At 40.2% G+C, this 72089-nt stretch overlaps 2 protein-coding genes across 2 annotated transcripts; both read right to left on the bottom strand.

Moving 5' to 3' along the window:
- Positions 1 to 42767: 42767 nt before the first annotated feature.
- On the bottom strand, positions 42768 to 43742 carry LOC110934122. The gene has a single exon (XM_022177312.1). The coding sequence runs from the start codon at positions 43740 to 43742 to the stop codon at positions 42768 to 42770; it is 975 nt and encodes a 324-aa protein (XP_022033004.1).
- A 3487-nt stretch (positions 43743 to 47229) lies between these two features.
- LOC110935235 (probable F-box protein At2g36090) lies at positions 47230 to 50450 on the bottom strand. The gene is made up of 3 exons (XM_022177722.2): positions 50052 to 50450; positions 48125 to 48552; positions 47230 to 47583 (listed from the first exon to the last, which is right to left on the bottom strand). Exons 1-3 carry the CDS (start codon positions 50404 to 50406, stop codon positions 47317 to 47319), a joined length of 1050 nt encoding a protein of 349 aa, XP_022033414.1. The 5' UTR covers positions 50407 to 50450; the 3' UTR covers positions 47230 to 47316.
- Positions 50451 to 72089: the final 21639 nt, after the last annotated feature.

The following is a 72089-nucleotide window of genomic DNA, read 5'->3' as shown; positions in this document are numbered from 1 at the left end:
GCCTCGGCGATTAAGTCGATACAAAAGGGAAGGACTTCGCTGATAGAGTTCTAGTCCAGTAAGTCTAAGTACGTCCCAAGGACGAGGAATTCACATTCCTGAACGCGTCCCAAAGGACGAGGAATCCCTATTCCTGAACCCATTCCCATTCCCACCGGGAATTGACCATCCTTTGTAGAAAAGTGTGAACTCACCTTGGTTTGCTCGGTTAGATTAGTTACTCTAATAATCAGGAAATCAAGCACGTCCTAATAAGGTACAGATAACAATCAATTTCTCATGCACAACACGTATGGTTTATCTACCCATTACTTTTATCACATATCACACAATTTAAACGTCAATGCACTTTGTTAAGTTATATATTATTTTACCCTAAAATAATATATATTATTTTACCCTAAAATAATATAACGGTAAAATAAACAAATATTCACACAAGAGTTTTAGTATACAATATATATTTTAAATATATATTTATCAAATTTTATTTACGAAGGTCAACCTCCGATACTTGGTGTTTTGCTACAAAAATTATGGTGAAGTTTATATTCGAAAAGCAAGTTATAAAATACACTCGTAACGCTTGTTTTAGAAAAATATTTTCTAAGTGTTGGGTTTTTTGAAAATTTCGCCAGAGTTTCCTTTGTAAATGGAGGTGTCCATGCTTACTAGCATATCGTTTTCTTTTAAAAAATTCATTCAAACAATTCTCAGTCATCAACATACAATCTCTATTTACTAAACTTGTCAAAAACAAGCATAAACTATAAACTTATGAACTTGACAATTTATAAAAATATGTAGTAACTTACTAGCGTACTTAGTAAGTCTTGTTACCTTTTAAAATGTGATTAGTTCTTTAAAAACTTTATTTTTAAAGACTTTAAGTGTTTACAACTTCCACCATATTTTCTAAAAATATTTCTTTGTGAACCTTTCTTATTACACAAGTGTTTTTACACTTGTTCATTTACTAAGAATGTGATTAGTTTATGTAAGATCCAAGTTTTAGTGAAACACATATTTTTAACTTGGTTCTTTTGAAAAACCACTCATGGATCTTTAGATCTACATGATTACAACCTACTTTGTTCTTTATTTTTCAAGAAATCACCCATTCATTCAAGTTCATAGTTTATGTGTGGATCATTCCATCATCCTACATCATTCTTACTTTCTCATCTTGCTAGATCATGTTGTTAATAATGATCCAGCAAGTCCATATGATGATCCATATCATTTTTACTAACAAATAACATTCAACAAGCATCATAACACAAGAATAACATGATTTCATCAACATTTTAACCATACTTCATCACAAGTTAGTTTATGTTCCAAGACCTTGTTTATGGTTCTTTAGAGTTCTTATCATTTCATCATTCTTTTACTATTAACCATCAAAAACATGAAGAGGATGAAGATATAAGACACTTACCACTAGCACAAGGCTAGGGGAGTTCTAGTGAAGAAAAGTGGTGGATAAAAGAAGATGAGTGTCACGGCCCCCGCGCCCGGTTTGACCTGGTCCAGGAGCCGCGGGACAGGAAACCTGCGGTAATCATGTTTACAGCGGAAGTCTTAACAGGATCGTTTTAATTTTTGAAAATGCCCGAGTATTATTTATTTATATTTCAGGAAAAACCCCGTAAATTTCATAATTCATAACTTCATTATTTTACACACATGTTTGTTTATTTATTTGAGCCACTACTTCAAGCTTGATGGTGCTCCGTAGCACGTATACTGAATTCACAGTATGTCACCTGAAACATGTTGTAAAAAGGTTTTGTCAGCGGGGAAATACTAAGTGAATCATTCATTTTGATAAAACGACACATAGTTATAAATTACAGCATAAGAGCGATTACAATGGCAGTATCTTATTTTATATCTGGCCTTGCCACCCGTGTGACGATGGTCATACCACTATTGGGTCCAGTCACCCAATTAGTGACGTTTTGTCACTGTTAGGTCTTACTAGCCTAACCCCTGTTAGGGCTTATTGCCTAACCGTGAGAAATTAGTAATGTGCACAATACCCCACTAGCCAGCGGTCAAGATAACCACGACTTAATCCCTGTAATTATAACGTTTTGAAAATAACTTGGAGTATTGTAAAAGAGAATGACTCACATTGCAGATTTAACGGGCAAGGTATAAGCCTACTGATTAGCCTTGATTAAACCTAATTTGATAATAATGCACACACACAACGGGTTAGTAACTTAATACAGCAGTTACGTCAATTCACGAGATCAAACCCTCACAATGATTAACAAGTGCAATACTTAATAATTCAATCGGATTCACAACGAATAACAGAGCATAGTCCGAATTCGAACAGCACTCAGATATTCAAGTCGAAATCACGACGAATAATCAAAGTAGAAGCTCAATTTGAGCAGCACTCGGACAATCGTTGGATAGTTATAATCGACCGGACATTGAATCGTAATAGCGATCGAGTTATTACCCTGATTGCGGTAGCACTTCATGGAGTATGTGTGTTGTGGGCTGATTTCAGTATAACTCGACGTACCAGAGGAATTTGGCCGTCGTTTTAACAACAGAAAGCATGAGCCAAGGTTGGCTATTTATACACAAAATTGGACACGCTTACGGATCGTAAGCCTAACCCTTTACGGTCCGTAAAGGGTTGGAACCGACTATAGGGTTGCCACGCATGGGACTAGCCATGCTGAATCAACAGATTCGACCAATCAGATTTAGGCAACGCGTTTTTAGGATAATCGTGTCACACCCCCAAAATTTACTTGCGGAGTACTACCGCTTGGAGGAGTGACTGACCAGGATCCAGCCACCAATCATACTGAACAAGCATATAAATAGTTATAAAAAATCTAACCAATACAATTGGTGTTCAAGCAAAACATAGTTTAAGTTGCAAGCGGAAGCATAAGTCTTAAAATTAAAACATAAGTTCAATTGTTTTCAATTTTAACCTGGCACGCAGCAATCCATGTCCCACAACGACTCTCCTCCATGCAAGCTCCAGCTAAGTACCTATGGTCCTGCAAAGCATGTAGTAACGAGTCAACAACTAGTTGAGTGAGTTCACGGTTGGGTGTTCGTTTTAAGTTGTTTCGAAAACAGTTTCCTTTATCTGGCATCATGCCGTGGGGGTTACCCCATAGTTAAAAAAAAAACGTGACTTGTTTATTCCCGGTTATTCTTGCACTCCGGCCGTGGGGGCTACCCCATGTTAGTTGTCTGGCATTTCGGCCGTGGGGGCTACCCCATGTATACACTAGACTCGTTACCATATCGACTGCTGACTGTAGTCATGTTTATGTGCCCTGAAACTGTCAATGTCTATCATCATTGACGGTGTGAGGTTTGTCAAACCTAAATAGCGCTATCTAACTAATGACCCGCTCGCCATTGGCCCGTCGATTAAGTCGATATAAAAGGAGGGACTTCGTGATAGAGTTTTGGTCTAGTACGAGTAATCTGTCAGTGAGAACGAGGAATTACATTCCTGAACCAGTGCTGTCCTACCCAAGAGAGGACGAGGAACCTATGTTCCTTAACCCCATTCCCAACCCAGGGAATCCCATGCTTTGTAGAGGGTGTGAACTCACCTTGGTTTGCTCGGCAGATACACAGAAAAGTCAATCAAGTTGTAAGTGGTCAACTACGTCCTAACATAGATACCATTTGTAACACCTCGAATTTTTGTGTCCAATGATGTGTTAACACGTGTCGTTTGTTTACACGTGGCATCTATAATAAATAAAGGACTAATTTTGACAAACCTTGAAAGTATATAAATTCGAGGGTTGTAAACGTCAACAAGGGTAAATATACTGTATAGTAACCCTAAATAAATGCTTGTACCTTCAAACGAATAAATCATAAATCGTACGGAAGCGAAACGCGGAAGAAAGTGAGAGATTACGAACTACAGGGGTTAACTGTGTCAACATGTTTAATATTACCTCTGAGTGACCCTTTAACGTTCCCAAGACTTCGTAACAGTATTATACGCTCACTAGAATATACTGTATAAATTCCGCGAAGTTCCGTCTTAAAACGAAAGAGTTATACTCAAATTCGTATAAGAAGGGTTAAAAGCGTCAACAGTGAAAGTTAAGGCTTTCCAAATAATTTATAAATAAACCGGGGACTTAATAGCGCGGGTAAATAACACGAGGCCCCTATCGGTAAATAACCGAGGGCCAAACCGCAAAGTTACCCCTTCAAACCCGAAAGGTCAGGTAAATCATTACGAAAGATTTCGTTATTAATTACCAGATTCTGTAATCATGACAAAAGATTTAAAATTTCTGAAATCTTAACCTCACGCGACCCGCATTGCATTATGGTTAAGTTGAGGCGGGCCGCGAGCCTCCCCTTTTACGCGTCTGATCTTTAAATCCCAGGCGGCCCGCATTGTAAACGCATGGAACTTCCATGCGGGCCGCATTAGACGCCCAGATGCAGAATTGTTGTAGTTACTTGCCTTTTGGAGCCTTTGAACGATCAAACCTCAATCAATGAGGCATGGGCACCCTACACTTGACCCATAGCTCTCAGGGACACCTACCCATCACCTCTGGACTATTGTGAGTGTTTGCAATGATCATAGTTGCTTGACATTGGCTATAAATAGTCACCTTAGGCACATAACATTCACAACATCAAAAACACACATCTCTGATCATTTCAAGAGCTCTCAAGTCCTTTTCTCTGCTCCATAAGCAAGAACACAACTTCTGTAAGTGATCTAACCCTTTGTGGTTTCACATTTCCTTAGTAAATGGCTAAGAACCAAACCGTCGTAACTACGGTTTGACTTTACAATAAATCAGTAATGGTTCAGTCTTATGACGAATCAAAAGTGGTTATGAGTTGGTATTTATGTGGGTAATAAACCTCTAAAATGGTTCCCCCTGATCACCACTCTAACTATGTCAAATGTCGAGTCAAACGTGCGGTTAAAAAGTCAACAGAAAGCTATTTTAGCGATTTATGCATAATCTGTAATATATATGTTATGGAACCTGTTTTGACAATCATAAAACATGATAATAAGTATATAAACCTGTTTGCGCTCGTTTGAATCGACCATTTGCTATATTGAACCGGTTCGGAGCCGAATGTCGCAAAAGTTTGACTTTTGCTTTGACTTCAGTTCTGACCCGTTTTAGTGAGGTATAGATATACCTTAGGACTCTCTTAGGACCAGGTCACATTTTGGTATAAACCTCTGTGGTCGGTTCATGAGTTATCCGAGTCTTTTGCGCAATTCCGTCATTCGCCTAAAAGTTGACCGTAACGGCCTTTTAAAATTAAAACGAGTATTTCGGACACGTGAACGGACCAAAACCTTGCTTATTAAATTATAAGCATGTCCTTAAAGTTTCGCGTCAATCCGAGGTCTAGAATGAGAGTTATGCTAAAAAGCGCAACTAAAGTAAACTTTAGTAATTAACGCCGCAGTTAGCATAACACCTATCTAAACCAAGATTTCGTCACCAAAACTTTTACTCACTGTATTAAATTAATATTTTGGGAATTTTAAAGATTTTTAATAATTTTTACCTTGCTCATAACCTGCGGTTATGGCTACGGTTTGGTAAATACCGAATATGCCCTTTTCGGCCAAAACATGAGTTCTACAAGGTCTTTTGACCCGATTCCAGTTGCTACTAGTTTTAAATAATAAATAAAGTATTTTAAGCTTTATAAGCTGTTCGGGAAACTTAGATTTCCTGTAGAACTCGAAAAGCTCTTTAAAAGTCTTTAAAATGACCGAAAAGCCCCTACGGGGCATAATATTAACTTAAACTCGTTACGGGCGTCACGGAAGGTATCCTACTGATACCACAACCTATTTAAGGCATATTCACTTAGGAAATAAGCGTACGACTCTCATGGTTAACCGTTTCGCCTATTGAGCGCACGGTTCGGCTTATGAAACTAGTTTTCATAATTTAGCCGATACGGGTCAAATTATATTATTTGAACCCCAAAATCCAGAGTGTGAACCATTAACCCATATAAAACAAGTCTCTGAACTTGTTGGGTCAGAATCACACTCCATTCTCGGTTTTTGCCTTTTCGCGCGATTAAACCATATCTATATATATCGGAACCAACCGGTCTAGGCTACGGCCATTATAACGACCCGTTAGGATTCTAAGAGGTTAATTAAAACCTTCGTTCCAGATTAGGAGCCCCAGTAAAAGCTACCGATGATTTAATCCAATTAAGGAAATACACTTGCAAAGGTAAATACTTTAACTTATTTCCCCTATATGGGCTTGGGTTACGGTATATTAATACCGCTTGATTGAGCATTATATAATTCCATCGCTTAGGTGGTTAATTGATTAAATATGATCGGCTCATTTAAACAGTTTTGTTGCTTATAAGCCTTTGGGGGGTTTAATGACCGTTGTCCCGGATATCCTTGGCATCATTTTACGAAATGGCCACGACCATCGACATCCCGGTGTAGGCGTACACCCGGTATAAAGTGTCGACATTAAAATTAAAAGACGTAGCCGTTGGTTTTTATACTACGGTTTTACGCAAACGTGGTGTGTCTATAAATCTTTAACCCGGCACGACCCGGGCTACTGAACGCATAAAAGAACATGTAAAACGTTCACAAGATCATTATGAATTTTCCCAAGTTATAAAAGAGTTTGTGCATTGTGCATTCAAATCAATTTTAATAAACATTTTCAAATGTGTCAGTTGAATGTATTTACCAGTGTAAACTGACGTATTTTCCCCAAAAAGATTAAGTGCAGGTACCTAAACGTAAATTGGCTGGTATTAGCTCCCTAGCGTCGGGATAAGTCTCGCAAGCTTGATTGCAGTATCTGATGGAACAATACTTTATGTTTATTTACGATCCACTGTGGATATATTCAACCCCTGTAATACATTTTGATATTACAATCAGAGGTTGAAGTTTATATATTTATCTTATGCTTCCGCTGTGCATTATATAATTGTGTGGTTTGACTATATTGTTGCCAACATCGTCACGGTAATCCCCCACCGGGCCCACCGGTGAGACACGTGGAAATCGGGGTGTGACAGGTTGGTATCAGAGCTCAACATTGAGTGAATTAAACACCATCCTATTGTGTTTAATCTCAATAACACAATTGCACATACTTGAGTCTAGACAAGAACTTAGGACAAATTCGGATTGATACTCCTTTTTGTCTTTAATTTTCGATTCGATTTTTAATAAGTTTTAAGCAGGAAAATGCCACCTGTTATATTCCGAGGAAGAGGAAGGGGACGAAGAGGCAGAGGAGAAATCGTGACACGTCACGATAACGAGGCTGGACCATCTGGTACAAGACATCCTTCGATGACAAGGAGCGAAGAACCACACCGACGAAGAGATCTTTACGAACCAGCGAGGCATTCCACTTCGCACAGCTCGACGCCATCCTACCGGCACTCCTTTGGGCCAGACTCAGAAAATGATCCCAACAACCCACAACCTTCCTTCATACCTCTACAACGTTCGGTATCGCACCGAAATTACGACGACCCTACTCCTTACTACATAGGTCAGTTTAATCCGGCTGACTACATACAGGAACCTTCAGGATTTGTTCCGCTTGGTCCACAGGACCACTTTTCTGAAGATCCCATGGAGGAAGATGAGGATCCTACTGAACCAGCTCGTGGTACGCCCACGCATCCGATAGAAGTTTCTGATGGGTCATCCTTCCATGGAACGCCCTATCAAGGACCTGACAGTTTCCAAGCGATGTTTGACCGACATGAGTGGTACTACACACCACCTCAACAGACATCTCAACAACCGAGACATCCACAGGATCCCTCTCAGGATTCACGCTTTGAGGCAGTTACGCCACCACCTCCGCCACCGGCACAACCAGTAATACCTGATCCGCCAAGGCGTAGGAGGACAAATGCTCGTATGTCTACACGAGGAGGAGGGGGTATCCACTTCAGCACTCCTCGACATTCTAGTAGTAGCCACTATCCGCCGCTACAAGAAGAAGGACCTTCAAGTCCTATACAGGAGGCGAACTCCGCACCAGCTGCACGAAATTCGCCACCATTTGGGTATGACCAACCCATACCTGCTTATACGGGTCCAACGGCTTACAATCCGTTCGAACCGTCACAAGCACAATACAACTACGGCTATGAGCGCGACCCCTATGTGGTGTCGGCAAGATATAATGCGCGCTACCCTGACGGAGCACATGGAAACATGGGACCACCGGACTACTCAGCTCATGGGTATCCAATACCTCCCAGACCTCCAGTCCCGCATCAAGCGCCACAACCACGTTTCTCTCCTCCTGAACAGGAAGAAATACTCCATCGACTAGATCGTGTGGAGAGAGAGTTCGAGGAAGAAAAGAAAAGCCACCGAGGATTTCTCAAGGGCTTGGCAAACCTACTAAAGGGCAAAAAGAAGAAACGTGACCATTAGCCCTTAATAGTTGTACTAATGAAATTTCTACTTTGAAATAAGTCCCTGCGTGGACAACTTATCATATTTCAGTCCCTACGTGGACTTATCTTTTAGTCCCTACATGGACATCTATCTTGTATTAGTCCCTGCGTGGACTTGTCACTTATTTTAAAACCTCTATGGAGGTATGTACTATTTGAAAAGACCCGTTTAGGGCAATATGTGATTGTATTGAGATTTTGGAATGTATGTTATGAGTTTTGTTTTAATATGTATAAAATAAATCAAAACCATTCCTTTTATATTGATCTGCCTAAATAAAGAATCTTAAAAGGTGAAACCTAGCTTGGTGTCTTTTAAGATCCAGTAAAGATGGTACGACCTAATTGAAAAGATTCTGATTCCCTGTTAACCTCTGTACGCATGTTAACAATCATGGCAGATGTGATTCGTTAAAATCACGCACGTCATTCTTATACAATAATCCTTTAAGGATTTCGAAACCCAACTAAATGATTTATAAATCGCGGGTTAAATCACCAATGAAGGTGATCAATATTATTAAAACATCCATTAGTGATGCAGTGCCTACGGGCCAGTATTATAAAAACATCCATTAGTGATGTAGTGCCTACGGGCCAATATTATTAAAACATCCATTAGTGATGTAGTGCCTACGGGCCAATTTTATTAAAACATCCGTTAGTGATGCAGAGCCTACGGGCCAGTATTATAAAGACATCCGTTAGTGATGCATTGCCTACGGGCCAACATATTAAAACATCCATTAGTGATGTAGTGCCTACGGGCCAGTATTATTAAAACATCCATTAGTGATGTAGTGCCTACGAGCCAACCTTATTAAAAACATCCATTTGAGATGTAGTGCCTACGGGCCAACTATATTAAAAACATCCATTTGAGATGTAGTGCCTACGGGCCAACCTTATTAAAAACATCCATTTGAGATGTAGTGCCTATGGGCCAACTATATTAAAAACATCCATTTGAGATGTAGTGCCTACGGGCCAACCATATTAAAACATCCATTAGAGGTGTAGTGCCTTTGGGCCATAATAATTGTCTTATAAAGACAAAAGGCAGTGGTAGTCTATGACTCTCTGTCGGAAAGAGATAAGAGAACTACGGTTCAAATCTCTATGCCTTTGATTCTCTGAAATCTCGGCTAATATTATAAAACATCATCATGATTAGGCTTTATGCCGCCAATACTATTTATATAGTTGAAATAGGATATATTCAATTCCTAATATTTAAAGAAATAATAAGTTAACCAAATATGGTCTCTGTACCATGGTTGACAAATTGTCATAAAAGACAATTATATAATAATCTCCTGAATAAAATTTTGTTATCTTCTGTAACAGATTCAAGTTACAATGGCGGATCCCAATGGAGAGAACAGCCACACAAATGAAGATGACTATGACAATGCGTCAGTACATTTGACAGGCGCACAACTGAAGGCTCTGATTGACAATGCTGTTCAGGCAGCTATTGATCGTCAAAATACTGAGTCCCAAGGAAGAACTGTGTCAAAACCACCCTCTAAACCAAAGACACACTCCAAACCACCCTCTGAACCCAAGAAAGAAGACGACAAACACTCGTCCACTGAGCACAGCGTTCATCGCGATAGAGAATATACTGATGCGTCCAGTGCTAAGGGTTGCACCTACAAATACTTTGTATCATGTAAGCCCCGGGAATTTACCGGGGAGAAAGGTGCGGTTGACTGTATCACCTGGCTAGACGAGATGGACACGATTGTGGACATCAGCGGGTGTGTAGCGAGGGATGTGGTGAAGTATGTGTCCCAGTCTTTTAAGGGCGAGGCCCTGGCATGGTGGAGGGCGTTGGTGCAGGCATCTGGTAAGTCTGCTTTGTACAAGATGACATGGGAGGAATTTATTGCTCTCATTAAAGAAAACTACTGCCCTCAGCACGAGGTTGAGAAGATAGAGGCTGATTTTGTCTCTCTGGTGATGCCGAACCTGGATTGTCAAGCATATCTGACAAGCTTTAACACCATGTCACGCCTGGTGCCATATCTTGTGACACCAGAACCTAGAAGGATTGCCCGTTTCATTGGGGGCTTAGAGCCGGCGATCAAGGCCAGTGTGAAGGCCTCTAGGCCGACGACCTTCAGGTCAGTTACTGACCTCTCCTTGTCTCTTACACTTGATGCTGTCCGTCTGAGGGCACAAAGGAGCAAGGAGGCTGAAAAGCGAAAACGTGAGGATGATACCTCATGAAAGTCTGGGAAAAAGCACCGTGGAAACGGTGAGAGCAAGAAAGGGTCGGAAGCAAAGAAGGAGGGGCAAGCTGATGGAAGACCTCACTGCAAGGTCTGCAAGAAACCTCACTCCGGGAAGTGTAGGTTTGCGTCTGGTTCACAGTCGCAACAAAAGACTCCATCCTGTGGGCTATGCAAGTCCAAGGATCACAAGACCGTGGAGTGCAAAAAGATAAAGGATGCAACCTGCTATGGTTGTAACGAAAAGGGGCACATAAAGAGTAATTGCCCGAAGTATGCCAAGAAGGCGGAAGAGACTAAGAAGTCAAATGCGAGAGTTTTTCGCATGGATGCAAAGGAAGCGGTTAAGGACGACAATGTGCTTACAGGTACTTTTCTCGTAAATAATATATTTGCAAGAGTACTATTCGATTCTGGCGCTGATAAGTCCTTTGTAGACCAGAAATTTTGCCAACTACTAAATATGCCTATCAAAACCCTTGACGTGAAATACGAAGTAGAGTTAGCAGACGGCACGATAGAAACCGTCTCTACTGTTCTAGAAGGATGTGAAATGTCCATTAGGAACCATTCTTTTCCTTTATCTCTACTTCCTTTCAAACTGGCGGGTTTTGACATCGTGCTAGGCATGGACTGGTTATCCCGTAATCAGGCCCAAATCATTTGCGGCAAAAGACAGATAGTTTTAAAGACTCCGAGTGGTGAATCTCTTACCATTCGAGGGGATACGCATTACGGATTGCCCGAAGACGTATCTATGCTGAAGGCTTCAAGGTGTTTGAACAGAGGCTGTGTAATTTACATGGCTCAGGTGATAATTGAAGAACCAAAGCCGAAGATCGAGGATCTTCCTGTCATTTCTGAATACCCCGAGGTTTTTCCTGAAGAACTACCTGGTTTGCCACCAGATAGACAAGTGGAGTTCAGAATTGACATCATTCCTGGAGCAGCTCCGATAGCAAGAGCACCTTACAGGCTAGCTCCAACGGAAATGAAAGAACTGAGGACCCAGTTGGATGAACTGCTGGCGAAAGGTTTTATCAGACCTAGCTCATCTCCCTGGGGAGCTCCTGTACTGTTTGTAAAGAAGAAGGACGGATCGATGCGGTTGTGCATCGACTATAGAGAACTAAATAAAGTTACCATAAAGAATAGATATCCTTTACCAAGGATCGATGATCTGTTCGATCAGCTGCAAGGAGCGAGCTACTTCTCAAAGATCGACTTAAGGTCGGGTTATCATCAACTAAGGGTCAGAGATGAAGATGTACACAAGACTGCATTTAGGACTCGCTATGGTCATTACGAGTTCCTAGTGATGCCTTTTGGGCTCACAAATGCACCGGCTGCGTTCATGGATCTCATGAACCGCGTTTGCAAGCCGTACTTGGACAAATTCGTCATAGTCTTCATCGACGATATCCTTATCTATTCCAAGAATCAAGCTGACCACGAGAAGCACCTCCGTTGCATTCTCGAATTACTACAGCGTGAGAAACTCTACGCCAAATTCTCGAAATGTGAATTCTGGCTACGAGAAGTTCAGTTTTTAGGACACGTTGTGAGTGAGCGTGGTATCCAAGTGGATCCCGCTAAGGTAGAGGCAGTCATGAACTGGCAAGAGCCAAAGACGCCTACCGAAATTCGTAGTTTCCTGGGATTGGCAGGATACTACCGAAGGTTTATTGAAAACTTTTCAAGGATTGCTGCGCCCTTGACTTCCTTGACCAAGAAGAAAGAAAAGTACATTTGGGGTCCAAAGCAGCAAGAGTCTTTTGAAATACTGAAGCAGAAGCTAAGCAACGCACCTGTGTTGACCTTACCTGAGGGTACAGATGAATTCGTAGTTTACTGCGATGCATCACACACGGGCATGGGGTGTGTGCTTATGCAGAAGGGCAAGGTGATTGCCTATGCTTCAAGGCAATTAAAGGTGCATGAAAAGAATTACACCACCCATGATTTGGAGTTGGGTGCCGTTGTATTTGCACTTAAGTTGTGGAGGCACTACCTTTATGGCATTAAATTTGTGATTTATTCTGATCACAAAAGCCTCCAGCACCTGTTCAACCAGAAAGAGTTGAACATGAGACAGCGCCGTTGGATGGAAACCCTGAATGACTATGACTGCGAAATCAGGTACCATCCCGGCAAGGCGAATGTAGTCGCCGATGCCTTGAGCAGAAAAGAAAGGGTAAAACCTATTCGAATCAATGCCAAGAGCATTGAAGTCAAGAACAATCTAATTGAAAGGATATTAGCTGCACAGCGAGAGGCTGTGTTGGAAGCTAACTATCCAAATGAAAAGCTAGGAGTAACTGAGGAGCAGTTGACTCTTAGCAAGGATGGAATCTTGAGGCTAAACGGACGTATATGGGTTCCGATTTATGGAGGACTACGAGACGTTGTTCTCCAGGAAGCCCATAGTTCCAAATACTCAGTCCATCCTGGTGCTGACAAGATGTACCAAGACTTAAAGGCAAATTATTGGTGGATAGGCTTGAAAAAGTCTGTAGCCGCCCATGTAGCAAAGTGCTTGACTTGTGCTCAAGTCAAAGCCGAGCACCAAAAGCCGTCTGGCTTGCTACAACAGCCTGAACTTCCCGAGTGGAAGTGGGAATGCGTAACTATGGACTTCATAACCAAGTTACCCAAAACCAGGAAAGGAAACGATACAATATGGGTCATAGTCGATAGGCTGACTAAGTCAGCTCATTTTCTACCCATCAAGGAGACGTATAGCTCCGATATGTTAGCCCAACTTTATGTTGATAAGATTGTAGCCTTACACGGCATACCTGTGTCTATTATCTCCGACAGGGATACTAGGTACACATCTCATTTCTGGAAAAGTTTCCAGCAATCTTTGGGCACGCGTCTAAACTTTAGTACGGCTTACCATCCACAGACGGACGGTCAAAGTGAGCGTACTATTCAAACGCTAGAAGACATGCTTCGTGCATGTGCGATCGATTTAGGTGGTAACTGGGATAAAAACCTACCCCTGATCGAATTCTCCTACAATAATAGCTACCACACCAGCATAAAGGCTGCGCCTTTTGAGGCATTATATGGTAGGAAATGTAGATCGCCTGTTTGTTGGGCGGAAGTATGAGAGGTCCAATTATCGGGACCAGAGATTGTTTTCCAGACGACGGACAAGATTGTCCAGATCCGGGAACGTCTCAAGGCTGCCCGCGATAGGCAGAAGAGCTACGCTGATCCAAAGCGTAAGGATTTTCACTTCGAAGTGGGTGAAAAGGTATTACTTAAGGTATCACCCTGGAAGGGGGTGATGCGTTTCGGCAAGAAGGGCAAGCTGAGTCCGAGATACATAGGGCCTTTTGAGGTCATTGAACGAGTCGGATCAGTTGCCTATAAACTGAACTTGCCTGAAGAGCTCAATGGAATTCACAATGTGTTCCACATCTGCAATCTCAAAAAGTGCTTCGCTGATGAATCATTGGTGATTCCACACACAGATGTGCATATAGATGAGAGCTTAAAATTTATAGAAAAACCTTTGTCGATTGAAGATCGACAGGTGAAGAAGCTTCGCAGAAAACACGTACCGATCGTAAAAGTCAAATGGGATGCTCGTAGAGGTCCTGAATATACGTGGGAAGTCGAAGCTACAATGAAAGAAAAGTACCCCTATTTATTTGAGTAAATCTCGGGTCGAGATTTATTTTAAGGGGGTGAGGATGTAACACCTCGAATTTTTGTGTCCAATGATGTGTTAACACGTGTCGTTTGTTTACACGTGGCATCTATAATAAATAAAGGACTAATTTTAACAAACCTTGAAAGTATATAAATTCGAGGGTTGTAAATGTCAACAAGGGTAAATATACTGTATAGTAACCCTAAATAAATGCTTGTACCTTCAAACGAATAAATCATAAATCGTACGGAAGCGAAACGCGGAAGAAAGTGAGAGATTACGAACTACAGGGGTTAACTGTGTCAACATGTTTAATATTACCTCTGAGTGACCCTTTAACGTTCCCAAGACTTCGTAACAGTATTATACGCTCACTAGAATATACTGTATAAATTCCGCGAAGTTCCGTCTTAAAACGAAAGAGTTATACTCAAATTCGTATAAGAAGGGTTAAAAGCGTCAACAGTAAAAGTTAAGGCTTTCCAAATAATTTATAAATAAACCGGGGACTTAATAGCGCGGGTAAATAACACGAGGCCCCTATCGGTAAATAACCGAGGGCCAAACCGCAAAGTTACCCCTTCAAACCCGAAAGGTCAGGTAAATCATTACGAAAGATTTCGTTATTAATTACCAGATTCTGTAATCATGACAAAAGATTTAAAATTTCTGAAATCTTAACCTCACGCGACCCGCATTGCATTATGGTTAAGTTGAGGCGGGCCGCGAGCCTCCCCTTTTACGCGTCTGATCTTTAAATCCCAGGCGGCCCGCATTGTAAACGCATGGAACTTCCATGCGGGCCGCATTAGACGCCCAGATGCAGAATTGTTGTAGTTACTTGCCTTTTGGAGCCTTTGAACGATCAAACCTCAATCAATGAGGCATGGGCACCCTACACTTGACCCATAGCTCTCAGGGACACCTACCCATCACCTCTGGACTATTGTGAGTGTTTGCAATGATCATAGTTGCTTGACATTGGCTATAAATAGTCACCTTAGGCACATAACATTCACAACATCAAAAACACACATCTCTGATCATTTCAAGAGCTCTCAAGTCCTTTTCTCTGCTCCATAAGCAAGAACACAACTTCTGTAAGTGATCTAACCCTTTGTGGTTTCACATTTCCTTAGTAAATGGCTAAGAACCAAACCGTCGTAACTACGGTTTGACTTTACAATAAATCAGTAATGGTTCAGTCTTATGACGAATCAAAAGTGGTTATGAGTTGGTATTTATGTGGGTAATAAACCTCTAAAATGGTTCCCCCTGATCACCACTCTAACTATGTCAAATGTCGAGTCAAACGTGCGGTTAAAAAGTCAACAGAAAGCTATTTTAGCGATTTATGCATAATCTGTAATATATATGTTATGGAACCTGTTTTGACAATCATAAAACATGATAATAAGTATATAAACCTGTTTGCGCTCGTTTGAATCGACCATTTGCTATATTGAACCGGTTCGGAGCCGAATGTCGCAAAAGTTTGACTTTTGCTTTGACTTCAGTTCTGACCCGTTTTAGTGAGGTATAGATATACCTTAGGACTCTCTTAGGACCAGGTCACATTTTGGTATAAACCTCTGTGGTCGGTTCATGAGTTATCCGAGTCTTTTGCGCAATTCCGTCATTCGCCTAAAAGTTGACCGTAACGGCCTTTTAAAATTAAAACGAGTATTTCGGACACGTGAACGGACCAAAACCTTGCTTATTAAATTATAAGCATGTCCTTAAAGTTTCGCGTCAATCCGAGGTCTAGAATGAGAGTTATGCTAAAAAGCGCAACTAAAGTAAACTTTAGTAATTAACGCCGCAGTTAGCATAACACCTATCTAAACCAAGATTTCGTCACCAAAACTTTTACTCACTGTATTAAATTAATATTTTGGGAATTTTAAAGATTTTTAATAATTTTTACCTTGCTCATAACCTGCGGTTATGGCTACGGTTCGGTAAATACCGAATATGCCCTTTTCGGCCAAAACATGAGTTCTACAAGGTCTTTTGACCCGATTCCAGTTGCTACTGGTTTTGAATAATAAATAAAGTATTTTAAGCTTTATAAGCTGTTCGTGAAACTTAGATTTCCTGTAGAACTCGAAAAGCTCTTTAAAAGTCTTTAAAATGACCGAAAAGCCCCTACGGGGCATAATATTAACTTAAACTCGTTACGGGCGTCACGGAAGGTATCCTACTGATACCACAACCTATTTAAGGCATATTGACTTAGGAAATAAGCGTACGACTCTCATGGTTAACCGTTTCGCCTATTGAGCGCACGGTTCGGCTTATGAAACTAGTTTTCATAATTTAGCCGATACGGGTCAAATTATATTATTTGAACCCCAAAATCCAGAGTGTGAACCATTAACCCATATAAAACAAGTCTCTGAACTTGTTGGGTCAGAATCACACTCCATTCTCGGTTTTCGCCTTTTCGCGCGATTAAACCATATCTATATATATCGGAACCAACCGGTCTAGGCTACGGCCATTATAACGACCCGTTAGGATTCTAAGAGGTTAATTAAAACCTTCGTTCCAGATTAGGAGCCCCAGTAAAAGCTACCGGTGATTTAATCCAATTAAGGAAATACACTTGCAAAGGTAAATACTTTAACTTATTTCCCCTATATGGGCTTGGGTTACGGTATATTAATACCGCTTGATTGAGCATTATATAATTCCATCGCTTAGGTGGTTAATTGATTAAATATGATCGGCTCATTTAAACAGTTTTTTTGCTTATAAGCCTTTGGGGGGTTTAATGACCGTTGTCCCGGATATCCTTGGCATCATTTTACGAAATGGCCACGACCATCGACATCCCGGTGTAGGCGTACACCCGGTATAAAGTGTCGACATTAAAATTAAAAGACGTAGCCGTTGGTTTTTATACTACGGTTTTACGCAAACGTGGTGTGTCTATAAATCTTTAACCCGGCACGACCCGGGCTACTGAACGCATAAAAGAACATGTAAAACGTTCACAAGATCATTATGAATTTTCCCAAGTTATAAAAGAGTTTGTGCATTGTGCATTCAAATCAATTTTAATAAACATTTTCAAATGTGTCAGTTGAATGTATTTACCAGTGTAAACTGACGTATTTTCCCCAAAAAGATTAAGTGCAGGTACCTAAACGTAAATTGGCTGGTATTAGCTCCCTAGCGTCGGGATAAGTCTCGCAAGCTTGATTGCAGTATCTGATGGAACAATACTTTATGTTTATTTACGATCCACTGTGGATATATTCAACCCCTGTAATACATTTTGATATTACAATCAGAGGTTGAAGTTTATATATTTATCTTATGCTTCCGCTGTGCATTATATAATTGTGTGGTTTGACTATATTGTTGCCAACATCGTCACGGTAATCCCCCACCGGGCCCACCGGTGAGACACGTGGAAATCGGGGTGTGACACCATTCAAGTCAGGTTTGTATCCAAGTAGTGCACGTATGTTCTACACGTATTGTACACAAGTAGCAATCATGGCATACATATCTAGTATGGCAGTTCAACAACAATTCGCAACAAGTTCCACAGTAACATTCATGTAATAACCAAAGTCTAAGTGTGATCCAAACAGTTGATCTCGTAATAGCACGTAAGCCCAAAACACGCATTCAACAGTAATACAAGAAGCCCATAAGTCCGGCCCAAATACCCAAGCCCGTAGCAGTGTGGAAGTCCAATTAGTGTGTACATGTATATGGTCTCGAGTCGAGACTGTGCGGTCTCTAGTCGAGACTGTGCGGTCTCGAGTGTAGCTTACAAGATCTCAAGTCGCAACCGAGGTGGTTTCGGGTCATGCATGTATTGGTCTCGAGTCGCAACCGGACTCGCAAGCAGGGTCTCGGGTCATGATGTTTGTGTGATGATCATGTGTGGTCTCGAGTCGAGACTAGGGGTTCTCGACCCGCAACCTGTGTCGCAATCTATGTTCTCGAGTTATCATGCTTATGGTCTCGAGTCGGAATCAGGGGTTTCGACCCCCCAGCCACTGCTGGTTCTGCACAGTTGTACTATCCAATGGAAATTTGATTTCATGCAACATTATGTACTATCCATTTAAACATGTTTTCTTGTCTAACAATTTACTAAAATTGATCAAACAAACAGATTTCAAATATTCATAACACATTCATAGCACATTCATGTTGTTCTTCATATATTCAAATCATGTTCTTGTTGATCATCAAACTTGTTCATCATATCTTAGGGTTTTTAGCCCTAATCACGGCCATAACATGAACAGCAACGAAAACACTTAAACATACACATCTAATGGTCTCAATCATCACATAACACCGATTTCGTGACCTTATCTAGTATATATGCAAGCCGGTTTCATGAACATTAACAATAAGTGGTTTAAACCTCGTTGTATACATCATCATACAAAGTAAATACCTAGCATGCATCACTAGCCTATATCATTTCCCATCAACACCTTTAATCATGTATAAACTTAGCAAGCAAACATATTATCATATGACTTCATCAACCGATTATAAACATAATCATCAACCCAAACACAAAATACAACAAGAATCACTAACCGGTTAGGGGATAGGAAGGGTGAACTCCAAATGCCGATTCCAAGCTTGAACCGAAGACTCTAGTGCTAACCGATTGGATCCGAGAATGAGGGAGTGAAGGTTTGTGCTTCTAGGGTTTTAGTGAGAGAGGGAGTAGGAGAGTGTGTGTGGTTTGCCCAAGAAATGGCAAGGATGGCTAGGAGTGTAATATGTATACTATAACTACATGGTGCACCCTAATGGGTTTCGGGTGTGATCAAATGGCCCAACCGGCCCAACTGTTACTGCTCACTCGAGACCGCATGGTCTCGAGTCGTGTCCTTGTGTCTCGGCTCACATACTCACACTCATACATACAAGCATAACACATAATCACATAGGATGTTCACTTATATCATTAAATTAACAAGTTAACTAGTCACATAACGTTCAAGCATGTTACACTAAGTCACAACGAAAGGTTCTAAGTTTCGAGTTGTCACATCATCCCCAAGTTGAAAGAAATTTCGTCCCGAAATTTGGTAAGCACTCACTGGGGAAGCTAGTTAAGTTGTATGGTTTTCCCGGTTTTCCGGGGGTGTCACATCCTCCCCCCGTTGATCTGGAATTTCGTCCCGAAATTCCGTAGCTTCAGCCTCAGTAGTGGTCGTACTGTTTGCGAACAGTTGGGGATACTTTTGTTTCATCTGATCTTTGCGCTCCCAGGTGAACTCTAGGCCGCGACGTGAGTTCCAGCGAACTCGAACGAGAGGTATTCTAGTGCTCTTGAGGACCTTAACATCCCGGTCCGTGATTTCGACTGGTTCCTCGACGAATCGCAACTGCTCGTCGATAGTGAGTTCCTTCAGAGGAACTATGTGGGTCTCATCTGACAGATACTTCTTCAGATTCGACACATGGAAAACGTTGTGAACTGCACTGAGTTCTGCTGGTAAGTTCAGTCTGTAGGCCACCTTGCCTATTTTCTCGATGATTTCAAAAGGTCCGACGTATCGTGGGTTGAGTTTGCCTCGTTTGCCAAAACGAACCACACCCTTCCAGGGTGAAACTTTGAGTAGTACTCGCTCCCCAACCTGGAGCTCAAGTGGTTTCCTGCCCTTATCGTCGTAGGCTTTCTGACGGTCTCGAGGTGCCGTCATGCGTTCTCGTATTTGAGCAATTCGTTCAGTAGTGTCCACCACATGTTCCGGACCAGTGATTTGACTATCCCCCACCTCTGCCCAACAAAGAGGTGACCGACATTTACGCCCGTACAATGCCTCAAACGGAGCAGCTTTAATGCTGGTGTGGTAGCTATTATTGTACGAAAATTCCACTAGTGGCAGATGTTTTTCCCAGCTGTTGCCAAAGTCGATTACACATGCACGAAGCATGTCTTCTAAGGTTTGAATAGTGCGCTCGGACTGCCTGTCCGTTTGAGGGTGATACGCTGTGCTCATATCTAAACGTGAGCCAAAGGATTTGTGCATTGCTTGCCACAGCTCTGAAGTAAAACGTGCATCTCGATCCGAGATGATAGAGGTGGGCACCCCGTGCCTCGAGACAACTTCCTTGAGATATACTTCTGCTAGAGTGGAGAATTTATCCGTCTCCTTGATAGCCAGGAAATGTGCAGACTTTGTGAGTCGATCCACGATCACCCAAATAGTATCATTTCCGCGCTGAGATCTAGGTAGGCCAGTAACAAAATCCATGAAAATTTGCTCCCATTTCCATAGGGGTATCTCTGGTTGTTGAAGTAAACCTGAGGGCTTCTGGTATTCTGTCTTGACTCTCGCACAAGTCAAACACTTGCTGACGTAAGTTGCTATGTGGGCCTTCATGCTAGGCAACCAATACGTAGTTTTGATATCATGGTACATCTTATCCGAACCAGGGTGTACCGAGTAGCGGGACTTGTGTGCCTCATCCATCACGAGCTCTCGTAAGCTGCCATAGAGTGGGACCCAAATGCGTCCTGTTACGTAGTAGGCACCATCTTCCTTTTGTTCTAAACGTTGCCTTGAGCCACGTAGGGCTTCAGCCCTGACGTTTACTGGTTTCAGTGCTTCTATCTGAGCAGCTCGTATTTGGGAAGGTAGACTAGAATGTATAGTGAGTTGTAAAGCTCTCACACGCTTAGGTGTGGTGTCCTTTTGACTGAGGGCGTCAGCCACAACATTGGCCTTGCCCGGATGATACCTGATGGAGCACTCATAGTCATTCAGTAGTTCGACCCATCGTCGTTGCCGCATATTCAGTTCCTCCTGCTTGAATATGTGTTCCAGGCTCCTGTGGTCGGTGTAGATGGCGTACTTGGTACCGTACAGGTAATGTCACCATAACTTGAGTGCGAAAACAACAGCTCCCAGCTCTAAATTGTGTGTAGTGTAGTTCTTCTCGTGAACCTTGAGTTGGCGTGAGGCGTAGGCTATGACTTTATCTTGTTGCATCAGTACACAACCAAGACCTTGGATTGATGCATCACAGTAAACCACAAAATCGTCTGTGCCCTCTGGCAGTGAAAGGATGGGTGCACTACAAAGTCTATCCTTTAGGTGCTGGAAGGCTGACTCCTGTGCACTTCCCCATCGATAAGCAACGCCTTTCTGTGTTAACGAGGTGAGAGGCTATGCGATCTTAGAAAAATCTTTAATGAATCTTCTGTAGTAACCTGCCAATCCCAAAAATTGGCGAATTTCCTTTGGTGTACGAGGTGCAGGCCAGTTCTTAATAGAGTCTACCTTGGATGGATCAACGTGAATCCCATCCTTGTTTACCACGTGGCCTAGGAAATGGACTTCTCGAAGCCAGAAGTCGCATTTCGAGAACTTTGCGTAAAGCTGTTCGGTTCGAAGGAGTTCCAGAATAAGTCGTAGATGCTGCTCATGTTCCTCCTGACTCTTAGAATAGATCAGGATGTCGTCGATGAAGACTATGACGAATTTGTCCAGGTAAGGCTTGCACACTCTGTTCATCAGATCCATGAAAACCGCAGGTGTGTTTGTCAGCCCAAACGGCATGACCAAAAACTCATAGTGCCCATAACGAGTTCTAAAGGCTGTCTTAGAGACATCCTCTTCTCGAACTCTCAGCTGGTGATATCCCGATCTCAGATCGATCTTTGAATAGTAGCTCGACCCCTGCAACTGGTCGAACAAGTCGTCAATACGTGGTAGAGGATAACGATTCTTCACAGTCACCTTGTTGAGTTCACGATAGTCGATACACATTCTGAAGGTACCGTCCTTCTTCTTCACAAATAGTACTGGAGCTCCCCAGGGCGATGTGCTTGGACGAATAAAACCCTTATCCAAGAGTTCTTGTAGTTGCGTAGAGAGTTCTTCCAACTCTGATGGAGCTAAACGATAAGGTGCACGAGCTATAGGCGCAGCTCCAGGAGCTAGTTCAATCTGAAACTCGACTTGGCGATGGGGTGGAAGACCAGGTAATTCCTCAGGGAATACCTCAGGATAGTCACGTACAACTGGAAAATCTTCTAGCTTCTTCTCTTTCTCCGAGGTGTCCGTAACGAGAGCCAAAATGGCAGTGTGCCCCTTTCGCAAACACTTCTGGGCCTTAAGGAAAGAGATGACGTTTTCAACAGCACTCCTCTTGTCGCCGCGAATCATGAGAGATTCACTACCGGGACCAGGAATACGAACAATCTTCTCGTTGCAAAGAATCTCGGCTCGGTGTTGGGATAACCAATCCATCCCAATGACAACGTCGAAACTACCCAAGACGATAGGAATAAGGTCAATAGAGAAGGTCTGGTTAGCGAGAATAAGTTTGCAACCTTTGACTACGTGTGAGGCCTCCAAACTCTTACCATTAGCTAGCTCTACAGTGTGCTTGTTGTTCAAGGGTGTTGGAATACGCTTAAGCATTTGACTAATTTCTAGTGACACGTAGCTAGTATCGGCACCCGAATCAAATAAAGCTGTAACATAAAAGTCGTCGAGGAGGAACTTACCCGTCACCACGTTGGGGTCGTTCCTTGCTTCACCTTGGCCAATCACGAACACCCGCCCCCTGGCACCATTGTTGTTGTTGTTCCCATTGTTACCATTGCCCTGATTGTTGTTATGGTTGTTGTTGTTCTGGTTCTGGTTCAGTTGGGGACAATCTTTCTTGAAGTGGCCTTCAGCTCCACACTGAAAGCACCCTTTGTTGCTACCCTGTTGTTGCCGCTGGTTCTGTTGAGCTTGCTGACGATTCTGATTGGCGGGGTATAAGCTTCTGCAATCCTTTGCAGTGTGACCAGGCTTGTTGCACCGATGACAGTTGCCCCTGGTGCATGGCCCACTGTGGTGTAGGTTGCAGCGATTGCACTTGGGGTGATTCCCCTTGTACCCACCATGACTTTGACCACCAGACGATTGCTGACTGGGGCTCTTGTAGTCATCAGTCTTTCTCTGCTGAGACTGAGATTGCACAGAAGTTGAACCCTTGCTTGAAACTCCATCCCATTTTCTCTTGTTGTCACTGGGAGTGCCCGAAGTAGCTGTAGCACTTATACGCTTTGGTAGCTTGTTCTGCTCCACTGCCTGATCAGTAAGACAGTGAGCCAACTGGACAACCTGCTGGATAGTGGCCAGGTTTGGTGAAGTCACATGGCTTTGGATTTCTGGCACCAAGCCCTTGAGATAGAGTTCAATTCGCTTATATGGAGGGTCCACCATAGTAGGACATAATAGGGCAAGCTCATGCGATCTCTTAGTGTACGCCTCAATTTCCGACCCCGTCATCTTGAGGTTGTAGAATTCGTCTTCCAGTTTATGAATGTCATCATGACTGCAGTATTCCTCCCTGATCATTTCCTTGAAAGTTTCCCATGGGGTGGCGTTGGCAGCAACCAACCCCAGCATTTGAACCTGAGCGTTCCACCCTGTGAGGGCTAAACTCTCGAGAGTACCGGTAGCATACTTCACCCTGCGCGCCTCAGGGCATTCACACATTTCAAAGACTGACTCGAGCTTCTCAAACCAGTGGAGGAGACCTACTGCTCCTTCAGTGCCGCTAAAAGTGGTTGGTCGGCAGTCCATGAAAGTTTTGAAAGTGCATACAGGTGGTTGAGCGTGCTGACCTATTGTGGGTGAAAGAAAGACAGAGTTTAACACAAAAGTTGGTTCACGAGAGTAGGATTCTAAAGATCCTAGGATGAGTTCGGACTGCAGGATATACCTCCTGCGTGTGCAGCTGCAAGCGCTGCGGCAACTCGTTCGTTGATCAGTGCCGTCAACTGGGCTTGTGTCATGTTAACGCGTCCAGACATGATCTTCATATCAAAAGTAACACGAGTGAGAGAGGTTCGCGAAAGTACGATGGTAGGATAGAGTAAGCACGCACGTGTTCAAGCAACAGTAGTTATACTAACCAAGCATACCATGAGCAATGTACTGTGTAACTATCAAGTAGGCGATACACATAGATCATATTACCTAGAATGTCGAGCCTTGCATGTGGAGTGTAGTGTCGTTGTGGACCGTTGAGCACTGTACAGGTTATAGTCTGGTTTCAATAAAAACGTTTCTCCTTTATTAAAACCAAGTTCATTATAACCAATGGCTCTGATACCAATCTGTCACACCCCCAAAATTCACCTGCGGAGTACTACCGCTTGGAGGAGTGACTGACCAGGATCCAGCCACCAATCATACTGAACAAGCATATAAATAGTTATAAAAAATCTAACCAATACAATTGGTGTTCAAGCAAAACATAGTTTAAGTTTCAAGCGGAAGCATAAGTCTTAAAATTAAAACATAAGTTCAATTGTTTTCAATTTTAACATGGCATGCAGCAATCCATGTCCCACAACGACTCTCCTCCATGCAAGCTCCAGCTAAGTACCTATGGTCCTGCAAAGCATGTAGTAACGAGTCAACAACTAGTTGAGTGAGTTCACGGTTGGGTGTTCGTTTTAAGTTGTTTCGAAAACAGTTTCCTTTATCTGGCATCATGCCGTGGGGTTACCCCATAGTTAAAAAAAAACGTGACTTGTTTATTCCCGGTTATTCTTGCACTCCGGCCGTGGGGGCTACCCCATGTTAGTTGTCTGGCATTTCGGCCGTGGGGGCTACCCCATGTATACACTAGACTCGTTACCATATCGACTGCTGACTGTAGTCATGTTTATGTGCCCTGAAACTGTCAATGTCTATCATCATTGACGTGCCCCAGATCCATTAGTTCACGCCCGTCCTCTGCGGCACGGTGTGAGGTTTGTCAAACCTAAATAGCGCTATCTAACTAATGACCCGCTCGCCATTGGCCCGGCGATTAAGTCGATATAAAAGGAGGGACTTCGTGATAGAGTTTTGGTCTAGTACGAGTAATCTGTCCGTGAGAACGAGGAATTACATTCCTGAACCAGTGCTGTCCTACCCAAGAGAGGACGAGGAACCTATGTTCCTTAACCCCATTCCCAACCCAGGAAATCCCATGCTTTGTAGAGGGTGTGAACTCACCTTGGTTTGCTCGGCAGATACACAGAAAAGTCAATCAAGTTGTAAGTGGTCAACTACGTCCTAACATAGATACCATTCAAGTCAGGTTTGTATCCAAGTAATGCACGTATGTTCTACACGTATTGTACACAAGTAGCAATCATGGCATACATATCTAGTATGGCAGTTCAACAACAATTCGCAACAAGTTCCACAGTAACATTCATGTAATAACCAAAGTCTAAGTGTGATCCAAACAGTTGATCTCGTAATAGCACGCAAGCCCAAAACACGCATTCAACAGTAATACAAGAAGCCCATAAGTCCGGCCCAAATACCCAAGCCCGTAGCAGTGTGGAAGTCCAATTAGTGTGTACATGTATATGGTCTCGAGTCGAGACTGTGCGGTCTCAAGTCGAGACTGTGCGGTCTCGAGTGTAGCTTACAAGATCTCAAGTCGCAACCGAGGTGGTTTCGGGTCATGCATGTATTGGTCTCGAGTCGCAACCGGACTCGCAAGCAGGGTCTCGGGTCATGATGTTTGTGTGATGATCATGTGTGGTCTCGAGTCGAGACTAGGGGTTCTCGACCCGCAACCTGTGTCGCAATCTATGTTCTCGAGTTATCATGCTTATGGTCTCGAGTCGGAATCAGGGGTTTCGACCCCCCAGCCACTGCTGGTTCTGCACAGTTGTACTATCCAATGGAAATTTGATTTCATGCAACATTATGTACTATCCATTTAAACATGTTTTCTTGTCTAACAATTTACTAAAATGGATCAAACAAACAGATTTCAAATATTCATAACACATTCATAGCACATTCATGTTGTTCTTCATATATTCAAATCATGTTCATGTTGATCATCAAACTTGTTCATCATATCTTAGGGTTTTTAGCCCTAATCACGGCCATAACATGAAGAGCAACCAAAACACTTAAACATACACATCTAATGGTCTCAATCATCACATAACACCGATTTCGTGACCTTATCTAGTATATATGCAAGCCGGTTTCATGAACATTAACAATAAGTGGTTTAAACCTCGTTGTATACATCATCATACAAAGTAAATACCTAGCATGCATCACTAGCCTATATCATTTCCCATCAACACCTTTAATCATGTATAAACTTAGCGAGCAAACATATTATCATATGACTTCATCAACCGATTATAAACACATAATCATCAACCCAAACACAAAATACAACAAGAATCACTAACCGGTTAGGGGATAGGAAGGGTGAACTCCAAATGCCGATTCCAAGCTTGAACCGAAGACTCTAGTGCTAACCGATTGGATCCGAGAATGAGGGAGTGAAGGTTTGTGCTTCTAGGGTTTTAGTGAGAGAGGGAGTAGGAGAGTGTGTGTGGTTTGCCCAAGAAATGGCAAGGATGGCTAGGAGTGTAATATGTATACTATAACTACATGGTGCACCCTAATGGGTTTCGGGTGTGATCAAATGGCCCAACCGGCCCAACTGTTACTGTTCACTCGAGACCGCATGGTCTCGAGTCGTGTCCTTGTGTCTCGGCTCACATACTCACACTCATACATACAAGCATAACACATAATCACATAGGATGTTCACTTATATCATTAAATTAACAAGTTAACTAGTCACATAACGTTCAAGCATGTTACACTAAGTCACAACGAAAGGTTCTAGGTTTCGAGTTGTCACATCGTCCACTAGGGTTAACTCCCCGTGAGTTTTAGGGGCCCTGATCCTGATTCTGATCATTCCGAAATTTTAGGGTTTGTGCAGAATCACTTGGGTGTCTTAATTAGGGCTTTCTTATTGGTTAATTGCCATCCTAATTGTTGATTTTTTGTGAGAGTTGTTACAATGAGAGTGGTCCTTCAACTTCCGAACACACCGAGCCTCGTTGTATGCACTTTAACACCTTTGTATGCTTGTGGAATGTATGAAAAATGAGTTGAAGGTGGTGGTATGGTGATGGTGGTTGGCGGCCGAGATGAAGAAGAGAGGAGGATAAGCAACTGGTCCTATTGATTGGATTATCGGAAATGACCTAACGTACCTTGGACTCAGTTTTCCTTATGCTTTTTCAATTTCCTTGAGGCATACGCAATTACCTTTTTGCGTCGCATTGGCATATATCCTAATCTTAGCTTAGAGGTATCACAATATACTTCAGGGTCTTCCGTTCCTTCTGGAAGTACTAAACTTGGAGCATTGATTAATCTTTGTTTTAGAATTCTAAAGGCTTCTTCTTGTCTAGGTTCCTACTTAACTGAACTGGTTTGTATGTTAGCTTAGTTAAGGGTACGGCTATCTTAGAGTAAAATGCCTATAATATCCAGCTGATCTAGAGAATTTCTAACTTCTGCCGCTGATTGCGGGCCTTCCAGTTGGTGATTGCTTCAATCTTGGAAGGATTTATGCGAATACCTTTATGATTCAACATGTGTCCTAAGATTTGCACTTCTTGAAGCCAAAATTCACATTTTGAAAATTTGGCATGCAGCTATTCTTTTCTTAACAGGGTTAAGAGTGTATGCAAATGCTTACCATAGTCCTCCTGACTTTTGGAGTAAATAAGTATATTGTTGATGAAAAACAATTACAAATTTATCCAAATACGGTTTACATATTCTATTTATCATGTCCATAAATGCTGCTGGGGCATTTGTTAATCCGGTAAGTATGACGGTAAACTCGTATTGCTCATACCTAATCCTGAGAGCAGTTTTAGGTATGTTTGCTTCTTGTACCTTCCATTGATGATATCTAGAATGCAAATCTATCGTAGGCAAATACCTAGCTTCCTAAAGTTGATCAAATGGGTATCGATTCTTAATTGTAACTTTGTTTAATTCCCTATAATCGATACACCTTTTCATTGATCCGTCCTTCCTATTTACAAACAATACTAGAGCTTTTATCATAGAGAATTTGAGCATTGTTGGTTATTTAACCAATCTATTCTTAATACAACATCAAATCCGGCTAAATTTATTAGTAACAGGTTTACAGAAAATTTTACGTCATAATAGTTCTATCTTCGCTTCTTGCAAAATATTATTAATCCTAACGGAATTTTCATCTGCCGTTTCAACTGTAAAAGTCGGCCTAAGGTTGGTTAAAGGTAAATTAAGGGCTTGGCAGAATGAAGTATTTATAAAACTTTGGTATGCACCAGAGTCAAATAATACTTTTGCATAAACGTCGGGAACTAAGACGTACCAACTATGATATCAGGAATTAGTTCAGCTTCCTGAGTAGTTAATTGAAAAGCTCTTGCGTTTTTCTTGGTAGTCCCTTCTGCAGATTTCGCCTTCTCATTTGCTGGGTTGCCTAATTTCGGGCAGTTTGTTCTGTAATGTCCGGTTTCTCCACAATTGTAGCAGGTTATTGCCTTCTTTTTCCTGCAATCCTCTTCCCGATGTCCTGGAATTTTGCAGAAATTGCAGCATCCTTTGCATTTTTCAAAATGCTTTCCCTTGCAGGTATTGCAAAATGGAATAGTAGGAAATCGCCCGGTTTCTCTTTTCCGGAAATTGCTATTATTACTCATATGAAATTCTTGGGAAATTTTCTGGGCTAAATCCTTCCTCCTATTTTCTTCCCGAGTGCGTACCAGTCCGTCAGTTAGAGTGTTGGCTAATTCTACCGCATCGTCAATCGTGCGAGGTCTCGCAGCTTTGACAATGTCACGAATCTCACTAATCAAACCCCAGATATAGCGATTGATAAGTACCGGTTCTGGCGAAGTCAGAGTAGGTACAATTCTGGCATACTCAAAGAATTTTGAAGTATACCCTCGACAATCTACATCCACCATTCGGTGACTTAGAAACTTATTTGCCATCTGCTTTTTTTCATATTCGGGTCATAATTTTCTTTCTATTAATTGCTTAAATTCTTCCCAACTCATGGCATAGGCCACGTCACTTCCTTTAGCTTGTAATACTGTATTCCACCATTCTAACGCTTCTTCCTTGAAAAGGTGCGAAGCATACATAACCTTATCTTCCTCAACACATTTACTTATTCTGATTACTGCCTCGGTTTTCTCTAACCAACGCAGTGCCGCAGTTGCCCCTTCATTGCCTGCGAACTCTACAGGTTTACAGGCAAGGAACTCCTTGTAAGTGCAACCAGGCGTTGCAACATTTTCCTTTTCTTAAGGAGCGGAGCTTGTCGCGGTTCATCTTCATGATTATCATGATCATTGCCTCCGTTTACGCTATTACTGAAGTTATCTTCAGAAATACGTTTGCTAGGAACGATTTGCTGTGGTTCTACTGGATTTTTAACAGCAGCGACGATTGCTGGAATAGCATTGGCTATCCCTTGAGCAATTATTGTTGGAATAGTGTTAGCTATCCCTTGAGCAACGATATTTTCTATATCCTGCCTAGTCATATATTGACCCCCTGATTGTTGCTCAGATTGATTACCCTCGTTAACTGGTTCATTATTAGCGTTTTCCATTGGATAACTAATTTATAAATAAATAATTAGTATACTGGAAATAATCCAATGTCTCACTTAATTGCACATAGTCACGTAAACAAACCAAAATTAAATCATGCTTCTATATACACCTGTTTTATTCTTTATTTTACACATACCAATTTTACTATTACTATTACATAATCGCAATTTCATAAATCCCCTATCCTTTTGTTAAATAATAGTCTAGTAACGGTGTTTCCTCGGATCGTATTTCCAGGAGATCTGTTTCCCAATCTCTTGGATCCTATTCCCAACATTCACTAGTTTTTGGTCAAAGTGGTGGAGTCTAGCTATATTCTTGTTACTCATTGGTAGATTTGGTAAAGGTTCTAGATTGAACTGAGGAAAAAGCTTATAGGGATTGTTTTGTAACTGTATTTCATTAGTCAACCATTCGTCTATTTCGAAAGATCGCGAGTGGATTGGAGGGTTTAGAATAGCTGGTTCTAAGTTCATTGGTAGTTGTGTTTCATTAACAGACTTGATAGTACTATAGTTTGTCAATATAAAATCTAACTCTTCTTGAGATGGTAACCCCTCAATTTGCCTAGAACTTTCCTCCATTTCCATTTTCTTAGGCTTGGGTTTATCGAGAGGTAAAGCGTTAAATTCTATAGGTTCCTCTATGTCTGGTATATATCTATTGAAATCTCTGGAAACCTCTATTCTTACTGGATAGAGATTTAAATTCTGAAGGGCATCAGACAAGTCACTCATGCTGTTTAGAAAAATACACACAATTACTAAGTCAGAATTTATAACAAATTTGATAGAAAACTTTGAAATACCATTTCATATTGTTTAACTACCAAAACAACTGAAATTTAAAACACCCTAGGTTTTATTTATAAATTTATTTATTTACTAAATAAGGCTTCTAGACTGTAGATAATAAAGGCACTAAAATTTTAGTCTAATTTATTTATTAATTGCTAAGCATAAATAAATCTGTTCCATACTGTGTACAATTAGTCAGATAATAAAACACATAATCACAAAATAGCAATTAATAAAATTAAGTATTTTCTAAATACTTAATAGGCTTAAATCAGTGGCTTGATCAGTGGCTCTGATACCACCTTTTTCCTGTCACGGCCCCCGCGCCCGGTTAGACCCGGTCCAGGAGCCGCGGGACAGGAAACCTGCGGTAATCATGTTTACAGTGGAAGTCTTAACAGGATCGTTTTAATTTTTGAAAATGCCCGAGTATTATTTATTTATATTTCAGGAAAAACCCCGTAAATTTCATAATTCATAACTTCATTATTTTACACACATGTTTATTTATTTATTTGAGCCACTACTTCAAGCTTGATGGTGCTCCGTAGCACGTATACTGAATTCATAGTATGTCACCTGAAACATGTTGTAAAAAGGTTTTGTCAGCGGGGAAATACTGAGTGAATCATTCATTTTGATAAAACGACACATAGTTATAAATTACAGCATAAGAGCGATTACAATGGCAGTATCTTATTTTATATCTGGCCTTGCCACCTGTGTGACGATGGTCATACCACTATTGGGTCCAGTCACCCAATTAGTGACGTTTTGTCACTGTTAGGTCTTACTAGCCTAACCCCTGTTAGGGCTTATTGCCTAACCGTGAGAAATTAGTAATGTGCACAATACCCCACTAGCCAGCGGTCAAGATAACCACGACTTAATCCCTGTAATTATAACGTTTTGAAAATAACTTGGAGTATTGTAAAAGAGAATGACTCACATTGCAGATTTAACGGGCAAGGTATAAGCCTACTGATTAGCCTTGATTAAACCTAATTTGATAATAATGCACACACACAACGGGTTAGTAACTTAATACAGCAGTTATGTCAATTCACGAGATCAAACCCTCACAATGATTAACAAGTGCAATACTTAATAATTCAATCGGATTCACAACGAATAACAGAGCATAGTCCGAATTCAAACAGCACTCAGATATTCAAGTCGAAATCACGACGAATAATCAAAGTAGAAGCTCAATTTGAGTAACACTCGGACAATCGTTGGATAGTTATAATCGATCGGACGTTGAATCGTAATAGCGATCGAGTTATTACCCTGATTGCGGCAGCACTTCGTGGTGTATGTGTGTTGTGGACTGATTTCAGTATAACTCGACGTACCAGAGGAATTTGGCCGTCGTTTTAACAACAGAAAGCATGAGCCAAGGTTGGCTATTTATACACAAAATTGGACACGCTTACGGACCGTAAGCCTAACCCTTTACGGTCCGTAAAGGGTTGGAACCGACTATAGGGTTGCCACGCATGGGACTAGCTATGCTGAATCAACAGATCCGACCAATCAGATTTAGGCAACACGTTTTTAGGATAATCGTCCACTAGGGTTAACTCCCCGTGAGTTTTAGGGGCCCTGATCCTGATTCCGATCATTCCGGAAATTTTAGGGTTTGTGCAGAATCACTTGAGTGTCTTAATTAGGGCTTTCTTATTGGTTAATTGCCATCCTAATTGTTGATTTTTTTTATGAGAGTTGTTACAATGAGAGTGGTCCTTCAACTTCCGAACACACCGAGCCTCGTTGTATGCACTTTAACACCTTTGTATGCTTGTGGAATGTATGAAAAATGAGTTGAAGGTGGTGGTATGGTGATGGTGGTTGGCGGCCGAGATGAAGAAGAGAGGAGGAGAGAAGTGTTGTTGAGTTAGAAGATGATGAATGTGGTGATGGACTAGAGGTTTAAATAGAAATCCTCCAACATCTAATTATCCATTAGACCACATGTTCCCTAAGTACCTTGCATACATAATAAATTAAATCAAGATAATCAAGTGGGTGTGTCCCACTTCTAGAACTGGTTATGGAGGGGGGGGGGTTGATTTAGTTGGGTGGTGATGGATGGTTAGGGATCTAGTTAGGAGATTAAGTATTTAGTTAGTGTATTATGAGTGTTAAGTAATATACAGTGTGTTAGGGTGTTCGGGGACCCTAACTAGCTCAGAAAAATGAAAACAATGCTTCTAGCATTATTTTGGTGTTCTGGGTAATGTCCGATTGTTCGGTTTAATACTGTTCCGTTAAAGTGCTTAATTAATCCGTAATGTGTCCTATATATATATATTTTTGTAACACTTTTTAATTTTCAACACTCAGGAAAGTATACCGGACTATTTAGTAACTTTTCCGTACACGACTAGTATGTTAACAAGCACATGTAAGTATAACACAGAAATCAGAGTGCAGTTAAGCACTTCAATTATCATTAATAAATTGTACGGATACATGGAATTATGAGGGTTGTCACAGCACCAAACTCACCGATAGACTTTCTAAACGGAATTCATTCCCAACCCACCCTACTGGAGTGGAGAGCAACAATAACTCTTTTCCATAAACCATTCATATCCGTTTTAAACCTCCAACCCCACTTCGAAAGAAGCGAAATGTTAACGTTAAGAAGTTTGTTAAGCCCAAGACCTCCCTTTTTCTTATGACGAGCCACTCTATCCCAAGCTACCTGCAAGGACCTGCAAAAATGTCCCAAAGCGACCTGTAAGTAGAAACCTAGACCCCTAAAACCCTAATCCATATAAAAAAAACTAAGAAATTCAGATTTTCTAGTCGCTCGCGGGCCGCGTAAGACTTAAGCTAAGCTTACCCGGGTCGCGACAGCTTGAAGATCTCCGGATAAGCGTTCAGGCCACGTGTCAGACACGTGGCGAGCCTACGCGTGACACGCTAGCCCTAGCCGTAGCAAGGCTGGCCCTCGCGGGCCGCGTAAGATTGTATTACAGTTTACGCGGGCCGCGACAAACTCAAAATTTTGCTATAAATTGCTCGTGCATGGGGCTTTCATATGTGTTCGAAAAATTTACTCTAAAACGAAGTATACGGTTCAAATTCGAAATTTTAAGTAGGGAAACGCTGCTACGAGTACTTGGTATTAACTCGATCACTTCTACGATACAATGTCCAATCGATTGAAACCGATCTGATGGATGTTTATGTGCTGCCCGAATTCGGGCTATACTTTGTCATTCGTCGTGAGGGTTTTGATTTCGTGAGTTTATCATAAATGTTGTATTAAGTTACTGACCTATTTTCGTGTGCATTGTTATTTAAATAGGTTACGAGGCTAAATCAGAAGGCAAAGTTCTGTCCAACTAAACTTGCAAAGTGATTCATTCTCTTTTTATCAAAAGTGTTTTACAATACCTCAAATTATTTTCCAATTATATTTTACAGGGGGTAAGTCTTTGTTATCTTAAATTACTGGCAGTAAGTGGGGTATTGTGCACATTACTATTGTTCTCTCTCGTTTAGGTGGACGAACCTAAACAGAGATAATCATCATTATTGGGTGAAAGGACCCAATAGTGGTATGACCATCGTCACCAGGGGGTGTCACTGGACCAGATAATTATAAGATAGTGGCAATTGTAATCACTCTTAGTCCTGTAATTTATAACAATGTGTCGTTTTGTGCAAAATGAATGACTCACCAGTATTTCCCCGCTGATAAAATCTTTTTAAACATGTTTCAGGTAATTTACTGTGAACCAGGAAAAGTGTCGGATCGCGCACCATCTTGATGAATGTGGCTCAGTAAAGAAAATAAATAAACATGTTTTGTAAAACAGGGAATTTCCTCGTGAACTTCCTTTATTGTAAATTATGGGGTTTGTCCCAAAATGTGAAATAAAACAATTGGGCATTTTCAGTTTAAAAAATCCTGTTAAAATTTCCGCTGCCAAATAATACACCAATACCACGGGTTTCTGTCCCGCGGCTTCTGGACCGCGTAATACCGGGCCGGGGGCCGTGACAGAAAAAGGTGGTATCAGAGCCACTGATTTAAGCCAATTAAGTATTTAGAAATACTTAATTTTTCAGATTGCCATTTTGTCATTTTGGGAAAACTTAATTTGATAAATAAAATTTTAACTTAAAATTTGTGTGTGTTTCTTCATATGTGCTAACAACATGCATGAACTATCGGAGGCACTCCGAAACTTTACTATCCATACGACCGATATGGATACCACAGGAAACCCATCTGGCTACCAGGCGGATACGGAGGAACCACTAATATTGCAGGCCAAGGAGAAACCAAATCCGAAAAAGAGGAGGAGAGTCTTGGACTGGAAACGTGGACGCAGGAAGAAGCCAGCTGCCCATAAGGTTAAAAAGACTGAGGATCCTAAAGATAAAGGGAAAGGAAAGGAGATCGGGGAAAGTTCCGATCAAGCCCAGGAAATGCCACCATGGGAGGAGCTCATCGGACCTGCCGATGAAAACCTCTTCAATTACCCCGCTGAATCATAACTTCCAGATAATTTGGAACCTGCTATCCCAGATCCTATTGTCAACCACCAACTTCTACCCGGAGAATTGGAGGAATGGTGGACGCGTGACTGGCCGTTTCAGAATTTCATGAATAACCCCAACTTCTATTTTCCCCAATTTGACCCTGAGCCTACACCAAACCCACTTATGAGCACAGAAAACTTGGCTGAACTCCGCCACTATGGTGAGGAACTGGTGGATGCGGGAAATAGAATTCGGGAAGCAGGGGAGAAAATCACATCGAAGTACGACGAGAGAGAGCGTCGTTTTTGAAAGGCCGGTTAACTGTGGTTGTGTGTTTAATAATAATAAAATAATAATAATAAATAATAAAAATATAATCATGTAAAATAACTCAAAATAAAACTTTTGTAATATAACTGGTGTGTATCGATGCGTACTAATATATAAAAATATAAAAGTCGCAAAGTTGACAAATTTGGCTAATACGTATTGACGTGATTATGTGTGATTGCTTTACTGTGTTTGGTTGTTATATATTTTGTGCCAATAGTTTATATATATTGTTAATTATCAGATGGAACACGCCGTCAATGAACCAGTTAACGAAGTTAACCAATCTGAGCAAAACAATGAGGATCATTTTCTTAATAGGCAAGACATAGAAAATATCATTGCCCAAGGGAATAGCCAATGCTATCCCGGCAATCGCCGTTGCTGTTAAAAGCCCTATTGAACCTTCGCAAGCTAACCACATCAAACGCACCCGTGATGATAATTTCAGTAACAGTGTTAACGGAGGCGGCAACGATGACAATAATGTGGTTCAAGCCCCAGTACTCAAGAAAAATGAAAGTTGCAACACCTGGTTGCACTTATAAAGAATTTCTTGCCTGTAAACTCGTTGAATTTACAGGAAATGAAGGGGCGACTGTTGCGCTGCGTTGGTTGGAAAAGACCGAGGCAGTAATAAAAATAAGTAAATGCACCGAGGAAGATAAGGTCATGTATGCTTCTCACCTTTTCAAGGAAGAGGCATTAGAATGGTGGAATATGGTGTTGCAAGCCAAAGGAAGTGACATGGCTTATGCCATGAAGTGGGAAGAATTAAGCAATTGGTGGAAAGGAAATTCTGTCCCGCATATGAAAAGGAACAAATGGCGAATAAATTCCTGGGCCACCGGATGGTAGATGTTGACTACCGAGGGTATATTTTGAAATTCTTCGAATATGCCAGAATTGTACCAACTCTGGCTTCGGCAGAATCGATACTTATTTCTCGCTATATTTGGGGTTAAATTAGCGAGAATCGTGATATCGTTAAAGCTGCGAGACCCCGCACAATTGATGATGCGGTGGAATTAGCCAACACCTTGACCGACGGACTGATACGTATGCGAGAAGAAAACAGGAAGAAGGAATTGGCTCAGAAAATTACCCAAGGATTCCGTGAAGGTAATACTAGTAGTAACTTCAAGAAAAAGGGAACTGGACAATCCTCCACCCGCCATTTTGCAGTACCTGTAAAAGAAAGCATTTTGGGAAATGTAAAGGTGTTGCAATTTCTGCAATAGACCGGGGCACCCAGAAGAAGAATGCAGGAGGAAGAAATCAACGATTTGCTACAACTACGGCGAAATAGGGCACTTCAGGCCCAACTGCCCAAAATTAGTCAAGCCAGCTGATAACAAGGCCAAACCTACTAAAGGAACTAATAAGAAAAATGCAAGAGCCTTCTAGCTAACAACACAAGAGGCAGATATGATTCCCGATGTGATAGCTGGTACGTTTCTTGTACAAGTCGTTTACGCGAAAGTATTATTTGACTCTGGTGCAAACCAAAGTTTTATAAATACTTCATTCTGCCAAGCTCTTAAGCTACCCTTAACCAAACTTAGGCAGATTTATACGGTAGAAACAACAGATGGTAATTTTGTTAATATAGATAAGGTTCTTCAAGAAGGGAAGATAGAACTTTCAGGCCAAAAATTTTCTGCAAACCTGCTACCTATGAATTTAGCCGGATTCGATGTCGTGCTAGGAATGGATTGGTTGGTAGCCAACCATGCTCGAATCAGCTGTGATAAGAATTCCATAGAAATTCATACACCCGCAGGAGAAATAATTGTGATTAGAGGAGATAAGCCACACAAACCATTAAAGTTCATTTCAGTAATGAAAGTTGCTAGTTATAAACGAAAGCAATGAATAGTGTACATGATTTTGATAATCATTAACACCAAAAGTAAGGAACACAAAGAAATTCCTGTAGTATCAGAATACCCGGATGTAGTCCCAGAAGAGCTATCAGGATTGCCACTAGATTGAGTAGTAGAGTTTAGAATTCATCTAATTTCCAGAACTACACCAATAGCTAAGGCATCTTATCGATTAGCACCCACCGAAATGTTAGAACTGAAAAAGCAGTTAGATGAATTGTTAGGTAAAGGATTCATACAACCTAGTTCATCCCCTTGGGGAGCACCAGTCTTGTTTGTAAACAAGAAGGATGGTTCAATGCGAATGTGTATCGATTATAGGGAATTGAATAAGGTTACGATTAAGAATCGATACCCATTACCTAGGATTAATGATCTTTTCGACTAACTTCAGGGGGCTAGATATTTTTCTAAGATAGACTTACGCTCCAGATACCATCAGCTGAAGGTACAAGAAGAAGACATACCTAAAACCGCTTTCAGAACTAGGTATGGTCACTACGAGTTTACAGCCATGCCATTTGGACTAACAAATGCTCCTGCAGCATTTATGGACACGATGAATAGAATCTGTAAGCCATATTTGGATAAATTTGTAATTGTCTTTATTGACGATATACTTATTTATTCCAAAACCAGGACGAGCATTGTGAGCACCTACATGCACTTTTCACTTTGTTAAGAAAAGAAAAGCTTTACGCCAAATTCTCGAAGTGTAAATTTTGGCTACAGGAAGTGCAATTTTTAGGTCACATGGTGAATCACGAAGGTATTCATGTAGATCCCTCCAAAATAGAAGCGATCACCAAATGGAAGGTCCCTCAATCAGCTGTCGAAGTTAGAAGTTTTCTAGGATTAGTTGGGTACTATAGACGTTTTATTAAAGATTTCTCTAAGATAGCTGTGCCATTAACTAAGCTAACCTGTAAAATAGTTAAGTTTGAATGGGGACCCAAGCAAGAAGAGGCCATTAAGATTTTAAAGCAAAGTTAACAAATGCTCCAATTCTAGCCTTACCAGAAGGAACATAAGCTTTTGAAGTTTACTGTGACGCTTCTAAGCTAGGATTAGGAAGTGTTGATGCAACGCAAAAAAGGTAATTGTGTATGCCTCAAGGCAATTGAAAAAGCACGAAGAAAATTATACGACTCATGACTTAGAATTAGGAGCCATAATTTTTGCCCTTAAGATTTGGAGACATTATCTGTACGGAAGTAAGTTACAGTCTATACAGATCACAAGAGTTTAAGGTACATATTTGGGCAAAAAAAAATTAAACATGAGGCAAAGAAGATGGATGGAGATTCTAAGTGACTACGACTGTGATATTTAATATCACGAAGGAAAAGCAAACGTAGTCTCAGATGCCTTAAGTCGTAAGTATCATGAAAAACAAAGACGAGTTCGTGCTCTTAGATTAAATCTTAGATTAGATTTAATGTAACAACTGAAGAACGTTCAGGAAACAACAATCAAGGATGATGCTGAAGGAATGAAAGGAAGGATAAAAGAATTAGAGCAAGGGACTAATGGAATCTGGAGATTCCACAAGAAAAGAATTTGGGTACCTAAGCAAGGAAATTTAAGAGATAAAATTTTAGAGGAAGCCCATAAATTTAGATATACCATGCACCCTTGTAATAATAAAATGTACCAAGATTTAAGAAATAACTTCTGGTGGATAGGAATGAAAAAGGACATAGCTAGATATGTATCTAAGTGTCTAACTTGTTCGCAAGTTAAGGCAGAACACCAGAAACCTTCAGGGTTACTCCAACAATTAGAAATGCTTGTATGGAATTGGGAACTCATAACCATGGACTTTGTTACTAAGTTACCCAAAACCAGAAAAGGGAACGACGCGGTTCGGGTAATTGGGGATCGATTAACCATATCAGCTCATTTCCTACCCATGAAGGAAACCTTTAGCATGGAAATATTAGAAAAGTTATACGTAGACGAGGTAGTATCCTTACATGGAGTCCCACTCTCCATAGTATCAGATAGGGATAGTCATTTCACTTCACATTTTTGGACAAGTTTCCAAGAAACAATGGGGACCCGGCTGAATTTAAGTACTGCATATCATCCCAAACAGACGGACATAGTGAAAGGACAATCCAAACCCTGGAAGACATGCTCAAGGCATGTGTGATAGATTTTGGTGGAAACTGGGATAAACACCTACCCTTAATCGAATTCTCCTATAACAATAGTTATTATACAAGCATCGAAGCTGCCCCTTTTGAAGCATTGTATGGACGAAAGTGTAGAACTCCAGTTTGCTGGGCAGAAATAGGAGAAAGCCAATTATCAGGTCCTGAGATTGTACAAGAAACCACCGACAAGATAACTCCAATCAAGGAAAGATTGAAAACGGCTCGAGATCACTAGAAGAGTTATGCAGACAATCGACGCAAACCGCTAGAATTTCAAGTTGGAGATAAAGTACTCTTAAAAGTTTCTCCTTGGAAAGGGGTAGTTCGGTTCGGTAAGAAAGGAAAGCTAAGTCCAAGGTACATAGGACCCTTCCCAGTGATCCAGCGAATAGGACCAGCACCAAAAGAACTAGCCGGGGTACATGACGTATTTCATGTATCCAACCTTAAGAAATGTTTATCTGACGAGTCCCTGGTTGTACCTCTTCAAGATATAAAGGTAAATGAAAAATTGAAATTTGTTGAGAAACCGCTCCAAAAAGAAGACAAAAAGGTCAAGTTTCTCAAGCACAATAGACTAGTACTGGTCAAAGTCAAATGGGATTCAAAAAGAGGACCAAAGTACTAGAATCAGAAATGAAGCGGAAATATCCTTACCTGTTTTTGTAAATCTCAAGGACGAGATTTTAAATAAGGTAGGGAGGATGTAAGGACCTGCAAAAATGTCCCCAAACGACCCGTAAGTAGAAACCCGGACCCCTAAAACCCCAATCCATATAAAAAACCAAGAAATTCAGATTTTCTGGTCGCTCGCGGGCCGCGTAAGACTTAAGCTAAGCTTATGCGGGCCGCGATAGGTTGAAGATCTTCGGATAAGCGTTCAGGCCATGTGTCAGACACGTGGCGAGCCTACGCGTGACAAGCTAGCCCTAGCCGTAGCTAGGATGGCCCTCACGGGCCGCGTAAGATTGTATTAGAGTTTACGCGGGCCGCGACAAACTCAAAATTTTGCTATAAATTGCTCGTGCATGGGGCTTTCATCTGTGTTTAAAAAATTTACTCTAAAACGAAGTATACTGCTCAAATTTGAAATTTTAAGTAGGGAAACGCTGCTACGAGTACAGGGTATTAACTCGATCACTGCTACGATACAATGTCCGATCGATTGAACCGATTCGATGGATGTTTAAGTGCTGCCCAAATTCGGGCTATACTTTGTCATTCGTCATGAGGGTTTTGATTTCGTGAGTTTATCATAAATGTTGTATTAAGTTACTGACCTAGTTTCGTGTGCATTGTTATTTAACTAGGTTACGAGGCTAAATCAATAGGCAAAGTTCTATCCAACTAAACTTGCAAAGTGAGTCATTCTCTTTTTATCAAAAGTGTTTTACAATACCTCAAATTATTTTCCAGTTATATTTTACAGGGGGTAAGTCTTTGTTATCTTAAATTACTGGCAGTAAGTGGGGTATTGTGCACATTACTATTGTTCTCTCTCGTTTAGGTGGACGAACTTAAACAGAGATAATCATCATTATTGGGTGAAAGGACCCAATAGTGGTATGACCATCGTCACCAGGGGGTGTCACTGGACTAAATAATTATAAGATAGTGGCAATTGTAATCGCTCTTAGTCCTATAATTTATAACAATGTGTCGTTTTGTGCAAAATGAATGACTCGCCAGTAGTATTTCCCCGCTGATAAATTTTTTCACGTAATTTACTGTGAACCAGGAAAAGTGTCGCATCGCGCACCAACTTGATGAATGTGGCTCAGTAAATAAACTAAATAAACATGTTTTGTAAAACAGGGAATTTCCTCGTGAACTTCCTTTATTGTAAATTATGGGGTTTGTTCCAAAATGTGAAATAAAATAATTGGGGATTTTCAGTTTAAAAGATACTGTTAAAATTTCCGCTGCCAAATAATACACCAATACCACGGGTTTCTGTCCCGCTGCTTTTGGATCGGGTAATACCGGGCCGATGGCCGTGACACTACCCAATGCATCTTTTTTTCTTCTAAGGAACCGCCCCAAAGGAAATTTTTGATCATTGATTTTAGTTCGCCAATAACCGTCTTAGCAGCTTTATAAAGCGAGAAGTAGTACGTAGGTAAGCATTCCATAACAGATTTTATGATGACCACCCGACCCCCAATAGACAAGAGATGAGATTTTCAATTTGCCAATCGATCCCGAAATGTCTCTATGACCGGTTTCCAACTGTTAACCTGTTCATGTTGGCACCCACGGTAAGACCAAGGTATTTGAAAGGCCGACTCTCCGGTTTACAACCTATAACATTAGCCATATCCCCTTTCTCAGCCATGCCCACTCCAATACCATAAAGATTCGATTTGTCTAAGTTTATTTTAAGCCCCGAACAAATATGAAAACACCGCAGGATTCTGACGATATTAATTACCTCGTTCCTCGACCATTCACCCATGACGATAGCATCATCCGCGTACAAGAGGTGAGAGATAGCCGGCCTACCATTAGGGGTAACAATACCATTAATAGCTCCCGCTTCTTTGGCATTCTCGATCTTTCATGATAAGACCTCCATGACTACCAAGAAAAGGAATGGCGAAAGCGGATCACTTTGTCTTAAACCTTTTTCGCATTTAAAAGTGAAGGTAGGGGAGCCGTTAACTAACACAACCGAGTTAGCCGACTTAAGAATTCCCCGCACCCATTCACACCACTTGATATGAAAACCCATTTGACCAAGAGCGTTCCCCACAAAATTCCAATTCACATTATCATATGCCTTCTCGAAGTCAATTTTAAGAAAAAGGCTTTAGTCTTCCTCTTTTTAATCCAAGAAATCAACTCGTTAACGATGAGGGGGCCATCCAGAATGAATCTTCCTTTAAGAAAAGCTGATTGAGATTCCGAAATAACGCCATCCAAAACCGTCCTAATGCGATTGGCTAACACTTTAGACAGAGCCTTGCTTATGACACCCAGTAAATTAATAGGCCTGTAATTATTTAGTGTAACTGGATCGGGCACTTTAGGAACTAGGCAATAAACGAGGAACCACTACCTAAGTTGATATCACCGGAGCTATGGAACTGAGCAAAGATTCTGATAAAATCCTCTTCAAAAAGCTCCCAAAAAGACTTGATAAATCTGAAATTCATACCATCTGGGCCCAAGGCCCTATCGTCCCCACACTCGAAGATAGCCTCTTTAATTTCCTAGGCTTAAAATGCTTTGATTAACCGGTCTCTATCCATCTCCAAAATTTTCTTAATGTTATTGCACATAACCGAAGGCCTGTCGAAGTGAGGTTCTTTGAATTATCTTGGAAGAACGAAAGAACCTGTTTCTTGATCAACGACGGTTTTGAGCACCAATCCCCATTAATAGAAAGACCATGAATCAAATTAGAAGCTTTCCTGCAATTAATCAAAGCATGAAAAAACTTGGAATTTTCATCCCCCTCGATCGCCCATTTCAAACCGGCATGTTGCTTAATATCCAATTTTTTTCTAAATTCCACCCCTTTAACTATTTTCCTGTTCTCCGAGATAACCCATTCTTCTTCCTCCGTGAGATCTCTCGATTCCATATCATTTTCCAGCTTTTCCAACTCCTCTAACGCCGTTCTTTCAGTTTCGTTTTCTTTCAAAAGGAAGTTATCTCTCCACGTTTTCAACCGAGATCTAATAGATGCAAACTTGGCCGTAAGACTAGCATCGGCCGGGTCAAAAGGCACGAATCTATCCACTGCCTCCCTAACGGCTTCCTCGAAACCCAGCTTCCCAATCCAAGAACTAAAGACCCGAAATGGCCGTGGACCAAATTTGAGATCCACTAACTCTAACAAGATAGGACAATGATCCGAGAATCTACTTTGGAGCACCCTGACACATGCCGAAGGCCAAGTGTTGAAAAACTCAGAACTAACCAGAAACCGGTCGAGCTTACTAAGCTTCTTCCCATTATCCCTTATGCAAGTAAACTTCCTGCCTTGCATAGGATACTCCAGCAAGTCGTTGTCGAAGATAACTTTATTGAAATTGTCAGCACATACCTGTTTAAACTTTGATTTTTTCCTTTCTTCTTGAAATCTAACCGCGTTAAAATCCCCAACCACAACCCACTTACTAACTGAAGGAGTTATCAGATCCGAAAGCTCCATCCAAAGCTGTCGTTTCGCCACAGTATTTTGAGGGGCATAGACATTCATTAAGTTAATAGGCTCCCCATCACCCACCAAATGGCCCTTCATTAAAAAGAAGCATCTGTTCTGAGTGACACTATCAATTTTTAAGAATACAAGGATCCCACAGCCAGATAAGACCCCCTGATAAACCAACTGAGTCGACACTCGCAAACTCGAAATTATTGTTACCCCAATAACCGGCCAATGCCGATCTCACCACCACCACAGTCTTAATCTCTTGAATTGCAATAGCCCCAATTTTATAAGTTGAACTTAGCTCTCTAACCCAAGTAGCTTTCGAATCCCCAGCAATCCCTCTAATATTTAATGACAGAAAATTCATTGTAAAACAACGTTCATACCTTCTCCTCTGATCGCTTCGCTGATAAAGTCATTGTGATTGTCCAGGTCAACACCCACAATCTTCCCCATTTGAATAGTAGCCTCGATCTCCTTGGGATTCAAAAGAGTCTCTAACCACCTCCGATAGTACTTCCCCCATGTCGCTACTGCCTTTGGGACTTCCGTCATCGACTACCGATGTCTTAGTATAAGCATCCACCACTGTTGGCCTGTCAATAGGAGCTTCTTCCAAAGGGGAGGAATAATTATTTTCAGACGTGTTAACGTTCAAGTCAAACCTAAACTCCTCATCCTCCCTAACCCTCTTCCTGGGCCTTTCTACTGAGGTTGGGCTTGAGATTCCAGGTTGGGTATACCTTTTGTTCCTGGGCTTGATTTTATACACTCTTTTTTGGGCCTTAAATTCTGATCCACTGAGTTAAAATAATAAACTTCCTTAACATTATTTTTCTCTTTACCGCACTGAACATGGACCCCACCTTTATCTAATATCGACTCCCTTACAGTTGTGGAAACTCCATCCTCTCTTCCCAATCCCAAAAAAGTAGGATCATGATTATGACACGAAAACTGGGCTTCCTTAAAAACTACCTCGGGGCTCGAAACTTGTGACCTCCCAGAAATCCTATCCGCTATCTCTTTGTCGCTTTTTTCTCTTACCTCCTGCATGGGAATGTAATCTGCATGGGGAGAAGCAACCAAAAATTCCGGCGACTCCCTACCTCCTCCCCCATCATTCTTACCCGACGACCCTTCGTTATCCATGTTCCGGGGATTCGACTCGGTGTCGATCGGAGCTGAAGCCATCGGCGAACGACCAGCTGGTCCCAAATCTTCTTTGTTCTCCAAACAGTCTGGAACCCAAACGTTGTGCTCCTCTTCCACCCATATCCTGAATGATCTGTTATTCCACCTTAACGTGACACTTTCTTTGATCTTGTTAACTTCACCCACTAACACCCCCACTCTGCTGACCGATAAGTCAAGGTCTTCTTCCACGAACTTTGGAAGATGAAGGATCTTCCCAAATAACTCTCCGATCTGAACCATAACATCAGACTCATACAGGTGAAGGGGAACACCACTAAGCTTGAGCCAGGCTATTCTTTCTAAAGGAAGAGACTGTCCACTCCAAGTGTCAAGTTTAGAAAACCACGGACCCTAGATAATCTTTGAAGCCAAAATTTTTTTTGCTGATACCTCATCATGAAACGATATGAGTAACGACAAACCCCCTAAGTATTGAACGTTAGCGACAACGATCTTAGCAATAGACAACAATCTTTCGAAGTCCACCAGCGTCTCTATGTCCACAGTCTTTCCCACCAAAGCCAAACCAAACATGTTCTTGAAGGCCGACGTTCTGTCCGGCACTATAATGACCTTCTCCGGCTCCACCTTGGAACCATCTGCAAGACATCCTGAATCATACCTGAACCATCCGAAACTCTAGCCTTCCCGACCACATCTCTGTAGCTTCTGACATCTCTAAGTTCGTTAGGACCTCCGCTGCAAGCTTGACCCGGAGCCTTGGCACTGTTCTTCTTGACCTCTGGCCGATCTGAGAACCCTAAATTTTCCAACGCATACCTGGCCACATTGATCTTTAATCTATAATCACCCATCTTGACCCCCCTTAAATTCTTTATCAGTTCCTTCCTCTCTCTGACCTCTACAAAACTTACAAAACCAAACCTATTGCCATCTTTGTCCCCCCCCCCCTTTTTTTTGCAACGGACATGCCCGAAATATCTCCGAAACCTTCCAAACACTTCCTTAGGTCCCAGGATGAACAACCATCCGGGAGGTTGGATACGAATAACTTAGTAATGTTGCTAATAACATGCTCTTTACCAGCCATACTGAACACCACCAGAAACAAAGAAGACCGGTCTCCAAGACGCGGAAAGTACTTCAACGATAGGTTAATGGGATTCGAATCAGTCTAGTTGAACTATACCGGATAGCCGCGACCAATATCAGATCCACTAAGCAGTCAAGAAGAAGATCCGGCGAGGAGACAATGAACCGACAAAAACGGATACCGACAGAACAGAAACCCAAACCCGGGAGGCGAATGGAAGCTGCAATACGACGAGATAGAATGAAGGTCCAGCCGAGATTCAGGCGACGTCACACGCTATCCCAATAATACGAACAACTTTTAACTAATTTCTTTTAACTATATTAATACAAACAACTTTTGTTTTAACACTTACCTATGTATACCTTAAAGTTGAAACACTTACATTCGTGTCTCTGTCGGATAAAAGATCAATACAACTTCGTTTCTTGCAAAATTATTTTGCATTCTTAGAAAAAGCGATTAGGTATCTTACCCTTATAGATAACATGACAAGCAAATGATCTCAACAACTCATTCCTACTCCCATTCTCATATACTTTCAATCATATACCTCTAATCTCGAGCTAACTACATAAAATTATAAACCTAAGTTTTTAATTGAAAACGTGAGATAAATAACTGAAACTATTATAAAGACAAAAATTACACACAAAAAGCGTTAATTCAAGCTAAAGATATCAATTCTTTAAATTGTTACTTTGTCAGCATGTGTCACGCATATTCGTAAATGAACTTCAAATGACTCGACCCAAAACACGAAATGATTTTTAGCGTGTCCGATATTATGTTTTCTACACAAATAAAATGCTACCATCCACAAATAGAAAATCCAACAATCCATCACCATTGACATTCTCTGGTAGTGTTCGTTTCACAAAACAAAATAAAATCCAGATAAAAATTGAACGAACCACGTAAGAAATGGAAATCCATGTTACAAAGGATTTCAAGGATTTAGATCAATTTTAACTATTTTATTTAAATGGACAACATTTAGATCATTTCATTTCATTATATGAAACGGATTTTACCTTGAATTTTTTTTATTTATTTTAGAAAGTTAATAAAAATATTTAAAAAGGAAAATCGTTCTTAATGTTAAGTACATAAATATAGGACATGATATTTATTATTTAATGATGTTAACTATTGTCAACATAAAATGTTAAAAGTGACACAGAACCAACTCTGATGTGTACATTAGATGTATGTAGACACCATATATTTTGCTTTATGATTTAATGAAACAGAATTATTAAAGTTATTTATCTGGAGTTCAAAAATATCAAAAAAAAATTGTATTAGTTATAATAATATTCATCACTAATTACTTCTAATATTCACTTCACATAAAAAAAATAAAAAAAATTAACAAAAAATAAAAATTAAGCCAGCAAAAACTGATAACCCAAAAGCCACAGACAAAGTGTCTAATGTCTCCTCTACCCTCAACTTTCTTTCTCTTCTTTCTCTCTTCATTTCTTCAAACTTGATGTATCTATTTCTCGCTTCTTTTTCTCTTTTCAACCCATTTCCTCTTTTACCCTCCAATGTCCTTTGTAAAATTACCAAACTATCCCTCCCATTTAAATGTTTTCCATCCATATCTTCCACCTTCATACTCAACTCTCGCACCTGGGAAACAAAATAAGTATGAAAACGTCTTATTTGACCTGACTCATTTTTGATAAAAAAATTACGTTGAAATGTAAACCAATTTGGATTTATAACGAAACGTACTTAAAAGCACGTAAGAAAATAATATTTTTTTAAGTTTTAGTATGGTACGTGCGTTGCGGCGTCGTCAGAACGTAAAGTAACTCAAATTTATAACACCTAGAGAAAATGTATTGTATTTGACCCGACTCGTTTTTAAACAAAATTTATGTCAGAACGTAATAATATTATTTATATATATTTTTAATATAAAAAGTGGGTTGTGAGATGGAGGTTTTGTATTTTTTTAGCGAGATTTGAAATACGACATGACATGCTCAGGTGAAGGTTTGTGGAGTTCTGGATCGTCAATGCTCTTACAAGTGGTATTTAATTGTAAAAATCTCGTTAAAAAACAACAAAAGTGATGTGGATTTAAATCTTTGTAAATGCAAAGTTAAGTGGACGTGTTAACAACAAAAAAAAAAAAAAAAAAAAAAAAAAAAAAAAACTTTCGCACCTGCATTTCCCCTCCATCCGATCGGCCGCAGTTCACCACTATCGCACATTGCACCAATGCGTTTGCCTCCGACAAGTGTTTGTGGTTGCCGCCAGCGAGTACGGACCCGAAGCGAACTTGTACATCGCCAGTTAACCAATGGCGTTGAACGGAGACAGGTCGGTGGGAGGAGAGGTTGACAACGCGTTTAGAAAGTGGGTCGATGAGGATCCAACTTAGTGTCATGTCGTTGATCAAAGACGTACACGTGGCGTCTCCGTCCGGGTGGGGTATATCCGTCGGAACCACGTCTTTTGGGTCTAGCAAGTCGATTCTGAACGGCGAGCATTGGAACCAACCGGAGACGGTTTCGGTTTCTTCCGTTTTTGTGAAAATCAGTTTGTTTCGGTGGTAAACGTCTACTGCGGAGATTAATACACTCGACGACGCTGCAATAAGCATACGAGCGTTCACATTAGCTACTTAAGATCGATTCGCTAAAAGTTTAAATCAAGCTAAACTTGACCATTTCAAGCCCGAACCTAAAAAATAAGCTTGTTTAATAAACAAACCTGAGCCCTTGCATATTTTATCGAGCTTGTTTAAATATATAAATTACACAATTTTCTAATACAAAAATGCATAGATAAAAAAATGTTATTTTATTAAACACCGGTTTCCATTAAACGTGGTTCGGTTCTAACCCAAATTGGTTGGTTTCACTTGGAACCAGTTTTGACTCTCGTTGACTTTACCTCTAATTTAACAATAACAAACCCTTCCTTACTATTATTTATATTGAATGTACCATCTATTATTCTCTACCATATTAGACACATCTTCTATCTATTTTATTTTACTCATAGGAGGGTGTTATACATTTAGGGTAAAGTTCTTGTACAAATAATCTTAACATACTAAACATACAAATTGAAGGAAAACTCAAAAAGACAAGGTGCCATTTTTGTAATTATCAATAACTATCAAAGTTACTCTACAAATATACCTAAAAAAAACCTAACCACTCCCCCCACCCCCAAAAAAAACCTAAACCCCCCACCCCCCAAAAACCTAAAAAAAACCTACCCCCCCCACCCCCCAAAAACCTAAAAAAACCTAACCCCCCACCACCCAAAAACCTAACCCCTCCCCCCCCCCCCCCACCCAAGCTAAAATGCTAAAAACTAAACCCCCAAAAAACCTAAAAAAATCTAAAAAAATAAAAAACATACAAATTATTTTATTTTATTTTTTTAACATTTTTTATTAAAAAATCGCTACTTTTAGTAGCATGTTAAAAAAAAATTGTGTTTTTTTAGGTATTTTTGGTTGTAACTTTGATAGTTGGTGGTAATTACAAAAATGCCACCTTGTTTTTTTGGGTTTTCCTTCAATTTGTATGTTTAGTATGTTAAGATTATTTGTATTTGATCTTTTGCCTATACATTTAACATCAGCGTATATACTATTTATAGATGTATAATTGTTAGAGTAAAATGCCAAAATGTCCTTGAATTTATGCCACTTTTGCCACTTCATTTCAAAAATAATTTTTTTTGTATCGAAGTCCCGAGGTTTCATTTTTGTTGTCATTTTCATCAAATTGGCAAATTGGGTTACAATTTTATGTTAACTTCTCTGTTTTTTTGTCATTTTCGTCATTTAATTAAAATATATTATGACATAAAATGATGATTATAGTATTATACCCTTCATTTAAATAAGAAAAACAACTAAAAAGGGGAGAAGTTAACAGAAAATTCTAAACCAGTTTGCCAATTGGATAAAAATTCATTTTTAGACTGAAGTGGTAAAAGTGACATAAACTCAGTGACTATTTTGCCATTTTACTCTAATAATTATAAACATATACAAAAACTTATACATTAATTAATAATATATATATTTTTTATCAATTCACGTGTGAATATGCCACAAAAATGCTTACAATTGATCAATTTATTGCATTGCGGTGGTGACGATGGTGAAAACACTTTAGTGGGGTCAGGTGAAGGCATAGGGAACGCTTGAGAGAAAAACTCCCGGGGTCCATTGCCGGAGAAACTTGAAATGATCCGGTTTACGACCTCGCCGGAGGTCGACGGCCAAGTGGAGTGGCAAACATCATACCACAGACCATGGTTTGTGTCCAAAATGGAGCGTAGGACCGCGTTGGCACAGCTGGCGGACGCTAACGTTTGACCGTCTAGTCGAGTAAGGACATGGTACTCGAGTATATCCGCGGGCAACGAAGAAATATCCGCGGCGGCGTAAGGTGGTGGTGATGGGGTGGTTTTAGACATGTTTATGGTGGTAAAAGGTTTCGTGTAGAGTTGAGTGATGGTGTTATTTGTATATTGAAATAATGAGTATGAGGTTTTGCATTTTTGGAGTATAAATAGTTGTTTTGGATGGGAAATGACGAAATTGCCCTTGGAGTTTGAGGTGAGTGAAAGTTGACCGATGACCAAAGCAATTGACAACAATGTTAAAAAATTAAGTGGGACATTATAGAAGTCATTAGACTTGCTAAGGTTGATCATACAAATGATTAGTCAAAGTCAACAAGATTTTTATTGGATAATTGAAATCTATCCTATTTGGTACTTTTAGGTATTTTAAAGCAAGACAAAATATTTTTATACCGTACGGCAATACTCATAAAAATACATCAATAATTTTTTAAAAATAAATTTTGTTAACTTTAAACATGTATATGTATAAAGTTGAGCTGAATCAGATATCCTACTTGGTCCATTTATTCGTAAATAAGTATATGGATATATAAGACATAAATAATAGTCTATGACTATGTTCGTTAAAATGAAGTTTTCGGAAATCGCGCTACTTGATGTCTTGATCTTTATCAAAATTTTGGACCACAATTAATTTTTTTTTTTTTTTTTTTTGAAAATTGAACTTCATTAAAAACAACCAAACCCGACAACTATCTCCAAGACAGAGAAAGAAGCCGAAAACCAAAGAAATCCAAACGAAACAAACATATTACGTTACATCAAAAGAGCACCAACGAGACCAATCCACTATCCCACCCTTGAACCTATGCTTATACCAAATATACCCCCATGCCTTGATGTCCGCCACCAATTTCACCGCATTCGTATCAGTACCATTGAAGATCTTCTCATTCCTAGCTCTCCACATTCTCCAACATGTGATGATAATGATACCGTGCAAAACCTCCTTCTTGACTCCCGTAACACCACTATGCTCATGCAGAAGAACGACATCCTTCACATGGAACACGAACGGTCTCGGAATCCTACACCACATAGCAATCTTATCCCACACCCCATACGCCACTGCACAACCCGTGAGAAGATGCTCGATCGACTCGTCATAAGATTGGCACCACACGCAATGAGGATTATCCCCCACAATACCCCTTCGAGCTAACGACATTTTAGTTGGAAGACGATCCAAGAACGCACGCCACATAAAAATGTTACATTTGGTCGGCACCCAAGAACTCCAACTGAACTCAAACGCAGGATGATTAACCGGCGCCCCTCTAAGCCACCTTTTAACTTCAGCAACCTCAAAACCACTACTAACCCCGTTAGACCAAGACCACGTATCATCGCTGTCATTCAAAGCAATCGGTTGTAATAAAGACTCGAGCGCAAGCTTACTTTCTATCTCATCCGAAGATGAAACAGCCCGAGTCCACTCCCAATGAACCACCCAACTATTCCCCGAAGAGATCAGTCGATCAGAAAGGAGAGCTGTTTTGGACTTTTCAATCGCGTAAAGCAATGGAAAGGAGTCTTTAAGCGGCTCATTCCCCAACCATGCGTCCAACCAAAAACGAATCCGCCTACCATTCCCGGGATTTCCACGAATGATACGATTTAAACAAACCCCATCAACCTTGTGTTTGTTCCAAAAGGTAGCGCAATTCTGCCACACACCTGTAAACGCATTGTTGCAAGGAACAATACCCCAATATGTCGACGTGCCATGAATTGATAAGACAACCCTCCGCCATAAGGCGTTTGGTTGAGTAAAAAACCTCCAAAGCCAATTAACCACCATGGCGTTGTTGTTAACATCTAAAGGAGCGACCCCCAACCCCCCGTCTTTAGTCCGTTTCGTAATGGTGTCCCAGGCCACCCAACACATTTTCCTAACTTCATCCGACCCGCCCCATAAAAAACGCCTCATTAGCCCTTCCAAATCACCGATGACTTTCTTAGGCGCCTTAAAGAGAGAGAAATAATACACAGGTAGACTATCCAATACCGATTTTACTAGAGTCAATCTATCGGCGATAGAAAGAGTATTAGCTTTCCATTTTGAAAGCCGACTTTTAAACTTGGATATCACCGGTTCCCAGTTCGCGATTCTGTTCATGTTCGCCCCTACCTTTATACCCAAATACAAAAAAGGCAATGAACCCCTTTTGCAACCTATCTCCTCGGCCATACTCGCAACCTCGGCTTCCTTGACACCAACACCGTATAGAACCGATTTATGCAAATTGATCTTAAGACCGGAGCATAAATAGAATATGCGAAGGATTCGTCTCATATTATTGAAATTAAATGACGACCACTCTCCCATTATCATTGCATCATCCGCATATAAAAGGTGAGATAACGAAGGACCATCATTAGGAAGTTTAATCCCATGAAACGCACCAATATCACTAGCCTGATTTAACATCCCCGAGAAAGCCTCCATCAGAATCACAAACAAAAATGGAGACAGAGGATCTCCCTGGCGAATACCTTTTTGACACCCAAACTCAAAAGTAGGAGAACCGTTAACTAGAACAGCAGCTCGAGAGGATAATAAGATACCACGAACCCACTCACACCAGGCCCTAGGGAATCCCATCTGCGACATAACCGAAAGCAAAAACTCCCAGTTAACGTTGTCATAAGCCTTTTCAAAATCGATCTTGAACAAAAATATTTTCCTCTCTCTCTTCTTTACCCAAGAAATAATCTCACAAGTCATAAGGGGACCGTCTAAAATATATCTACCGGACAGAAAAGCCGACTGAGTCTCAGACACGATCCGACCCAACACCAACTTCAACCGATTCGCCAACACCTTAGATACCACTTTGATAATACTCCCAATAAGGCTAATTGGTCTAAAATCCCCCAGATTCGAGGGATCACCAATCTTAGGGATCAAAGTAATAAAAGAGGACCCCACACCCGGGCTAAACCGGCTCGCCTCTTAAAAATAATCCATAATGGACAAGTAATCCTGCTCGAACAAACTCCAAAAGTGCCTTATGAATCTGAAATTAAACCCATCAGGCCCCGGGGCTTTATCCGCATCGCACTCAAAAACTGCACATTTAATCTCCTGATTAGAAAATTTGTCAACCAGAATAGAGGCTTCCTCACCATTCACCATCGACAATCTGTAACAAACAAGCTTCGGACGAGTACCCATATTCTCTTTAAACTTATCTCGAAAAAACCCCATAACCTCCCTTTTTATAACGGCCGGGTTGGTCACCCAACTACCATTAACCTCCAAACCCGGAATATGATTAGACGCCTTACGTTTATTGATGAACCCATGAAAATATCTAGAATTATCGTCCCCGTGCATCGCCCAATTACACCTAGCCTTCTGCTTCAGAGCACGTTGCTGAAAAAAATCTAATTCCCCCATACGTCTCTTAATCTCAGACATCGACCAAACCTCATCCTCAGATAATGTTTGAACCTCCACTGCTTGGTCTAGAGAATTGAGCTCATCTACCAAAACCCGTCTTTCTTCCATCTCGATGGCTTTAACACTAACCGCCCAAATATTAATATTCTTACGTAACAGCTTAAATTTAGAAAGTAACCGAGCATCTGGACAACCCGAAAACTCCCCACCCTGTAACGTACGTCTCACGACACCATCAACGTCTTCACGACCAAGCCAAGAGTTATAAAACTTGAATGGTTTAGGTCCAAAATTTCTCGATCCTGTCTTTAATAAAAGAGGGCTGTGATCGGATTTATCCCTTTCCAAAGCTATATATTCAGCGCATGGCCATTCCATAAACACCTCCCAACTAACAAAAATCTTGTCAATACGGCTTAATTTGTCACCTGCAAGAAATGTAAACCGCCTCCCTTTCAAGGAGTATTCATGTAAATCCGCATCATTAAGAAAATCATTAAATTCAGAAGCCTCCACCGCATTAAATATCAAATTCCGTCTATCTTCCTCACACCTAACAGAGTTAAAATCGCCAGCCACTATCCACCTACCGCCCCCCTCGCTCATCAATCGTTTAATATCCTCCCACAGAACACGTTTAGGAGCTATACTCTGAGGAGCATACACATTTAACAAATGGTATGTATGCCCGCTACCCTTAACCGAACCAGAAACGAGCATCCAATTGGGATTTTTAACCACCCTATCCATAATGAAAACTTTAGGATCCCAAAACGACACCAGACCACCTGACCTCCCCGAAGAAGGAACCCAATCATGATTAAAATCCCCAAACCCCCAGTATTGCCCCAAAGGAACCGTATCCAACGATCGAAATTGAGTTTCCTGTAACATTAAAAAACTAACCTCGTTCGTAGCCCGAAGACTTCGAACCCAATCCGCCTTACCCAAACGACCCATACCCCGAATATTCAATGAAATAACATTCATTGAGTAACCTCTTGATAACCTTCACTACGCAATACCTCTTTAAGATTCGGAACAAAAGAGTCTAAGTTTTCAACCCCCAATGCGCGACTCAACGCAATGGTTTGATTAGCTTCAGTGTCAATCGGACTCGAAACTACTCCTGCTTCAATTGGATTAGTATTACCATTAACCTCGACAGATTCTAACCTGGTAGCTTCAGGAACCGTGAACTCGGCTGGGGCTCGTCTATTTAAATCCGGTGTTAAAAACACTTCCTCCGCCTCAACATTAACATTGCCATCACTGCTTACCGAATCACCATTATCCGAGAGAATACCAATCAAACGATCCAACCCGAACATATCGTTATTTCCCGCGGTCTCTTTTTGGGACGCTCTAGAGATCCACTACCCTCATTCCTGTTTTTGAACAAAGACTTACGTCGAAATTTCTTTCTACCCTTAGACAAACACGACTGTGTACCAGACAACCCTTCCGAACCATCTACTCCTTCCACCGTATCATGAGTACTATTACATTGACCATTGTCCTCCACCTCCACATGATCATTAACCAAAACCTCAAACTGTGGCAACTCTCCCTCCTCACGTTCAACATTTAAATCAACCGCCTGTGTTTCATCGTGTTGTTGTAGGCTACACTCATCCTCCTCAAGTTCGACAATACATTCAGGAACCCATTCTCCTACGTCTTCGTCAACCCAAACATTAAACATGTGACCTCGCCAATTGACATCGACCCTATCCACAATCCTCTTACACACCTTGGACAGCACACCAATGAGAGCATAAGAGAGATTGTTAATATCACCTGATATAGACGCGGATTGAACCACTTTTCCATATCTATTAGCGATCACATCGAACACCTGGTCCATCGCCAATTGAGCCGGTACCCCATGCACTTGTAACCAAGCAATTCGGCCCTCCTCAACGTACCCACCATCATCCCACGGATGTAACACTTCAAACCAACCTGACCATGATCGGGTATCTTTCAGAAAGCTCTCTGCATCCCCGCTATCATAGAAGACTAGTGCCACCGAAAAGCCCCCCAAATACTTTATATCCAATGACTTCCAACCCTTCTTCTTTAATAATTGATTCAGCGACGTCAACGTATTGAGATCCACAACCCTCCCTCGAAGAGCACACCCAGACCAATGTGAAAATCGTTCCACCGAATCATCAATATTGATCACGTCCACTTTGTTTCTATTGAGCAAGGAATCCACAAAAGAACGCCCGTTACCCACCGTAGCATGCATGGAACCACCCCCATCTGAACCCCCGGAGCTAGGGTTTGCATGGCGGACATTATTCATTGCATCCGTCTTCTCCTTCTGCACACTATCTGGCCTAGATACTTTCTTACCATCCACGAAACGTGCGATCGTAATAAACAGCTTGAACGATCCCAACCAAACATCCGATAACTCGTTCTCCAAGCGGGATACATCGACAACCTCAGAAAACGTAACGAAAGCGAATCTCTTACCCCATTTATCCAATTTCCTTGCGATATAAGACCCTTCATATTTCCCATACCCACTCAACACCTCCTTTAGATCCTGTGAAGAACACTTCGGGGGAAGATTCGACACGAAAAACTTGGACAAAACCTTGTTGTGAACGTCAGAAGAACGATCATTCCTTCTACCTTGCCGACTACGAGGAAATTCCCAGCCGTCTGGATCGAGTCGCCTTGAATCGCCCGACATATTCGGAGCGGCTAGGGTTTTGAAAACCTGGTATTAGGCTAATTGAGTCCTTTTTTCTATCAAAATTAACGGTTTGGACCACAATTAATGATTTCAATTTTTATCAACACATTTAAAAAGGGATTTTTTCTGTTCCAAAACATCAGCCCCACATTTGATGGTTTTCAATTTATAATTTATAATGAGAAATTTTAATTTATTTGTTCTAATTAAAGTATTACCTACGTATACAATCTTCATGAGGGGAATAGTGGCATTAACGCTTTGGACCACATCTTTTGAAGGTCAATGAGCGAGAATTATTTAGGTAACCCCAAAAGCTAAAACAATATAAAAGGAGGTCCAGGCTCATGCATGAAATTTTTGTTTGGGCCAGTCATGTATCTCCAACCCATATTGGGTCTTCCATCACGAAACTTTCATGATGGTTGAGGAGTTTGTGACTTTGTGTTGGATTAAATATGTATTTAAACACAATTTTCTACGTATACAAAAACAAGTTAGGGGAATAGTGTCATGCAGCTGTGTGACACTTCCCTATTAGACCAACAATTTTATTATTTTATATTCGTTTTAAAATTACGGTCTCGTCCTTAATTTAAAATAAATTTACGTTTTTGCCCCCGCTTCAAAATAAAATTATGTTTTTGTCTCTCGTTCAAAATTACGATTTTGCACTCTGTTCAAAATTATGATTTTATCCCCATATTACAATTACAATTTTGGCCCCAGTTCAAAATAAATTCTTGCTTTTGCCCCAAACTAAAAAAGACGATTTTGCATTTTCGCCCCGTTTCAAAAATTATGATTTCGCCTTCAGTTTAAAATTATGTTTTTGCCCGGTTCAAAATAAAAGTATGCTTTTGTCCCCAATTCAAAATTACGATTTTGTCCTCAGTTCAAAATTTTGATTTTCCCCAGTTCAAATTAAAAATATAGTTTTGTTCCAGCTTAAAATTACGATTTTGTCCTCAGTGCAAAGTTATATTACAATTTTGTCTCTGGTTCAAATTTATAGTATTGCCATCACTTTAACTTTTGGCAAATTACGATTCTACCCAAGTCAACAAATACAACTTTGCCCTCAGTTCAAATTACAGTATTGCTATCGTTTTAGTTTTTTAGCAAAACTATAAAAGTGTTTTTTTTAATTGGTTGACTGGATTTAATTTTTTTCCATGTCAAGAAGCTGCCTGACAAACTACACTTTTGCCCTGAGCTCAGAACTACGGTCTTGTCATCGTTTTAGTTTTTTTTTTTTTCTAACAAAACTATAATAGTGTTTTTTTAATAGATTGAGAATTATTCGACCATCGCCCCGCTACGCGGTCGGGGCACAACTAGTTTTATACATACAACATATACAGAGGCGGATCTAGGCCACTTTTGTGGGTTCTTAGGAATTCATTCGGTTTGGAAAAAAATGGAAAAAATTAGTGAGAACCTTGTATGATTTGTAAAAAAATAGTGAGAATCTACCGAAAGGAACCCAGTGAAAAAAGTTCTTAAATCCGCCATTGAACATATACACAACATAATACGGGTGGATCCAGAACAGAATATACGACGACATCAGAAGTTGTCATAGATGCATACGGAGGCTGTAAAGGATGAATTTAAGGAGGATGTTATATGGTTCAAGGATTTAAGCAAGAGATCGAAGATTCGAGTCCGGGTTCGCAAATAATTCGTTTCTCGGTTTGATATACTTTTTGTTATTCGAACTCATAAACATGTTTTGCTATTGTTTCCAAACTTGTATACTATTAAACTTCATGAACGAGAATAGTGTTTCGTTTAATTGGTTGAGGGGGCCGACTGCCCAACCAGTGGATGTCACGTGGCATCCACTAAAGATATTTTTTTATCCGATCGCAATTGGGAATCTATATACATATGGAAACACATTGTAACACAAATAAAATAAGTGTTGTGGTGGAAGTGATACTGTGTTTTAAATGGGAAGACACGGGTTCAAACCCTGTTTCGAGTCATTTGTTTTCTTTGTTTTTGTTGGTTAGTTAGGAGTGTAATTTATGCTGTACTTTATAGTTATTAAATTGGCAAACTCTTGGTTTTAAATTAATTTATGCTTTACTATATATGTATTACTAAATAGACAAACTCTTGGTTTTAAATAAGATTTTCCCTTTCATTTTTTTTACTTGCAGGCATGTACCGTACCAATATCGTAGTAATGAACCAAATTGATAATGGAATATGCAAAAAAATATTGGTAAAAAATGGTGCAACGCATAAGGTAAAAAAATAGTTTTTTGGTTGAGAAGTGTAATTGAAAAGTGTTAACTTAATGGTGAGTTTTGTTTGCAATTGAACGTTATGTTCCGCCAACGCAATACGCGATGGACAAAAATCTAGTTTCTAATATATTATAGAGATGCATTTGACTTTTATTTACCCCATCTAACATATAGCCCATTAGCCCAAGTTATAAGAAATATTAATTTACCTTTGTCGTCCTAAGCCCACCTTCACTAATCTTGGGCTCCATTTGTTTTTGGGTGCTCCATAGCCTCCATATAATAATGAAAAAGCCCATTGAACTCACCTTGGCCCATACTTCATGGCATACATCTTTAAGGCCCAAGCCATATATTGAGATTGTTGGAGACGAATTGATCCAAAACACAACACATTTCCTCTATTGTTGTTGTTGCTGTCTTATTTGAGTGTTGATATTATCAACTAATTTTGATCACAAGGATGATATAAGAGACAATTGTCTTCTTAGTTTCTAAATATATTTTGAATATTATCACAAGGTGAGGATAAAATACGAAGTTTATTTTACGATCTGAGTTTTTGAATTGAGTCATTGCGTTTTACGATCTTGGCGGGGGTCCGGGGGCAGCGCCCCTAGGAGCAGGGTCTAAGGGGCGGCAGTCCCTGGCGGGGTCAAAGGGACAGAGCCCCTGGCTGGTGTCGAGAATTTTTTTTGATTAAATTGCTGTAATAAAACTGCACCAGAAAATATAATTTTCTGGAAATTGCCTCATTTTCGTAGACAAATTTTGATCTCTTACTTCCTGGTTCAGACAATTTTTTATGTGTTTTCTGGCTATTGCGTTTTAGAAAAACACATTTTTAAAGTGTTTTTAGTCATTGCGTTTTAGGTAAAACATATTTTTATGTGTTTTAAGTCCATTGCGTTTTAGAGAGAACACTTTCTTTTCTGTTTTTAGGCCATTGCGTTTTAGAAATAAGACATTTTTATCTGTTTTCTAGCCATTGCGTTTTAGAAAAAACACATTTTTGAAGTGTTTTTTTAGTCCATTGCGTTTTAGGTAAAACACATTTATATGTGTTTTCAGGCCATTGCGTTTTAGAAATAAGACATTTCTTTGTGTTTTTGGTGCATTGTGTTTTAGGTCAAACACATTTTTATGTGTTTTCAGTCAATTGCGTTTTTAAAAAAGTACACTTTCTTTTGTGTTTGTAGACCACCGCGTTTTAGAAAAAAGACATTTTTAAGTGTTTTCTGGCATTGCGTTTTAGAAATAAGACATTTCTTTGTGTTTTTTGGTGCATTGCGTTTAGGTAAAACACATTTTTATGTGTTTTCAGTCCATTGCATTTTAGAAAGTACACTTTCTTTTGTGTTTTAAGGCTATTGCGTTTTAGAAATAAGACATTCCTTTGTGTTTTCTGGCTATTGCGTTTTAGAAATAAGACATTTCTTTGTGTTTTTTTGGTGTATTGCGTTTTAGAAAAAAGTCATTTTTATGTTGTTTTTCCATTGCGTTTTACGCAACTGGTTTTTTTTTTCCATTGCGTTTTACGCAATTGTATTTTCGATTTTTTTTGAAAATATAGTAATAGTATACTCGTTTTAAAGATAAAAAACGATTTCGTTTTTTTGTGCAATTTTTATAAAAAAAATAATGTCGTATGAAAAAATTATTAACGTTTAAAAAATGAGGGGAAATTGGAGAAGAGAGAAACTATTGTCCTGGATTAACTAGAATGCCCTTACACAAACCCACACGCCTCTTTTTTTTCTCTTCAATTTCAATTATTTAATCTTAGCCCTTGATTAAATCAGTTGATGGTCAAGATTACTTACTAGCCTTCTTAGCCAAAAAAACTTCCTATTATATCCTAACCCTATTATCACATGTAGTAATATTATCTACACTATACTATAATACATGAGGCATGACATTTTAAGATACCCAAAAAATAAGAACTTTTTTGCTCTAAATTTATAAATATACACTTAAAATAAGGGTAAATTGGTCTTTTAAACAATAATTATATTTTAGTCCCCTAATTATTACACTTAAATCCCTCATTTTTAACAAAGTTATGGATAATTATGTAGCAGTTACACTTTTTCGCCTTCTCCACAACAAACCTATAATTCTTTTATGTATGCTTGTCATATCTTATAAACTATAACGTTTTAAAAAAATCTGAAAGCACCATAATGACCTACTCATTTTTGTCGACGTTTTGATATTTGTCTTTGTCAATATTGATGTGCGAATCAAAATGTACAAGTAAATGATGCATTAGTGTACAAGTGATCAAATTACACTTTTCATCCTTTATGTTTGCATCAGATTGCAATAGATAGCCTTTAACTTCAATAATTACAGTCACAATCCTTTATTTGCAAAACTTATTACACTCTACGTCATTTAACCCTAACCCAGTTAAATATATACATTAAGTAAAGTCATGTGTAAGAAACATGAGGGCAGTTTAGTCTTTTTTTCATACTTAAAAGAAATATACATATAATAAAGATAAATAAACCACCCCTGTTTCTCATCTCTTTCTTTCTCACAACTCTCTCTCTCCTTTCTCTCTCTCTAGCACTGCCATAGCACCACTACTACCATAAAACCACCCTCCATTTCTCACCCAGCTTTCACTACCTATTCACCATCGCATGTTACCACCATCAAATCCGGTGACACCATCATTATCGTCTTTGTTATTTTCTGAAACCCTAACCCCCAAAATTTCAACAAAGCCTGGCCCCCAAATCGATTGACGGTTTCAAATCATGCAATATTTGACTTTCGTTAGTTTATTAACGCATATAAGGGATATGTATCTTCATACTTTATTACTACCGTACATAACACATCAACTAGCGAGTTCACAATGCAATAGTTTCTTGCATATAACTTTTACCCTTTTAACTTCAATCCTACCCATAATCCACTGTCACACCCCTATTTTACCACGTGTCACCGGTGGGCCCGGTGGGGAGTGATATGCGCAAAATGCAACATATAAATTATATCAATTGCGGCATAAAACTAACCCTTTTTTAGTACTAATGTTGGAAAAAGTGTGTTTTTGTCTTCCTTTTGTATTTTCAGGATTAAATGAGCTCAAATTAACAAAAGAAGCAAAAAGACAGCAAAATCTAACATAAATACAAGAAAAGGAACAAAAGTGGAATGCCTGACCCCTCAACAGCATCTTCCCAGGCAAAACCAAGAAAACAGAAGACTGAACACGCCCCGTGCTCAGCGAGCACGGGACTGTGCCCAAGAAGCAGCAGAAAAGACAAACCTTTAGAAGCTTCTATTGCCCACCATGGGGCCGTGCCCAGCGGACACGGGGGCGTGGTCAGACTCCTGCAGGCGCATTTATTGTAATTGCGAATTACAATTAATGAGGAGAGAGACAAGGATGGACACGGGGTCGTGCCCGAGCTTCTGTTCAGCCTATAAATAGGAGTGTTTGGAGCCATTTCAACTCATCCCTTGGCACACCACCTCTCTCACACTTCACCCACCACCCACCACCACCATAACACCATCATCCACCACCATCATCCATTGTCCATCATAGAGTGTGTGAGTCGTCTCGGGATCCAAGATTGATCGTAAGAGTTCTTGACAATCAAAGGCCATGTTTGCCTAAGTCTCTTACATCACTTGGTGAAGACAAGTGTTTAGTGTAATACTTTTTATTTTTAATCTTTTGCACTTTTTAATTGGTTTTGTATTAATGACTTTAATTACTAGTTTCTTATGTTGAAGGTGATTCTTCCTTATCGTTTGTCCGTGGTGTCTTGGCATTATTTTACTGTCTATATAAAATAAAAGATTTTCACCATTCATATCTCCACGGTCTATATGGAGGTATGTTGGCTACCTGGTCGGGGGTTAAGGGAACGGTTTGGTAAGAGTCTTGCCGTTGTTCAACGTTTAGAGATCCTGCAAGGGACCTGGGTCAAATTTAGTAGGACCTCCTTCAATACCCAAAGGTATTGGATGGCGGGGGTCCAAACTCTTTGATCCCTTCATAAGTTAAACTACTATTAAAACTTTAATCCAGCTACTTAGGACTGTATCCCTGCTGACTCAGACTACTTAGCTGAGGGTAACGTCGCCTTCAAAAGAGGGGCCTACCACAATTTGCATTAATAACTTAATTAATTATCTTTCAATAATCCGACCCTTTAGGATTGTATCCTTGCTGACTCAAACTACTGGGTTGAGGGTAACGTCGCCTTCAAAAGAGGGGCCTACTACAATAACTAAGATAATCTGTTAAACAAGTGCAAAAGTGCGAAAATAATCAAAGGTTACACTAACACACGAGTTGGATCCAAGTGATTCATCTTGTCTATCTGTTTTTATTTTTATTTTTATTTTTAGCATTTTAGTTAGTTTTATTAGCTTAAAATCTTTTTCTAACATTTTTGATCTGATTAGACGTTGAGGATAAACCGGTACTAAAAGCTCTTGTGTCCTTGGACGACCTCGGTATCTTACCAACACTATACTACGTCCACGATGGGTGCACTTGCCCATATGTGTGTTTAGTGTTAGTACATATCGTGTTTTATAAATTTAAAACTTGGCTAAAAAGTGTAAAAGGGCTTAAAATACATACCTAAAATATAACACACTTCACGCACATCAAGTTTTTGGCGCCGTTGCCGGGGACACTAGGATTTTAAGAAAGTTAGGAATCAACAGCCTAATCATTTTTTTTATTTTCTTTTTATTTTTTTAGGATTTTCTTAAAATTTTTCAGCTTCTGCAGAGCTCAGCACGGGCCGTGCCCGCTGAACACGCCCCGTGCCCAATCATTGGAACTGGCAATCCTGTTTTAAGTCAGACAGTAAGTTGAACACGGGGCCGTGCCCACTCAACACGCCCCCGTGCCCAAGATTCAGTTACTAAAAACAGAACCGTAAGATCCCGACGGTTGGTAAATTCTGACACAAAAATGAGTGATGATGATTTTTTTTACTTTCGGCACTCTTATGGTACGTGGTGTCAATTATGTGGAGGCGGACATAAAGAATTAGAATGTTACTTTCTAAACTATAAGCCCCACTATATAGAGCCATCGTTTCCCTGTATCCTTAAGAGGGGCGAAAGTAAAAATAATCCTTATCTCTCCCTCGAAGGCGCCCAACCGGATATTTTAGGAGAAATGCTTCTTGATGAACTATTTCAACTAGAAGATCTGATTCTTGATTGGTTAAAGGAACTTAGGATGGATTTTCTAAATTCATCTCAAGACGATAACCAAGAAGAAGTGTTGGGATCGCATTCAAACAACCTCGTTGCTCCCGATAATACCTTCGACTCTAGCGAAGACCTGGACGATAGTCGTCCCTGTGTCGATTGTGCTGTGAAGGACTCCCCATCGACTTCGTTCGATGCATACATAGACATGAGCGATTCAGCATACACCTTCTTTAACAAGAGCCCGGAAAAGGGTTGGACTTGTCCACCTACATATAGCATAGGAATCACCCTCACCGACAACCTCTTGCGTTCTCGTCTTAATCTAAGTCAATTAAGGTATCTTAGGCACTTTGGGGTTGTTCCATCCAGTAAGAGCCCGGAAAAGGGTTGGACTTGTCCACCTATATATAGCATAGGAATCACCCTCACCGACAACCTCTTGCGTTCTCGTCTTAATCTAGGTCAGTTAAGGTATCTTAGGCACTTTGGGGTTGTTCCATCCAGTAAGGAACCACCCGATCCGGATAAGTTCCTTAAAACAATAGACAACCTTCCTAATCAGCCCTTCGACACGGGGTCGTGTCCGGCCAACACGCCCCCGTGTCCACCAAAAGATTCTCTTCTGATTTTATCAGAATATGTACAAAAATGTGTCAGGATTCTGTCTGCACACGGGGCCGTGTCCAGCCGACACGGGGCTGTGTCCAACGTGCTGTCGTTTTCTATAAATGCAGCATGATTCCTGCTCATTTGGACCACTTCAAAAGACAGAGATTCCTGAGATCTTCACTCATGCTATCCTAGGTATGTTCTAAAAGAAGGTTCTCAAGAACCATCTTGTCTTTTCCACTTTTGTCCATTACCTTCTTCCTCAATTTTTTAATTAACACCTCCATTAGAGTTAGAAACTTCATGATTCCAACCTTTAATGAAGTGTTTGTAAGATCTTATCCAAGGAATCTTGTCTAAAATAAGTCACGAAAACTTTGTTTTAAATTATTTGTGCTTAAACGTTACATATAAACCAGTAAAATAATTTAAAAACTGCAAGATTCCTTGATATAAAAACTTACAGACACCTGGACACGGGGCCGTGTCCGAGGGACTGTTTTGCAAAAATTTGAGCTCGTTACGGTCTTTCCTCTCAGAATGGCAAGCAGAACAAGCGGAACGTCTGCATCACACGCAAGGAACAACCGAAATGGAAGGAGGTCATCTACGGCGGAAGACTCTCTTGTAAACTATGTTTACGCCCTAAGAGAAGCTATAGATGAAATGACGGGGGTGGAAGAAGCCTTGGTCGACCGCATCAACCATCTAACGGTGGGACTGGAAGGGTGTCTCCGGGAAGTTAACCTCTTGCACCAGAGGTTAAACCTTCTCGCATCGCCCCCTTTGGTACCTATAATAACCCAAAGGGCATGGAACGTGGTGCCTGAAGTTATCACACCAACCGAGTGGTATGCCATGCACCCGGGGCCTCCTAGGGACATATTGCAAGGAGTTCCAGTTGACGCTACCCCTCCTCCGCAAGTTGTTGAAGAAAACGAAGCCACCTTCTTTCTCCCAAGAGAAATAGAAGAATGGCTTTAAAAACATCTAGGAAGATAACACTCGGCTAAGAAGTCCTACTACATTACCGAGGATGAATTCCCAGAATTTTGGTTCTTAACAAGGGATTAGGACTCCTTATGATAATTTTAGGTTTCACTAGAACTATCTAATTTAGGACTTTTTATTTGTTTTCTTTTTAGGACTATGTAATCCTCTCTATGATTATTAATGAATGGATGGTTTTAAGGTTTGGATGGTGTTATAAGAAATAAAACACACTCTGGATGGTGAAGGATAACAAGGGAAACGAGAAACATAGCCCCATGCACAAAAACAGAACAATCCGACAACGATCTCCCATTACAGTAGGCTCAGCACGGGCCGTGTCCACCCAACACGGCCCCGTGCTACACAATCTGCAGCAAATCGCCCAGTTCAGGTAACTGGACACGGGGCCGTGTTCACTGAACAAGCTCCCGTGCCCAGGCTTCTGTTTCTTTTCTTAAATTTTTGTCACTGGCACCTGAACACGGGGCCGTGCCCGGTCCCCACGGGGCCGTGTCCAGACTGCCAGTAACATAAAATTTTGCTTTAAACACCATTTTACACATTCAATCAACCTAAAAACTTATTTTTGGGACACCTTGAGGACAATGTGTAATTTAAGTGTGGGGGATGCTAAAACCTTGAATTTTGCAAGTCCTAATAACAAGCCTTACACAAAACTCTATTGGAACCGCTAATCACCCCAAAATTTTTCAAAAATTTTCATTTTTTTTACTTGTCTAAGTTTAAGTTGGGAATTCAAGTCTTAACAAGGTTATATTTTTATGAATTTACAAACGATAGCGTCGTGATAAAAAGAACCAACATAAGAAAATTATGAAAAGGCTTCGCGAACAAGGAAGCTCCGGCAAGTCAGGTTTTTCATTCAACGAAGAATATATCCACCCAAGCCTGACCAGCCTTGGGTGTTACCTTGTTGCCTTCAATTTTCCCATTTTGTTTCTTAAAATTTTTAGCTTGAAGTGGTGGAAAATTTGTATCATCCACAATTGGAACTGAATTCACCACCTTTTTCACTTGTGAAGTTGAAGTTTGTTTCTCTATTTTAGGCTTCCAAATTTGTTGAGGCGATGCAACCCGTTTGTAAAATTTTTCATTTTTAGTTACCACATTCTTTACGGGTTCAGTTTTGATTTTGGTGATTTGGTTTTTCAAAACCTTTTTCTCAACAAACATTGGTGCTTTTCCCTTCACGTCATCTTTCTTCTTTTGAGTCTTTACAACTTCAGTCTTAGGCTTCAAGTTGGTACACTTTCATGCAATATGTCCAACTTGATTACATCTGAAACATGTTCGAGTGTCAGCTACCCGACTTGAGCCTTCAGACTGAGTTTGTGAAGCTTTCTTTTCAAAGAACTCTTCACTTGATTTCGAAAAAATCTTTTTCTCTTCATCAGACAATGAACTCGAACTGTTCACAAACACTTTCTTCTCAACAAACTTTTTGTTTTGAACATTCCTTCTCTGATAATTCTTACCACCCTGATAACCACCCGACCAATTGTTTCGATTGTTTCTATTGTTGTTATAAAAACGCGGTGGAACAACAGGTTTCTTGTAGTAAGCTTTATTTTTCTCAAAATTCATTGGCTTTTTTGTTTGATTCAAACTGCCCACTTCTGACAACTTAACTTCAACCAATTTGAAAACATTTGTCAATTTGTTCACATTAACATTCTCAATTGGAAACTTAGAATCCGAAAACAACTTATCCGAACCCAACATTTTGTACATGACAAGATTTGGTTCTTCATTTAAGTTGTTCTTGGACTTTTGTTTCGGAATGTAGTTGTCCAAGAAATATTCATCTTCCTCAGTAGTGTCACTTTCAGATTTTAGAACATTTTCAACAACACTTTTTACAACATCAATTTGGACACTATCTTCATCGGAAGACGAAGTGAATGTGACATCAATTGTGTCCGGAAGTTTCACCTCATTTTCATTTTCAAGATCAACCAACCCAGATTGCTTTTTCGAATAATTGTCTAGAACAGGTGGTGGAACTTGATGGTAACCCACCCCGATTCCATCTGAAAAGACATCTTCGCCAGCTTTGTTTTTGCCTATGGGTTTTGGAACAATATGTTGCAAAACAAAGCTTGCGGAGTTGTAACCTTTTAGCTTCAACTGGATTCTCTCATTTTCAATTTTAGCTTCTTGAAATTTAAGTTCAACTTTGCGATTTGATCCAGTTGTTGATTGATTAATTCTTCTTTTAACCGAATCACTGTCGTCATATGAACATTTTCTTTATATGTTTTACCATTTCTTTCATCATTATCATTAATCGTGCTTTTAAGCTTCTCAAATTTTTCAGTGATCTGACGATTTTCAAGAACTAACCTTTCATTTTCATTCCTAACCTTTTCTTGGTCATTTTTTCTTTTTCAATTTTGTTAGTTAATTCTTTTAATCGTTCAGTTGAAGCTTTCACCATTTTATCACGATTAAGAATTTGATCCTCAACACTTCTGACTCTTGCAGTCAGATCATCAACTTTCTTACCATTGAGATAAGTGACTGTACTACAAACTTTGCATTCTTTGATGAAATTTTTGCAGTCAACATCCCCATTGACTTTCTTACCTGACTCAGTCGTTGACACGTTTGAACTGACCTGGCTTTTAGACTCAGAGACGGATTTAGAATCTACCTCAAGTGCCTTAGCAGCCAACACCTTGTCAGCCATCTTTCCCATGTTTTCAGCATTCAATTCATGTGTTGTGTCAATGATCCCATCATCAATTTTCTTTGGCTTTTCTTCCTTCTCTTTTTCTTTCTTCTCCTCTTTCTTCTTCTCTTCTTTCTCTTCTCCGCTTCCCCACCATTTTCTTTGCCAGTAATCATCTTCATCTTTCATTTCTTTAATTATGGTTTCCATATCAAGAGTGTTATGGTCAATAGCAATGTTTCCCTGGGGGTCAAGATAACATTCTCTGTCTGGATCCCATCTATGTGCTCTTTTTTCTTTAAGATAGATACCAGCTATTCTGATCATTTTGTTCTGAGCTATCAGCTTTCTGTGACCATACTTCTGTTCTTCAGTTCTGTTGTCTTTCCAAGGAACAGGTTCAGATTTTGCCATGAATGCATATCCAACCGCATCTTCCACGGGTAACAACTCACTCCAGTTGAAACCTTCATCGTCATGAATTACAACAAGAGCTCTAGACTTCTCTTTGTTCTCCTCAAGCTGCTTCAATCTTGGTGGCTCTGATTTATTCTGATGATAAATCGCTTTCTTGTAGTAATCTTCTCTGAACGGGTTCTCAGATTCATCAGCATACGCATTTCGGCATTCACACTTAAAGTGACCTTTTTGTTTGCACTTAAATCACGTCACTTTAGACTTGTCAAAGCCTAACTTGGTAGAAGGTCCACCAATAGACTTCCTCCCTGTGATCTCCATGAAACGCTGTGCTCGACGAACTGCACTGGCCATACACCACCTTATGTCGATCAGTTCCATCTCCTCAGGATCTATTTGATTGTAGTCTTCCTTTCTCAGGTTGGTGTTGCCTATCTTGCCAGCTACAAGACTTTCATACGATTCTAGCACAGACGCTAGAAAAACCATCTGTTGCTTTGCCGACTCCTCGCTGAAGTTTTGAGCGTTCTTTAAGTCTACAGCGATGTTACATTGGAATAAATTCTTTGCATCAGACTGGTTTGCAGATGGCGAAGATCCACTGTGAAATCCACTGCTTTGACTTTCTTTGTTTGAAGTGTTGGAACTCTCAGCAAAAAAAGCTGTCTTGGGAGATGTATTCTTTGGCATCATTCTCTTTGGATAATACAAATCCAAGTTCTACTGATAAGACGAATGATTGACTTTGTGTGTCTTCTTTAACTCCAACTCATGACTCTCTAGTCTCTCAATCACCAAGTCTACAGTCAACACTTCTGGCGGCTTGATAGTATTTTTCAGCATCAATGCATAATATTGCCAATCCATCTCATCTGGCAACGAATCAAACCATTTTGTCGACAAGCTCATCTTGAGTATAGAAAATTTCATGTCTCGCCAGTTCCAGCTTCAGGTGCCCAAATCTCTCAATCATTTTACAAACTGATTCATTCTTTAAACAACCAAACAAATCAAACTATTTTCTTAGAAGTTTCTTTTTACTTTTCACTATTTCTACACTACCCAAACATTTTGTGACAACTGTGTTCTGTAGTCATGGTTCAATATAAAACAATATTGGTTATTAATAAGACAATGTGCTTTGGTGTTATTATATGTGTTTTTGTGCTATTCTATATGTATTTGTTTTTGGTGATTTTGCAATTTAATTAAATTCCAATTTCAAGCTCTAAATCGCTTTCTAGAAGGTTATACGCGCACCGATGCGTAAATATAACGAGTTTAACGCAAAAAACACTCCATAATAGTGAAATAGGCTTAACATACCTTAAATAACCTCCACATAACTTAGAAATAAGTTTTGGATGGTTTGGTGTGTTGAAATCAAGTTTGTTCGATCGCAGGGACTATTTGTGTCAAACTGCGAAACTATACCGATTTATATAGCAACGAACATTCCGGAACTTGATCATAAGTTAAACATATCCTAAGTAACCTTTACATAGCTTAGAAATAGGCTTTGAGGGGTTCGGTATGCTAAAACAAACTTTATTGATCGATAGGGACTAAAAGTGTCAAAAAGTGCACAAGTTTGCACTTTCGCGCATATTTTACGTTCTGATTACATCCGGACATCCAAAAATTTAAGTAAGCATTAAAATATTATGTTTTAGTGTTTGGCATAATAAAAATCCATTCGTCGCGCAATTTGGATCGTTTTTGCGTTCGTTACGACTCCCGTCGTAATTAACCGAACGATGCAATCGTACGACCAAACGAGCCAACATCCGAGATATTTTTGAGCACATTTTAAGTTCCCTATACTTTAATTTCATTTTAGAGCTTTGAAATGGGGTTAACGGGGCTTAAACGTGTCAAAAATGCATCAAAAATCAAGTTTGGAGGTGTAGGGGCCTGTTCTGCCAATTGCTGAAACTTGCTGCCAGCACACAAGGTCCTTACGGACCGTATGGAGGTGCTTACGGTCCGTAAGCCCTCTCCAGCACAGCAGACTTCTTTTTTTATAAACCCAGCTGTTCCCCATTGTTTTGCACATGGTTTTGGCCATTCTATGGGCTGGTTTGGAGGCTCCCATGGTATTCAAATCAGTGGGTATGATGTGTAGGGCTTGGATCGAAGCTCGGGTGTCAGGAAACAATGCTAACGGTTCTAGAAATCCTATAAATACCCTCCACCCCTTTGCTCAAAACCCACACTTGATTTTCTGAGATTTCTCTAAGTTGAAGTGCTAGCCACTTCATACCTGAGAATACTTGGGAAATCAAAGCTTGCGGGGACCTTCTGTAAGTATTCTTTCGTTCTTTTCATTCGTTTTTATCGTTAAAGTCAAACTGCGTTTGACTTTCTGCTTTGACCAGTTTATGGTCAACGCGAAGTTCGTTTGAACTTCATAACGTGAGCGTAATCACGATGGTTATAGTCCCTAGTGATTATACCTACTGATTACCACGTTATCTAGGCTCAGTGACGAGTCGTAGTTTCGGCCAAAATGCGTGTTCTCGCGTATTTGTAACCAAACTACTCTAGGATATCAAAACCATTTGTTTTGATATCAAAACCTATTTTCTAACTTAACTAAACATGTTCTAGCATGTTTAGCTCGTCACTTTTTAGACTAGTGCTTGTGTAGAGTCGTAAGTCAAGCGGACTAAACACCCGCTTAGACTTTCGAACACGACCCGTTTGGTCGATCATTAGGATCCGACCAAACATGTTTAGTGACCATAGTAGTATAGGGAATAACCTTCCAAGGTTATACCTTATGGTCACCAAGTTTAGGTAGTTGTATGATAAGTAGTTTATATGCCTTAGGTAAATTACCAAAATGCCCTTTTCATACATAATTGGTAATTAAGCATGTGTAACCCAAACTTTTGTCACGTAACTAACTATGTAACATAATTAAACATGTTTTGGAATATAATACTTATCATAGGACTAGTTAGACGTCTCAAATGCGCATTGCGCTCACGACGCATTAACGTAGGGTAAGCTACCTTAATGGGTCGCAATGGGTCAAAAGCACTTAGGTTAGGTTTCAATTTAGGATGTAGGCTTTATTAAACCATATCACATGAGTTCTAACACTCGTTTGGTTTACAAGACCTCATTCTATCCGATCATCCGATTTAGGCGTCTATTGTTTGACTAGTGGTTCGATTACTAGGTGCTATTTGATTTCTTTGGTTTACTTGAGTTGGATTGAAGTTCTATTGATCGAGGTTACTTTGCACTTCATGTGAGTACATAGTTCCCCTATTTTACTGTTTTTAAATGTTTTGGGGTGATTCATATGTACGAAATGTTTTCAAGGTTTAAACGATGATTTCAAAAACGATTAAAACAATTTTTACTAAACTAATAACGATTTCAATAATGTGAACAAAACTTGATGGTTGTAGCTACATAACAAAT

Source organism: Helianthus annuus, chromosome 2 (genome assembly GCF_002127325.2).
Source record: "Helianthus annuus cultivar XRQ/B chromosome 2, HanXRQr2.0-SUNRISE, whole genome shotgun sequence".
Taxonomy (NCBI): domain Eukaryota; kingdom Viridiplantae; phylum Streptophyta; class Magnoliopsida; order Asterales; family Asteraceae; genus Helianthus; species Helianthus annuus.
The sequence above is the reverse complement of the archived record's forward strand: the minus strand, read 5'-3'. Positions and strand labels throughout refer to the sequence as shown.

What these genes read in the sequence shown, in the direction of transcription:
- LOC110935235 (XM_022177722.2), bottom strand. Translation starts at nt 50,406, where the DNA reads ATGTCTAAAACCACCCCATCACCACCACCTTACGCCGCCGCGGATATT. An exon ending in ATGCAATAAATTGATCAATT is followed by an intron (nt 48,553 to 50,051) that starts GTAAGCATTTTT and finishes TGCTTATTGCAG; the next exon opens with CGTCGTCGAGTGTATTAATC. An exon ending in CGGATGGAGGGGAAATGCAG is followed by an intron (nt 47,584 to 48,124) that starts GTGCGAAAGTTT and finishes TTTGTTTCCCAG; the next exon opens with GTGCGAGAGTTGAGTATGAA.
- LOC110934122 (XM_022177312.1), bottom strand. Translation starts at nt 43,742, where the DNA reads ATGAATGTCTATGCCCCTCAAAATACTGTGGCGAAACGACAGCTTTGG.